The 60948-nt window shown below is 37.1% G+C and overlaps 4 protein-coding genes, 1 long non-coding RNA gene and 1 pseudogene across 6 annotated transcripts; 2 read left to right on the top strand and 4 right to left on the bottom strand.

Annotated features, from left to right (window-relative positions):
- The first annotated feature begins 2321 nt into the window (after positions 1-2321).
- On the top strand, positions 2322-7276 carry LOC107609837 (uncharacterized). The gene is made up of 11 exons (XM_088492606.1): positions 2322-2468; positions 2599-3893; positions 4018-4100; positions 4374-4512; positions 4620-4703; positions 4852-5013; positions 5102-5189; positions 5725-5802; positions 5911-6099; positions 6184-6240; positions 6596-7276. The coding sequence occupies exons 2-9, from the start codon at positions 3822-3824 to the stop codon at positions 5994-5996; spliced, it is 792 nt and encodes a 263-aa protein (XP_088348732.1). The 5' UTR covers positions 2322-2468; positions 2599-3821; the 3' UTR covers positions 5997-6099; positions 6184-6240; positions 6596-7276.
- Positions 7277-19315: 12039 nt separating this feature from the next.
- On the bottom strand, positions 19316-22427 carry LOC148550158 (uncharacterized). The gene is made up of 7 exons (XR_015891977.1): positions 21941-22427; positions 21316-21450; positions 21149-21216; positions 20906-21038; positions 20379-20642; positions 20202-20295; positions 19316-19606 (listed from the first exon to the last, which is right to left on the bottom strand). It is a non-coding gene; the product is annotated as an uncharacterized LOC148550158 (long non-coding RNA).
- Positions 22428-27641: 5214 nt separating this feature from the next.
- Positions 27642-29759, bottom strand: LOC148550157 (uncharacterized). Its single transcript, XM_088494005.1, has 3 exons — positions 29028-29759; positions 27771-28864; positions 27642-27687 (listed from the first exon to the last, which is right to left on the bottom strand). Exons 1-3 carry the CDS (start codon positions 29742-29744, stop codon positions 27642-27644), a joined length of 1857 nt encoding a protein of 618 aa, XP_088350131.1. The 5' UTR covers positions 29745-29759.
- Positions 29760-30572: 813 nt separating this feature from the next.
- On the bottom strand, positions 30573-32779 carry LOC110264777 (cytochrome b561 and DOMON domain-containing protein At5g35735-like). The gene is made up of 4 exons (XM_021106943.2): positions 32546-32779; positions 31957-32025; positions 31764-31864; positions 30573-30993 (listed from the first exon to the last, which is right to left on the bottom strand). Exons 1-4 carry the CDS (start codon positions 32777-32779, stop codon positions 30687-30689), a joined length of 711 nt encoding a protein of 236 aa, XP_020962602.1. The 3' UTR covers positions 30573-30686.
- An 11338-nt stretch (positions 32780-44117) lies between these two features.
- Positions 44118-46721, bottom strand: LOC148550156 (pentatricopeptide repeat-containing protein At4g37170 pseudogene; annotated as a pseudogene). Its single transcript, XR_015892041.1, has 2 exons — positions 46537-46721; positions 44118-46421 (listed from the first exon to the last, which is right to left on the bottom strand). The product of XR_015892041.1 is annotated as a pentatricopeptide repeat-containing protein At4g37170 pseudogene (transcript).
- A 4690-nt stretch (positions 46722-51411) lies between these two features.
- Positions 51412-58175, top strand: LOC107610122 (uncharacterized). The gene is made up of 11 exons (XM_088493415.1): positions 51412-51478; positions 51588-51808; positions 52304-52498; positions 52592-52622; positions 52729-52913; positions 53417-53576; positions 54007-54103; positions 54463-54632; positions 55142-55308; positions 55566-55751; positions 57880-58175. The coding sequence occupies exons 1-11, from the start codon at positions 51412-51414 to the stop codon at positions 58063-58065; spliced, it is 1665 nt and encodes a 554-aa protein (XP_088349541.1). The 3' UTR covers positions 58066-58175.
- The last annotated feature ends 2773 nt before the right edge of the window (positions 58176-60948 follow it).

Genomic DNA, 60948 nt, shown 5'->3' with positions numbered 1-60948 from the left:
GTAAAACGCCCACGAATTAGGATGTAACTGTGAAGGCGTGCAATTTAACTGAGTCAGAACATCACACTCAAACGAAGAAAACGGAAATCTAACATGAAGCTCAGTAAGACAAGGCGCATAAAAATAGAAGTACTGCAAGTCCCCCTTTTCTCACAAACCCTATCCTCACCAGAACAGGGGAGAAACTCAACAACCACACCTGAACCTTCCTTCACAACATTCAAACCCCGAAGTTCGCGTATCAAATCAATACTGACAAACAATGAGGATCGCGTCCTCACGTCATCATGTACCCAGTGATAAGGATCATCCTTATTTTCTTTAAGCACCTTCTCCTTCTCTTTCTCTCTAGCCATTTTAGAAATAGAAGAAAAGAAACAACTAAGGGAAAAAAGACAAACCTTTAGAAGTCATGGTAAAACTCAACCAATAGTAGAAATTTGAAACAGCAAGTGTAAAGTTCCAAAACGAAGAAATGATATTATTGCAAACCCACTAACTTAGTGGGTAATTCAATTCATAACCACTTAGGGCGTAGAAAACCCAAACAGCAACAAGGCGCATTTAACGCGACACGTATCACAAGAATAGAATAAACGGCAGAGTCCCTCAAAGCTTTTCCAAATTCTTTTCCAAATAATTCTTTACGACACAAGGAAAGCCCAACAACAAAAAAAAAACACACAAAAACAAACAAACACACAAGAAGGCAATTATAAAGCTCGCCTACCATTTTCACACAATGCCAGCCGAGCTTGGGGGCTATGACGTGTACCCCGATAAACTTGGAAATAAGATCAGAATCAAAACCAATCTTAAGATTCGGAAACAATATCAAAGCCACGTAGCTGACAAAGCCGTTCATAAGTCAAACACTATCCCCTAACCGTTATCCACAATAACGGAACTCACTACCTAAGATATCAGAACAAGCAAACAGAAGAGGGCATCTCACTCGTCTATAAAACAAAACTAACTAGCCCTGGAGAAAACAGGTCACAGAACTCACTCTAGTTTTATTACTCTTCATTCTCTCATAACTCACATACTTACTTGAGCGTCGGAGTGCTTTGTGCAGGTGCTCCCACCGGCGTGTTTCAGAGTACTGAGGTTAATCTGCAACACTGTCCCTAGACGACGTATAGCTCAACCAAGGACTCGAGCAACCACTCGGAGATCATACACCTCAGCTCTCTCAAGACGGAACACCTTTAATGCTCCTCCCTTCGTAGTATATCCTGTGAACGCAAAAATGTATATATTATCGCCTTTTTTTTACGTGATAAATATATGTTATTTATGCGCCCTATCCAGTTGAACAACCGAAACAATTCTCTCTTTGAGATGTCTTCAGGAAGGTTATCCACAAAGACGAAAAAAACTCATGCTCTAACCGTCGATATTCTTCTCGATTCCAAATTCTCGGATCTTTGTCATGTTCCCTAACTCTACTCCTCTCTGTGTTTCACACCCCCCCCCCCTCTCTCTATCTCTCATCTTATAACATATCAAAATCTAACTCTTCAATTCATCATCCAATACGTATAATGTATATTATTATTGAATGATTGATGATTAATTTAGAAAAATATCAGGCATCTAATTATAGGGAAAATTTGTAAGTTTATTTAAAGAATGATACATTGGAATCTGAATTAACAAAAGTAAACAATAATAGAGGGTTGGAGATAGCTTACATTTTCTACATGGTACTAATTACTATCATTATAGAAATTGTCAAGCTTGGATGCATGCACGAACCAAATTATATTACTATATTGTGATTTGTGAGGTTTGGTGGTGGAAGCGTTTAGGGGATTTGGTGGTTCTGTTGCAATCTAAAAAAAAAGGTTTGGACTGAACAAATATATTTATTTATACAAGATAAAAATAAAATTGGATTGATTTAGTTCTAATTTGAAAAAAAAAATAATTTTGAATTGAATTAATTTAAGTTTCAAAACATTTTAAATTTTAATTTAAATAGAACACTAAATTTAAATCAATATTAGACTCATTCAGTCATTTGGTTTAATTTTTTAGGATGAATTACAAGTTCCCACCAAAATTTGTATAGATTTTATGATAAAAAATATTCTATTAAAATTAATTATTATATTTTTTATTTTTTACGGTACCTTTCAATTCAATATTATGTATTTATGTATATTTATATATATTATCTTTATAAGTCTACTTTTTTTTTTCGCTTGGGTTAATATAAGTCTACTTTTATATATTCTATTTAAGTAGGTGGTAGACTTTCCTCTTTTCTTATTTTGTAGATATTTTTGTTTGATCTCAAATTTTTGAAGAATAAAATAATTCGGTCATGAGTACTGTGAATTTGGGCCCATTATGGAATAGGCCAATATAATTTTCGAAATTCTCAATTGCTGGGGTTCAGGCTAAATGAAAGGAAAATCTCAGTTGACCTTGTCAATGCTGTGTTAGATAAAATCATTCAGGTATTACAGATTTCTAGTCCATCTTCCATTATTTGGAGTTGCATTGTTACTTTCTTTGCAATTGTATGTATTCCATTTTTATATCTCCATCTCTTCATTCAAGATCCTTAATTCCTTATCCCATCAACAGGCTACTTGGCTGGCAAGTTATTATCTTCTGAGAACATATTGCTAAGGACCTCTGATAATTCAGGAATTGACCCCAAAAGTTAGGGTCATCAGTTGGGGCGATGCTAGGTGGCAGATTGAAAGCTAAACCATAACGTATTCTTACCTACCATTCATGTGCTACTATAACCTGGATTTTTCAATTCTTGACTTGTTTATGATATTTACATAAATCTGATCAATTTTGAACTTTTTGTCATACCATCATAAACCTTATTTTTATTTTTAATCTAGACAAAATGAGCAATTGCATCAGATCTCTGAGGAGGTCGAAGTAGCTTATACCATGGAACAACTAACCTTGTACTCTATAAACATTAGGCTTCCTAGCGTTGAATTCTTTGGTCAATATGGCATTGCCTCCAACTCCAAGTTTTCTAATTTTATCTATTTTTGCTGCAATGTCGGGTTGTTGCTCAGTATGATAGCCTCGATGAGTACCTAAAGGTTATAGATGCTTATGCTGATCTTATTCTTCAGAATCACTTGGTAAGTTTGTGTGTATACAGTCCGATGGATGTTTGTTCTCTATATAATGTGGTAAATGGATTCTTTGTGAGGATGCCTTATCCTCCTTTGCACTCTTCTCTTCTTTTCTAACAAAACCTCTTTTTCTATAAAAAGAAAAGAGGTTTCTTTGAGTTAGTGACTTACTGAGAAGATGATACTTCTAATAATAAGTTGATATAGCAATATTATTTAGTATAATGTCAATCTTTAGTCAACTTGCGTCTCAAAATTAATATATTATCAATAGAATAAGCATGCTAGTAGTTATTGCTTCAAAAATGGAGCAAGTCTTCGTCAACAGTATCTATAGAAGTATTAACAAATATTTCAGTTGAATAGATTATTAGAATTTGATTTAAAAAATGATATGTAACTATAAAATAAACAATGACACTTAATTCCATTTTCAAGGGACTGAACTTGCTCCTTGAGATGAAGCTTGTTGTCGCATGTTCAAACAGATGAGTAGCTAAATGCTTTGATCTTTGATGTATTAAATTGTGGTTCGATAACAGTTTATTCTGATCCTTGATATACTTTCCAGTCTCTAATAACTGAGAAGAACGTTAATGCTTTCATCTAAAATAAATTCCTTAATATCAGGGTGATCTTCTGAATACCATTTTGGAAGGCATTTCGCAGCGTGCTCGGAATAAAGGAGTGACAGAAGCTGAAATGCCAAGCTTACAATCTCTCTTGGGGAAGATTCTGTCTCATTTTAAGTGTCTTGAGGATGTATTGTGTCTGGTAAATTCCTACTCATATGTTGTTTATCTTATCATCCTTTTTTTTTGTCTTTGTATGTTAATCTATGCTATTCTTCAATACATTAGGAGCAAAAAGAAATGTGATGATGTTTACTATTTTGTAGAATCACTTTCCAGAGATCTTAGATTTAATGTTTGGGAGTTCACAAGATGTTGTCTTTCTGCACATCCTTAATCTGGCAACAAGGTACGTACCATTTCTATGCGTATTAGACAAAGATACCACCCGAGATTGTTGGCCTCACTCTAAAGGGGTCAAGAAGTCAACTCTCTCCCATAATTTTTAGTTCCATGGGATATTAGATCTTAGTGTTTTCTTTTGCTTTTTCAAATATTTTCTCTCTTGACATCCTTGCTGCTGCTGCAGCATCATCTTACTGGATTCTGTCTACTGTTTAGGAGTGTAATGTTTTAAGACTTCATTTTGCTTGGGAATTATATATCATTATCCGTTAAGTAGGAACGATCATATTAGGGATCCATTGTGCATACAGCTACTTTTTGAAATTTCTCGAACTTTACATGATAACATTGAAGCAAAGAATGCGAAAGATGGTGATAGCCAAGTGGCACAGTCGATATCCCGCTTTGTGCACATGGTAACTTTTTTCGTTTACTTATCAATTGCCTATATGCTAATTTTATTTAGTTGTGATAATGGCATTGTCATGATTATGAATTGTTGGCAATTGTTTTCTACCACTAGGTAGATTATGGGGCAGAGATGGAACACCAGTTAGCTTTTCTAGTTGATTGCCGAGGAGCTTTTGGTAGATTTAATGAACTAAAGGTTTCCTGTTTTTGTCTTGCAGTTGTTTGATTAAACCGATACTTTTTAATTAAAAAGATTACACATGTCATAGGATAATCGACCACTCCATCCCTCTATCCGTTCATGTTAATCTTTGTAATGACATAGCAATTATTCTTACTTGCAGGAAACCCTTGTTCATTCCAGCAATTCTTTAGCAATTCAAGCTTTGAAATGTGCTAAGAAACACTTGAGTTTGGTCAAAGCCTGCATTACATTTAGTGAAATCACAATACCTTCTATTTCTGCTCAGAGAAAGCAATTTGATCTTTTCCTAGAGACTGCCGAGGTTGATATTCAGTTTTTGGCACATCAATATTGTGTGTTTTTTCTGCTACATCCATACATGTCATGGATTCATCCTATTAATTTTTCAGGTTGCATTCTTAGTTGGCTTGGTTTCTCATTCTGATGGATTGATTGATTCCGCAGTTGGCTGTTTGCAGACCTTAAATATCACGGATGGTTAGTTTATTTGTAAACCATGTAGAGTAGTACAATGTTCTATTCATTTATTACTTGTCCCAGTTATCAATAATTATCAGTTATTTTACTTGAGAGTTAATCAGTACATAAACTGAAATGGAAAGCAAATATAGCCATTCCTTGGTTATGGTTGTATTTTGGGGTCATTGTCCTTGTTGTATATAATGGTGGATGTTACTGCTCAAAACTTGTATAAGGAAGAAAACTCATTCAACAAATGCTGCTTCTTGCATATAATTTCCTAAGCAATAGCTCTTGGGAATAATTAATATAACATTGACTCTTACAATTTTACAAATCACAATATGCTATAGATGAAGACCAAATCATCATTGTTTTCTGAGATCGGTAGATTTAAGAATCTGTATCTTACATTTAGCTGCTTAGTTTTTAAGTGAAGTGGTGAATTTGCATTGCTTGTGCCACTAACTGTACCTTCTCTCTAGAAGATTTATTTTCTGTACTCCCAACACCACAATAAATACATCTGGTTGTTAATTTGCTTGATTTTTAGGCTTGCAAACCCCAGCTGAAGTTGAAGGACTAGTCTCATCAATTAGAAAGCTCTGTGGCTTCTTAGTTATGGTTCCAGGTTGTTGATATTATTATTTTTCAGTGTTTTATCTGGAAAGTTCAAAATTCTTTATATCCCTTCCTCATATATTTGTTTTGAAAAATGATTTTCTTAACTTCATTGAAGGTGATCTTAGCAAAGCAGGCACCCACTTCCCAACCAAATGCAAAAGTGAATCCATTTTTATATTGTTTCCAGATTCCAGGCAATGACCTGTTATTCTATGGGGATTCTTCTTATAAGCAAGAACTTGTTTCTTTGACTAAGCTTGTTCTTGAGAACCTGCTTAGTGCCATTCAACAAGAACCTTCACGGGTATACCATTTTTACTTAATTGATATTTGTTCTGATTTATTGACTAATGTTAATTGGTAGTGATTTACTATGCTGAAAATGAAGGCCGCACGTGGAGCAATGGCACTTGAAGCTTGCAATTGCATTGTATCATCTTTCATGGTAGGCCGTGTTGTAATTTTAACTCAACTTTGTGTTTAAAGTTCTATTGGATCTCATCATTATTCATTTGTAAAACTGAAAATTAAGAAGGAAAAGGGAGGATTGCATTATAAACTCTTAACAAACTATATCCTAACTTGGAATAACTAACCAGGCAAAATTCACACAAATCCTCCAGCTCTGTTAAGCCAAATATTATTTGCTTGTTCTTTTTAAAGAATACCTCCTTTAGAAAATGGAATGTCCTTGTCCCTGCATGTTTGCTACACGGCTCAGAAATTCAGTTTCTCTGTACCATTCATGGATTGTGGTTGGTTGGATTACTAATAATGGTTTCTTTGTTCATCATTGGCAGGTAAATGATGAATTATCGTGCGTTTGCCTTAACCTGATCGAAACTGCCAAGTCAGGTTTGAGTGATCAAGATAAATACCTCCGATCGACCATTGAACTTGTAAAGAAGAAATCCCAAACTCCTTCAACGGCCACGGTTTCTGTTTCTGTATGACTTGTCTTCATCCTCACCTAGGTTGATATGTCACACTTGATATGTATAGTAGGCAGCTTAAGGTTTAAGAAACAAAAGAAACACCCAAAGATGGAACACAAGGATGTCGCAAGTCGCAACCACTATAACCAGTCGAATGTATGAGAGATACTCTCAGACAGGATGAACAAGAAGAGAAGGAGCTTTCAAGGAGGAAGAGTACAACAAATTCCCCTTTCAATAACAAGCATTCTCTTTCACCAGTTGGTTTGGGAAACTGATGTTGCTCCTACATTTTGTGATGTCCTTGCTTTCTGCACCATTTTTTCGGCAATGGATCTATCAACTTATTCAACTTCAGTGGTGATCAGCAGTCATCAGATTATTTGGTCATTCATTCCTTACATTATAGTTTGATTTCTTTCGCATATTGTAACCCTCATTCTTTTTCTTTTTCCCTCCAAATTATGGGCGACGGAATTATTTGTTGTTAGTTATCATTCACCTGGCTGGCTTAGTCCATAAAAAAAAGGGCGTGCATAAAGAAAATATATCATTCTCCCAATTATTTTTATTTGTTTTTATTCGAGTTTGTTCCTAATCTATACATTCATCAACATCTATTATTCACACATATAATTTAATTGAAAATGTTTGGTAGATAAAAAAATAAAAATAAAAATAACTTAAATTTGTCTTATTTAATATTTATTAATTGTCATTATAATTAACTATCGTGCCTGTTTAGTCGTTTTTCTATTGTTTTGAAGAGATTAATTTTTATAATTTTATTTTTTATTTATAAATTGTTAAATAATTAAAAAGTTAAAAATTTAAAAATAAATATGAAAATTTTATAGGTTATTTAACCTTTAGAATTTATAAAATTTATAAATTTAAATTAAATAAGATATTAAAAAATTTATTATGTTGTTATTATATATAACAAAATCAAGATAAAGATTTATAAACATTATTTACAATTTAATTATTTATAAATGTTATTAAATTTATTTATTTATTTTTTTAACAATATTTAATTTGAAGTAGAAATAATTTTTTTATGTAATGTTGTCTTTATCTTCATATATAACAAAATCAAGATAAAGATTTACAAACATTATTTACAATTTAATTATTTATAATTTATTTTTTTTTTCAACAATATTTAATTTGAAGTGGAAATAAACTTTTTATACAATGTTGTATGTATCTTCATACATATTTTTAATAAATAAAAAATATATTTTTTTTAATTTTATATTTAATTTTTAAAATTATTTTTAGTTTTATTATTTTTTAATTATTAATTTATATTTTTATTATATTCTCTCACCGTGCCACATACTATTCTTTTCTTTTACTATTATTCTTTATACACATATCTAGTATTGTCTCATCACCACTATTATATTACTTTATTCTCTTCTCATTTCTTGTTTTCTTCTTCTTCTTCTTCTTCTCTTTACATCTTCTCTTCACTCTATCATAATTAATTATCACCCAGTACTATTATCATAACTCTCAATCTTATCTATCATTTTGATCTATAACCATCTATTGTGATAACTTTTATGTGTTGTTGAAGTTTTAATAAAATAATTCTTTTGTCTCTCTTGAATATCTAGATGTATAAAAACTATAGTTATTTTCTTAATTTGCCTGATAAGTCATCTTATTAATTTATTAAAAAGAAATTTATGATATAAATCCTTCAAAATTTTTGCTCAAATGATCAAAATTTATTGTCAACAATCTTAAAAATTAATATCAAAATATTTATTTTCAATTAATATAATGAATAATAGTACATCATTATAAGTTTTGTAACTAATAATTATAAAGTTTAGTTGCATTTTAATATAGTACATCATTGCTTTTCATATTGGGTACCTACTGTATAAGTTTCGTATTTATTTTATTGTGCACATTAATTAAATTATACTTTATTATTTTATTTTATAAGTTTTAAAATAATGTGATTATACTATAATAAGAATGACATTAGTTTTTATAATTTAATATGAATCTTTTTACTATTTTGTTTGTCATCTCAACCAGTTAGCCCTCTTACATTTGACAACAGAATATGCAAATATAATTTTTCTTCTTCTGTTAGTGAAACAGTATAGATCCAACCGATAGCTCTCTTTTGTGATCTGCGCCAATGCCATTCTTTTTCCTTGATGTGCCAAGTGTAATATTTTGGATTTTTCTTATAGAAAAGATGCCTAGATTGTTGGTCATTAGCCCGATTAAGTGCAAAGAATTCAGTGAGCATTGTTTTTGAAAAATAGTCATCATTAACTATTTCAGAAATAGTTTGGTGCTCATAAGACCTCACTTAATGTTAGTTTGGCAAATGAATTTGCAACCTTTCAACTTATGGGTATATTCGATAAAGGTTGAACTTAAATATTCTCTAGCATGCCTTTGAAGCGGCAATCCATCTTGCATCAATAAACTGTTTCACCTCGTCATAATGTGAACTTTTGTGAACCTCCATTGCAACACGATCTAGTCCCCTATAGCAATATTTGTATAGATACTTTATACTCTTGATATTGCTACATATCTCTACATTGATATGGCAATCATACTTTAGTAGTAGTCAAGGATTGTACGAAACTATCTATTTGTTGTCAATTGTGACATTTTGGTTTATAGAGATTGAAGTATCAAATCGCCTCCTATATTGAGGATATGAGTCATCACCTCGTCGTGTATCTGCTACAAACTCTTTTAGGTAGTTGCGTTTACATTTACCATTTTTCATGAATGGTGAAGATTGATTAAGTGTTCCACAAGGACCATGGATCATATGCCTTAGCACTGCCTCACGTAAGCGTGGTTCTGTCATTGTTTTGTTTTTGTTTGTTTATTAGTAAAGCTTCAAACTTTTCAAGCTCTATGATGAATTGCACTTGCTTTGTTTTTGGGGTATGGTCAATGAAAATTAGAAGAAAAAAGAGGGAGGGGTTTGGACAATTAATTAGCTTGTGTGACCATTTTAGATTCAGTTCCAATTTACAGAAAATTTGGGAATGGTGAATAAAATTCATTTGGAGCTTTTATTGAAGTTTGATTCCATATGATTATATACCTGTTTTGATTATGGTAGCTAATGTTGTGAAAGTAGCAGATTGTATACTTAGGGATTGTCCTTTGAGCCTTAGAATCTGTGTTTGGTTATTATGACTTGTGCTAATGATATTCAAGGAAGTTTAGTTTGAGTTTTGCACCTTAATAGGATTGTTAAAATGTGTTTTGTATTCTTTGATGGAGCCAGTATGTATGTTTTTGGTTGTTTTGAGGTTTAGGTAGTTTACTTGTGGATCATAGGTTTTGAGCCATGCCGGTGCCTTAATATGGTTCAATTTTGGGATAAAATTATATGCAGGACTACTGCCTAAGAAGATGAAGCCTCCAAGTTTGGTTAGCCTATGCATTGGAGTTATCGGAAAACATTTGGAGGATATTGTTACGGATTTGGCAGAGATTGCTATCGGATTGCCAGCTGAGATAAAGATAGTTTTCTAGAAAATGATTCTGCCTGTTAAATCTATTGATTGATTGGTCATTTATTCATGCATATATTTCTGGAAAGAAAAATTTTGAAGTTGTAGCCTGCGCAATGCGAATGCATGTAAGAAATGTTTGTAAACTTTTTCTCTAGGAGAGCCTTTTTTGTTAAAAAAACTGCTTTGCGGCTTAATTTCATGAACAACTTTATTATTAAGAATCTTTTATTGCATTTTGTACGGAAAAAAGGGTCATGCATAAGTGCATTCTTACGGTTAAAGAATTAATTCTAAATGATAGACGACAGTGGCAGCTATTACAAGACAGAGAATGTTGTTGAATGATGATGTCCTGATTGCATTAGCTAATACTTCTTGGGAATACCTTGATGTCTCTGGATCAGATGTTTCTGACGTTGGCTTGGTTGAAGCAACCGAAGTATGCAGATCAATTAAAGCTCTGGATATAATGTATAGGATTATTATTGTTCTTGGGTGAGTAACCTAGGACGACTCGGTTCCTGGAAGCTGATACCGAGCTATTGCCTTCAACACTGAGCTATAGGCTTGGAGGTCCGAGCTCTTCGTCCAAAAGTATATTACATGCGGAGAGAACAAGTGAGGGGAAGTGTACCTGCAAAAGGCACTCTGATGGGTGAACTTAATTTTTTTCTTGGGCTTCAAATTAAGCAAACTGAAAATGGTATTTTTATTCATCAAGAGAAGTATGCCAAGGAACTAGTTAAGAAATTTGGTATGGAAAATACCAAACCAATGGAAACTCCCATGCACCCTAATTCAAAATTAGAAAATGGAGAAATTGAGAAAGATGTAGATGAGACTAGGTATAGAGGAATGATTGGCTCTCTTATGTACTTAACTTTCTCTAGACCTGATATTGTGTAAAGTGTTGGAATGTGTTCAATATTCCAATCAAAACCAAAAGAGTCACATCTTTCAGCAGTAAAGAGGATCATTAGATATGTTCATGGCACATCTAATTTCAGTTTATGGTATCCTAAGATTGATGATTTTTCTACATTTGGTTATTGTGATGCAGATTTTGCTAGTGATAGAGTTGATAGAAGGAGCACATCAGGCATATGTTGTTTCCTTGGAAAATCTCTAAATGTCTAGTCAAGTAAAAAGCAGTCACAGTGGCTTTATCCACTGCAGAGGCTGAGTATATAGCTGCTTTTTCTTGTTGTTCTCCGCTTATGTGGTTAAAAACATAGCTTGTTGATTATAAATTAAATGCTGAAAATATTCCCTTGTTGTGTGACAATATGAGTGCCATTAGTATTTCAAAGAATCTAGTTTTGCACTCTAGAACTAAACATATTGAAGTGAGATTTCACTCAATAAGAGAAAATGTTCAAAAGGGGGATATCAGCATTAAATTTGTTAAATCTGAAGAGCAATTAGCTGATATTTTCACTAAACCTTTAGCTAAAGACAGATTTTGCATGCTTAGGACTAGTCTAGGGATTTTAAGTCATGATTCATTGTTTAAAAATTACTGATGTGTTTGTTGAAGTTTTTGTCTCTTAGGTTGGGATGAGACAATTCTGAGCAAATGAAGAACCATCTCTCTGAACTTCATTCTCTGGGCTTTATTGCACGTGCTAAATCATCTGTGCCAACCTTAAAATTCAGATTTTGAGTGATCCAACATGTTTCCTTAAAATAAACCACCTCTGGATCCAAATGAGTGTTACATCATCCATGTGTTTTATTCTCTTTTATTCTATTCTTTTTGTCCTTTAATCAAAAGTTTTCAAATTAAAAATTAATTTCTGTTTTAGTTTTTAATAAAATCAAATCACTTTTTCTTTGTGATGTCAAGTCTTTTCAATGTCAAGTCATAGTGATGCAGTTGCATGGGTACAAGAAACCTCCTTTATGGCAGTTACTAAACATCTCTCTTCATAAAGCCTACCATTAACCCTTCGATTTCTTTCCCCACTACCATTAGTGCTTTACTTCATTCGAAAACCAGGGTTAAACCTAATGAGGAAGAAAACAGTTCTTCAAAAACCTCCTCATGAAAAGCTTCTCAAGCTTCCAGCAAAATCAAAAGCTTCTCCTTCTACTCGTTCATGAGACCAGACGTTCACTCCCTCACCTTCTCCTCCAAACTCTCCTCCTCGCACTGACCCTATGGCACGGACCAAGAATACACCAAGATACCCTTCCTCTGCCAAGCTGACGTCGTCACCTAAGGAGCCTCCTTCAAAACCCAGTTCTTCTAAACCCAGCACCTCGAAGGGGAAACGCCTTGCTGCAGCCGAACCAGCCCCTGAGCCAACTCAACCTAAGCCAAGGTCTATTCCTACTCGTCCTCAGAGAGTTGAACCACGTATCCCTCTTAAATCTGTTAGGGAACTAGACATTGATCCCTTTCCACACAAATTGCACTACATGACCTCCCACTCAAACTATAATCCTCACAGATTTAGGTATGTAAAGAATAATGATTTTTATGAAGGAGTTTTTTAGTACCGTACCCTGTGTCCCACATTTCTTGCTGATTTACCCAATCTAAAAAATAAAGGTTTTCCTTTTGTTGAAAATTTAGAATTTCTGGACTGGAATCATCTTTTTAACATCAAAAAGCCAGTGTACCCACTTTTAGTCAAAGAGTTTTATGCTAATATGAGTTATCATGAGGGCAGTGTTCATTCTTATGTGAAAGGTCGTGACATTATGTTAAATAATGAAATGATTAGTGATTCATTGAAATACACTGATGTTGGGGCTTGTGCTTACACTTCGGGTAAGTGGGATAAAGGGGTAGGTCTCTCCTTCAGTGATGCTCTGCCATATGTATGTGAACACATTTCTTTTTTTGATGGCATTACCCCTACTCACAGAGCCCTGGGTTATGAATATGCTCAGTTGCACCGTATAGTAAATTATATCAGCCTTCCTCAGAGTGGTTCATATCAAAAGGTATCTTACACTGACACTCTTGTTTTGTATGCTATTCTTACAAAAACAGAAATCTCTTTTGCTTATTTAATGGTTAGATATATGTTTGATTCTGTTAGAAGTGAGAAAGATAAAGCCCTTCCTTATGGCATGTTCTTAACTTGTGTTTTTGAACATTTTGGTGTTGATTTGTCCAATGAGTCATATGAAAATAGACACTCGTATCTAAAAGGAGGTGGTTCACTGAAACAGCAGAAAAAAGGGGCCAACTCGTTCTGAGAGGGTGGTTCTAGATGATGATGATGATGAATCTGTTCCTGAGGATTCTCCTCCTCCTTCTACCGAGGGTACCTCAGTCTCAACTGGACAAAAATTTGCTTTATTTAGGGTTGTTAAGGATGTGGTACAAGAATTTGTCTCCCAGTCAAACCATATGATTGCTATGAGCAAAGAACATAGGAAGCTAGCAAGCAAGCATGAGAACTTCCTAAGAAAATCAAGAGATAGAGTGGCTGTTTTCATGAAGTTCATTGATAATCTCCAAGAGGATGAAAATGCTGCCACTGATGCTGAAGAAGAAGCTGATTCTGAGGAGGATGGTTCAGATGTCTAGAATTGTCTCATGTTGCTGCTGTCTCCTGTTTACTTTTGTCTCATAATACTGTTGTTGTTTCCTTTTGAACTACTCTATGTTTTGTTTCAGATGACTGTATACCGTTTAAATACTATTGCATTTATTTTCAGTTAATTAGATGTTTGGACTTTGCATTAACACTTTTGTGCAGGTTTTAAAGTGCATCCCTTCACTTGGTTTTGAGTGTTTTTCCACTCTTGATGACAAAAGGGGGAGTAGTAGTATATGAATTTGATTTATTTTTATGTTTTTATGAATCTGATTATTTTGCTAATGCTACGAATGATGTGATCTTTTTTGGCATCAGAATTTGAAATTGGTGTTGCTATTTTGCCATAGTTATACTTAATGCTCTGTTTGGTTAAATATTGAAAAGTTTTGAACTGAATATTAGATATTCGAAAACCTTGTTGTTTGCTTCATTCATGAATAACAAGTTGGGTATAGTCAAATTGTTATGCTTTCTATGAGAATATGCAAACAGAAAAGAAGAGAAGAGCATAAATCTAGGGAGAGCAACCCTTGAAAAAGAAAGGGGGAGCAACACAAAAGCAAGTAACAACACTCAAAGGGAAGTTTCTTAGCTTTATTCAAATTCAACTCCTTTTGATTAATGTTTTAATTATGTTTGTCATCAAGGGAGAGATTGTTGAGTTAAGAAATTAACTAAATTAATTTGATGATGACAAACATTATTTTTAGTGGGTTAAATACCTAATTAGTTTTTTATTGAATTTGATTAGTGTTGCATGCCAAAGAAAGAATGTTGCAGCAGCCCAATAGGAAGAAAATCAAACCAGAAACAAAGTGGGCTAACATAGCACTAAAAGCCCAAAGTTGTTAAGCAAAAGAATCAAGTGGGCTGAAATAGAAAAAAGCCAATCCAAGCCCGAATTGATCTCACACAAAGCTGATCCCTCCAAAGTGCTTCCACCAAACCCAACGTTCCCTTTTCATTTCGGTCAGAACCCATAGAAGAGAGAGAGAGAGAAAGAGAGAGCTTCGTTCCTAAGTCATTCACCAAAGAATAAAGAAAGAGAATGGTTAAGCAAAAAGAGGTTGAGATCTAATCACCCAAATCAAACCATATCAAGCTAAGTCAGAGGCTAAAGGTGATTCATTTCCTTTTGCATGCATCTTACTTTCTTCCCTCCTTCTCCAACTTTCTGCTATTCTAATCTGAGATAAATGGAGAAAGGGGTGTCTGATACACACTGCTGTGAATCAAAGGCCAAGATTGTTTCTTGGGAACAAAGTAGTATCTCAAGGGCTCAGATATGGGATTACCATTAAAAACTTTTCTTCTTTGCTGTTCTGAGGCATTCGGTCAAGAAAAAGAGATTTGTTTCAAAATTCCAATTTAGGGATTAATTGAAAACAGTGAAAGGGTAAGTTGGTAAAGCACAAAGCTCGAGGTTTGACTTGGAAGAGAGCATCTCAGCAACATGTAAGAAGATACAAAAAGAAAATTTTTGTTCCTGCTGAAGCAAAGAGAGAGAACCAAGGTTTGAAGTTTTTGTTCTGAGAAGTCTTCTCTGAGAGAGTTCATCAACTTGGACAGTACTTTCTATCAAAGGAACATTCCGCCATAATGAGAAATTAAATCAGAGTTAAGCAAATCTGGTTCACTACATAGCAATAGAGGCTGTTGAAGCATCAATCTCCTTCATGTTTTACAGATTGTATTTTTCATTTTTAATGTATATTTTTCTATAATTTCTTGAGTTGTAAAAGGCAAAAAGAGAGAGCTCAAGTAAAAGTCAATGAGTGTTAAAGGCTGAGTGATACACTTGAGTGAAAAGCCTAGAGTGATTTCATATTTCTTTAGGTTGTTTCTATTGTCTTGTATCTTGTACCTGTGAGGTACCTCTTTCTTAGTTGGTTAGCACTAAGAGTAAAGAGTTAGGTATTAGCATAGCCAAGTCAAGTTAGGTTAGAACTTGAGAGTGAAAGAATTGTGTCAATCCTGTATAATTGGTGTATGTAATACTTTAACTATAGTGAAAATTCCACCACTGTTGTGGTGGAGACTGGATGTAGGTTGCATTACACAAGGCAACTGAACCAGGATACATGATGGCGTCAGCTTCTCTCTTCCCTTCTCTGTTCTGTTTTCTGATATTCATGAGACAAAATGAAATTGTCTCATAAATTTTTCGCTGCTGAGTTCAAACTGAATCTAAGTGAAAGTTTATAAGTTAAGCCTAATTTCATTAAACTCAAAGAAGGTCATAGATTCAACCCCCTCCCCTCCTCCCTCTCTCCTTCTCTAAGCCTTCTACAACCTTCAAATATAATTAAAAAAAATTGATTGGTACTAAAAATTACTAATTTTCTAATTGAACCCAAAATAAAAAATAAACATATAACAATAATATCCCAAATTGTCAGTATTATATACCTTAACTCGTACCCTAAATCAAATTAAGAGAATTCGATTTGCATTGACTCATTTTGCTTGGTAAATCAAATTTGTTAGACTCGATTTGCTAAGTAGCTTCATTCGATTTATCATGGACTGAAACTTTCAACGTGACTCTACTAGAAAATCCAATATAGTCACTTCGATTTACTAGAGGTTCATATAAATCGAATATACTCAATTCGATTTATATGAAATAACTTAAATTGAACTTAATAGCTTTGATTTACATAGAAGGAGTACATTTACTTCATCTTATTTGATTTAGGACATTCAAATAATATTAAATTTCATTTCATTTCTTTATGTAAGTTATCCTAAATTTTATATGGATCGCTCTACTATAAAAATTTAAATATATAAAGATATACAGAGATTTTATCTTGTGGTGACACGTGTTATGATTAAGGGAGTATAGTGTCAAATAATCAGATTTGTACTAGCTGCGGATGACTTTGGGAGCCTGAGCTGAGAGGTTGTTGTGGCATAATGGGATTTTGTAAAATTGGATTCGCTTGGGCGTTCTGACTTTCGGGACTCAGTAGAATTAATTATGCCTTAAATGTTGTATATATATGGCAATGAATATTGGGTCTTTAAATAATAATATAAAGGTTGAATAAAATTTTACATCAAAAGAAAATACTTAATTAAATTTAATTAAGTGTCATAACCACTTTAAATCACGTAACTTCTTTTTCTCCTTCTCTGTTTCTTCTTCTTTTTCTTCTTTTAAATTCGTGAACACATGTTCTTTTTCTTTCCTCCTCCTCCTCCTCTTTATTCTTTTAAATCCGCGCACGCAGGTTCTCTGATGATGCATCTTCTTCTTCTTTTCTATTTTTGTTATCTTTCTCTTTCGTTATGGTCATTACCAACAACACCAACATTTTGCTAACATTTTTATTGGTTCTGATTTTCTCTGGTGCCATCATTAAATAATTTCGGTTAATTTTTTAATTTATTTCGGTTCATTTATGTGTTAATTGAGATTCACTTGATGCTGCTTATAAGTATTGACCAAATTTTTTATTTCTTAAGTATTTCGATTCATTTCTTAGTTTAATTGATGTTCATTTAGATCCAAAAATGAATTGGATGTATTTTGTTGATGATTGAATCTTTTTTACTACTTGTTCAAAAATGAATTAATTTCGATTCATTTGTGTTAATTGAGATCCACTTAATACTACTGATAAGTATTAACCAAATTTTTTAGCAAAGAAGAATAAAACTATTCATTACTACTTTATGAAATTGCATTAGATTTCACTCCATTCCTATTCAATTAGTTCAGTTATGAACAAGCAGACAAAAAAACTCAATCATCAATAAAAAACATCAAATTTATTTCTGGATCCAAATGAATTTTAAATAAACTAAAAAATAAACCGAAATTACTTAAGGAATAAAAAACTTGGTCAATACTTACAGCAGCATCAAGTGAACCTCAATTAACACACAAACGAACCGAAATTAGTTCAGTTTTGAACTAGTAAAAAAGACTCAATCATCAACAAAAAAATATCCAATTCATTTCTGGACCCAAATGAACCTCAATTAAACTAAGAAATGAACCAAAATTACTTAAGGAATAACAGCATCAGGTGAACCTCAATTAACTCACAAATGAACCGAAATTAGTTCAGTTTTTAACAAACAGTAAAAAAGACTCAATCATCAACAAAAACATATTGAATTCATTTCTGGATCCAAATGAACCTTAATTAAAGGAAGAAAAAAAAAGAAAAAAACACAGCAACAACAGCAGCGATAAAAGAACGACGATTGAGAGAAAATACATGACGAAGAAGAAGGAACGCGACAAAGAAGAAGAAGGAACGCGGCAAAGAAGAAGGAGGAATGCGAAGAAGAAGGAGAAATGTGAAGAAGAATAAGGAATGTGAAGACGAAGAAGGATATGTTTACGTTAGTAAAGCTCGTGTGTTTACACGCTGGTGTAATGGAAGTGATTTTTGTTGAGTTTTGACCAACTTGATTGGACTTATTTGCCAAAAAAGACTTGGATGTGTAACTAAACTGATAAAGATTATTCAAGCAATGTAAGTTTTTTCATTCAAAAATATTTTTGAGAAAAAAACGCATTTCTTATAAATCACATTGATGAACATTAAATAATAGTAATAGAAAAAGGTAGATACTACAATGAAGACTTTATAATTGTCTTCATGTGAATATATTTCTTTTTGACCTTTGGATGATAGGTTATAGGGTTAGATTTTGATATTTATAAAAGTGTTATTTTGTTTAAAGTGTGGCTAAATAGATAAGCCACACTTTTAAATAAAACATCTTTATAAAAAAATATTTTTGCCATCTTCATTTGAGTCCATAAAAAAATACTCAACCATAACCAAGTAGTTTTTGCACCTGCATGATGAAAAGAAATACAATCATGTAAACTAAGTAAAAACACTTATATTCATACCAGATGTATCAACTCCTTCAATTTTTTAATCATCATAAATTCATACTTATAGGATAGTATATTTAAAAAATTAAAAAATAATAATTAACATAAAAGGCATCTATAATTATAATAGCTAGAATTTTTTTTTAGAATGATGTCATACTACTTATTTTATTTGCAATATAATTAAAGTGTATTATGAAAAAATTAAAAGATTAGACTTATTTTAATAAATAATTATATGTCTATAGATATATAAATATAGAGTAAATAGTCAAATTAATTTCTGAAATATTATTCATTCTCTAAATTGGTTTTTGAAAAAAAAATTTAATCAAATTTGTCGTTTAAAAAATTTAAATTAGTCATATTAGTTCTTCCGTCATTTTGTTTGTTGATAGTGTCGCCCCACCTTAAAACCGTGACCATAGCCTTATCAATGGCCACGGTTTTCACCATGAACATGGCATGTATGATCACCTCACCTTAAAACCATGACCATAGTCACCATAGCTTATCTATAATCACCTTTTTGTAAAACCGTGACCATAGCCTATTTTGTTTTATGAGATTTTTTTTTTTTAAAGTATAATCACATCCCAAAATGATAATCACAACATAAATCTAAAAATGAGAAATTCAAGAAATCTAAATCATAAAAATTACATTATAAGCTAGATATGTTTTTAGTCCAAACAACACAATCAAAATAGAGTGTAATTTATCCATTACATGTAATATCAGATAAAGTCTCATTTCAAAAAGTACAAAACACATCAAAATATATATTACATTTAGATAATCCTGAGAGCTTCACAGTATCAGTGTCATCTCCTCTATCTACTTAGATAATTCTGACATAGCAAATAGCAAATTTTGCTTCTGAAGCACCCATCAGAAGCCTCTCAAATGTGGCTTCTGCTTTAGCAATTCTTCCTTGCTACATAATCATAGAGAGAAACCACCAGGTGTTATGTGAAGTATGGAAACCAGAGAGATACAGGAATGAAAATGCAATGAAGAGAAGCAAAAAGGAACACTCAAAAGCTACAAACACTAGGTAATGAATGATCTTCTGTCTCACTGACCAGTGAAGATCAATACTATTTTATTTATACCTGACGTTGACGAGGCTAGAAGAGATGCGGTTATGGATAATGTTCTATTCACGCCCATAAAAGTCAGGTTTTAAATAGAACAATGAGAACAAGCAAATAAGTGAAGAGAAGCTTTGGAGAACTACAAACCCTAGGACATATATATTCTTCAACGTTTTTACTGACAAACTTAAACCAACACTACAATGAGAGAGTAAACAGATACAACAGCAACATAACAAGGCATATTCAAGCTTTCACTTATTGACCCAAAAAAAAAAAAGCTTGATATCAAGCATACATTCAAAGGCAACATAAGAGGAACTCTTAAACAATTTGTATTATCAACATTACATATTTCATGGGATTCAGCAATAAGTTACAATAAAAGGATGATAACAGAGAAAATTTCATCTAAATCTAATATTAGCTGCCAACCTTGTATAACCAATGTGGACTCTCTGCACAGAAGACCATTCCCAGAACAAGTATGCCAGCAGGAATAGTAGATGCCCCGAAACACACCCGCCACCTGAGGCCCAAAAAAAAGGGTCTATTTAACATCGCATATGACTAGTAATAAGTATATAACATGATTTCAAATTTAAATCATACCATCCAGAGATTTCTTTGACAGGGATTCCGATCAATAAAGGTCCCAATATATCAAGGCAAGTTGCAATCTGGATTAAGGCTCCATAGGTACCCCGTACAAAAGAAGGAGAAACCTACCATCCACCAAATATTGTGATCTCACGAATAATCAAGTAAATTTTCAGCCTACTCAATTAGGCAGATGCAACCATATTCATGCCTCCGTCACATACAGAGCAACAGCAGGAGGGCCCAGACCCAGGCCAGTCCCAACAAATAACCATCCTACAAGCATACCAAACAAGTTGTTTATTGCTGCACTGAAAAATTAAAAACACAGAAATTTTCACTGAGAACTAGCCATAAGGATTCACATTTGAGAACAAGGGAATCTGCTACTTGACTAAATTTAAATCAGAGTGGGGTCAGATGTTTCAGAAAAAGCAACTCTGGAAAACAGAAAAGAGAAAATAAAAATAGCCTAAAAAGATGCATCGAAACCTAGGATATTAAAGATGAAGAGAATATACTGGCTTTAGAAATATAACCTCATCGAAGCGCCAATTATCATTGGCAAAGCACACAACCGGAAAGCCCTACGACACCCAACTGCATCAGCAATCCAGCCACTGAATAGACTTCCAATTAACGCACCACCAAGACACATGCTCACCACCAGACCTTCATTCAAAACCACACAACAATAAATAAACAAATCAAACCAGATCAAATTATTTGAAACTTTTAAGAATGCATCAAATTAAGCATGGTATTGGAATTTTTAGTTTCACCTTCTGCCAAGGTATTTCCCCTGAAGCCAAGATCCCTAGATATGCTTTCAAGTGGTTCATTAACTACTCTGGATAAAACAAAAAACAGAGGATCAATATTGAAAAGTTAACTGGACTACCAATCAAAGTCAAGGAAGAATGCAAAGGAGAAACTATAAAGCACAAACCCAAGATGGTATCCAAATAGAAATGATGAAAGGGTCCCCACAAGTACATGCGGTAAGGAGAGCTTCCAAGAAGGATTCGATGTTTCTTTCTCCAAGAAGGATTCAATGCATCCATATCTTTTGAACCTTATTTTGCTGGAAATTAATTAATTAGATTAGGCTTATGCTTAACATATAGATAGTTGGATATTTACCACTAAACATGCTAAGCAATATTATATATTTTGCTGTAAATGTTAATGTAAACAATCAAATCATGCCAGTTAAGGTCCTATCCACCGAAAGAACAATCATCCAAGATAGAAACAATAAACAAAGGCATCTTACTGCTTAGTCCATTGCAGCTGAAACATAGAAAACTATAATGATTGAGTAATTAGCAACTAGAAACAACTAAATTCAACTAGAAACAACTAACACAGCAACAATTAGCAACTTAACCATTTAACAAACTAGCAACATAGCAGCAAGATTTGAAATACACAGCAACCAGCAGCAAAGCAAAAAGTTAAATAAATCCAGCAAGAAACATCTAACACAGCAAGCAAAAAGTGAAGGGGTTTTTAGCTTAGGAATTTGGTACATTGTTGGGTGAAGGGGTCAGAGGAAGAGGGAACAAACATACCCGAGCACGCAGACAGCGACGGAATGGAGCAGCAGCTCCGACGGCGGCGCGGACAGCCACGGCTCCCTCCGGTGACTACCCAAACAGCGGCGACGGCGAGACCGCAACGGCGACGGGAGGCACGAACGGCGGCAACTCCTCCCCCTGGGCCACTGGCCTGCGTTCTCTTCTCCCTCTCTTCTTCAATGGCGACGCGACAGCGACAATGGACGGCGACGACCGCGATCTTGACGGCAGCAGCGACGTGCTACGATCCCTCCAGCGGCGGCGTGGATTGCGGTGGCCCCCTCTCTCTCTCGCGTTTGGCTCGACGACGTTCCTCTCTCTCAACGTTTCCTCCCTCTCCTTCTCGGTTCTGTAACGACGACGGCGACACCCATCCCCGCCGGCGCCGGCGTCTCTTTTCTTTCTTCCTTCCTTTCTTTCTTTCTTTCTTTCTAACCGTGGGGAAGGGGCTGAGGGGGTAAGGGTAGGTGAGGGATAGGGTAGGTTAGGATTTAATAATTTTAATAAGTAGGATATAGAGTAATTTAAAATTTAATTTAATTTTTTTAAAATCATTTTAAAAATATTATTCAATTATTAATTTGTTTTTTAATTTTTAATTATTAAGTTATTAATTAATTTTAAATTTTAAATAATTTTTTAATTTAAAGTTAAAAATATTATATTTAATTTTTTATTTATAAAATTAAATAAAAAATTTTAATATTTAAAATAAATTATATATAATTATCATTAGTTTTTAATTATTAAAATTTTAAAATTTTAAATATATGAAATACCCAAAATTATAAAAAAATTATTTAAGAATCTTAATTAATTTATATTCAAATGATCAAAATCTGATTTAGTTACAAAAATATTCTTGAATAGTAATTAGAGTTAGGATTAGGATTAGAGTTAGGATTAGAATAGTGGAGAAATTTTAATAAAATTAGAAGGTAGAATAATAATTAAAAATCAATCATAATTTACTTAAATTATATTAAAAATATAATATTTAGTTGTCAACTTACTAATTAGTTTTAAGTTTTAAATAATTTTTTAATTTAAAATTAATAGTATTCAACTTAATCATTTTAGATCGCCTTTTTTTAAAAATCGTGACCATAGACCATTTTAGATCACCTTTTAAAACCGTGACCGCAGATACCTTTAGGTTACTTCCAAAACTGTGACCATAGACCCTTTTAGGTCACCCCCCAAAACTGTGACTATAGCAATTTTAGATCACCCCAAAAACCGTGTCCATAGACCCTTTTAGATCACCCCCAAAACTGTGACCATAGACCCTTTTAGGTTATCTTTTTGAAAAACAGTGACCATAGACCCTTTCCAAAACCGTGATCACAGACCTCTTTAGGTCACCCCCCAAAACAGTGACTATAGACTCCTGTAGGTCACCTCCCAAAACCGTGACCATAGACCCTTAGGTCACTCTCCGATACCGTGACCATAGACCCATTTTAGGTCACCCTTTCGAAAAATCGTGACTATAGACCCCTTTAGCTCACTCCCAAAACCGTGACCATAGACCCCTTTAGGTTATCCCCCAAAATCGTAACCATAGACTCTTTTAAGTCACTCTTTTTGAAAAATCGTGACCATAGATTCTTTTTTGTCATTGTAAAAAACTATGACCATAGATCCCTTTAGGTCACCCCAAAACCGTGACCGTAGACCCTTTTAGGTCACCCTTCAAAACCATGATCATAGACCCCTTTTGATCACTCCCAAAACCGTGACCAAAGACCCTTTTAAGTCACCTTTTTTAAAAAACCGTGACCATAAATCCTTTTTGGTCACTGTAAAAAACCGTGACCATAGGTACTCTATGGTCACCCTTTTTTCAAAAAACTGTGACTATAGATTTTTTTATTTGTAAAAAAAAATGTGACAAAAAAACCGTGGTCATAGACCCAAAATGTTGTAGCGAGTCTTAATTGACTATTAACATGATTAGTTTATGAAATTAGATTAAATCAATCTCAACTTGAAAATTTTCAATGTTTCAAGTTCTTCCCTCGATTAGGTTTTGATTAATCTAATTTCATAAACTAATCATGTTGATAGTCAATTAAGACTTCTAGGTGTGTGTTGGGATATCACTTAACGTGTCACATTAGCAAATTTTGACACCATCAATAAACAAAGTGACGGAAGGACTAATATGACTAATTTAAAATTTTTAAATGACGAATTTGATTTAAAAAATCTTTTGAGGACCAATTTGTAAAACGAGTGATCTTTTAGGGACTAATTTGATCATTTATTCTATAAATATAATTGCTTCTTATTCCTACCTCGACCCGCAACTAAAATTGTCCAATGTGAAAATAATAACATAACTTAAAACTTTTTATGTACCAGTTTTATCTCAACCAGAATAATTTTTATAGATATTTAAAATTATTAAAGAAATAATATTATTGTTTATTTTCTGTTTCTATTATTTTGTTGAAAATATAAATAAAACAACCAAAAAATTAAATATTACGGAATTATTATTTTCTTACAAAATCTAATAATATATATGTAATTTTTTGAGCCAACGATTTATATATAGATTAAATGACATAGTTTTTTCTCCTCACATAGAGGTCTTAGATTTATGTCTCATTCTTAATTTAAAAAATATATATATATGTAATCTTTTGAATAGTATGTATTTTAATAATATTTATATAATTTTATATTATGTAGTAATATTTTAAAAAATGAATATATAAGATATTTTTTTATCTTAAACTAAAATAATTTATCATATGCCAAGTAATATAAATAAAATTTAATTATTTTATATTTTACATATTGAAATAAAAAATCTTAATGTGAATTTATTTTTAACATAATAAAAAATGTTACTCCATACTTATTAAATTTAATAATAAAAAAGATTTATATTTTTTTATATGTTGATATGTTCTGTATTGTTTATTTAAATTTACTCTAAAAATAAAAATGTTATTATTTCTGCAGTAATATGCTCTATATTAATTAAAGTCTTTCAATATTTTTTATAACATTATTTAATTTTTATTTTATAAAATCTAATAGTTTATAAAAGTGACATATTTAATGTACACAAAATTGTTGGTCTCATATTCTCATTTTAGACACCCCCATCTAGAAAAAAGCTCCATAAATATAAAGAAGGAAAAATTAGATATCTGTTTCGAAGGTTACCTGACTTGGACCTGAACGTGAGGTCCAGACTTCGTGTGAGGCAGCTAGGGGTGGCAAAACGGGTCGAGCCCGCCGGGCCGATCCGCTAAACCCGGTAATAAAGGCGGGTCGGGCTAGGATCTGGAGCCCGCCAAATTAAAAAAACCCGCCAAACCCGCACCGCCAAATTGGCGGATTTTGGCGGGGCGGGCCGGTCCGCCGGGCCAAAGATTTTTATTTTTCTTTATTTTTTATTAAATAAAATAGTGATTATTATTATAAAATTAATAATTATAGAATTTTTAAACACTTTTTTTTGTTTTTATTTTTCTTTTAGTTATTAACATTATTTATTTTATTTTACAATTTCGTATATATGCTCAAATTATGTTACTTATTTTTTAAAATAAAGATGATTCTATTGACAAATATTATTTTGAACAATTTTATTGAAGTTAAAAATTAAAAAAAAAAAGTAAAAAATTATATTATAATTTGACTATTTTTTATTCGTATTTGATTTTTTAATTATTATTTTTTGGTTAATTTTAATGAATTTTATTTTTCAAAAAAAAAAAAAAAGAGTCAAGCGGGCTAGCCCGCCAATCCGCCATAAAGCGGGGCGGGCTAGCATTTTGAACCCATTTTAGTTGGTGGGGCGGGCCGGTCCGCCCCGTTTATGGTGCGGGCCTAGGCGGGGCAGGCCGGCCCACTTTGCCACCCCTAGAGGCAGCGCCCGATTTGTCTTCGCGCCGAGGTGCCGCTATCCGAGTTCGTCATCAGAAAGTGGGAGGTGGTACCTGCAAAAGACTCAAATGCTTAAGTTAGCAAAAATTTTACGCGTGTTTTTTAGTAGATTATAACATAAATATACATAAGGGGTATAAATGTATTTATTATCTTGAGAGTTTGTTATGATGTATCTTTTAGAGAAAATAGAGATAGTAGGAAAAATTCAAAAAAGTAGTTGCTTATTCAGATAAGTAAAACTGAACCTTTTTGTTGTGTCCGACCTCCAAAGAGGTCGGATAAGTGGAGACTCTTGGTGAACCTTTATACTTAATGGGCCTGACTTTATCTTTTTGAACCAGATATGAACAATATCCATTTTTTTCTATACAAAGGGGCCAAAAGCCTAAGATTTCCTATTTTAATATACTATTCCCTTCAAAATATTAACACTCCTAATATCTCACCCTCATACAAATACACCTCTATGTAGCCAATGAACTCGTGCCGCTAAAATCCAACAAGAGGCCACGCATTAGCCATAGCATGAGGAGTCTACTCATCAGCCTGTTCGCTATGTCCGTCAGCCCAGGCAATTCTGTTGCCCTTTGCCATCACGTTACGGAGAGAACTCTTAACCCAACAAACGAAGCCGCTACTCCAACACACAAGCCATCTATGAATGTCCAGCATAAAACAAAATTTCTTTATCTCTATACAGTGTATATTATGAGATCTTTACGCTACTCCATTTTATATAAGACATATAAATTCTAGTTAGATCTATTTTCACTTAGACAAATAAATTATCAAAAATGTAATAAAAAGACTTATATGTCTTACCTTTATAAAGTTTAGGAACTTTAACGTAATAAATTTTTTGGGGAACAAAAATGTTTGACACGAAATTCCTTAACGACCTATTACTAAGTTTAAACTCTCCCTACCTATCTTCTCTTCAAAAACCTCAAGTTGCAACCACACCAACTCTAAAACTGGAAATTAAAAAAAAAATTCATCTCCTTCAAGAATAACGCTCAATTTTTCAAAAAAGCATCTGATATTTTACTGGATAAAATCTTACTAGATAATAATGTCGGCAGAAAATCTCATAGGATGCTGAATTGTAAAACTCAAACGATTCGGCAAGAAATCGTCATTGTGGAGTATAGAAAGAAACCACAACCTAAAAAAGTCTACTAAAATATTACCACTACTACAACCTTTCCAAAGTCCAAACCAAAAGAACCACCATTCGACTAGATACAAAATCATCACTGATTGCAAAACTTATCTCTCAAGTTTCAAAAATGGGCCATAAAGGGTGATATCGAAGACCCGTGATGAAGTGAGAAGTCGTCCTCACGCCACCATCATATTTAATAAAAGTTGTTTATTTCTAGATATAAATGAAGATAAAAATTCCATGTTATGAACTATTTGATACAGCGTATAGTTTTAGTAGTATGATCTGTAAGGAGGTAACATCTTGTGCTCCATATGATACAAGTCACATTAGTACTTAGCGAAAGTTGAAGATTCTAATATCTCAAAATCATGATAAAAGAGTATATACATCTCAATTGCACTTAGACTTGGGAGATGTTGGCCAAAGAGGTAAATACATAGCTTACAAAATATTTCTATACTTGTAGAAAGGCAGATTGGCATGCATGTCTTGGCAACAAAGTTGGATTCAAGGTGGCCAGAGCTTTCATATGACTTTGGTATCCATCACTTCTTTCTTTGGCTACTTGTCATTGATGGTGAAATCCTAATTCCTAATATCGACCACACCAGTATACTAAACTACAGTCTTCTCTTTATTGCCTTCAACTCCAGCAGCAAATCTGTCCACCGAGTTAAAGAAGTAAATATCAAAGCTCAATCAATGGATAGGGTGAAACAAGTTTAAAGAGAAGCGCATACTCACATATAGCATTGGTAATGAGGATCAACTCTAAGATAACTCTTGGATTCAATCTTGGCAGAAAAGGGTTTGAGTTGGAGCCTGACTCTGGCATAAGGAACAAGCTGAGGAAGATTTGACCCTTTCTCGAAAGCCCTTTCATCGAATTCCATCAATACATAGATCAAACTTTCTTTGCTAGTGTGGGGGCAACAAAAAATATTTGATACCATCCCACTGTTGTCCAAATCATCTATGGGCACTACTGCCACAAGCTTCTTCTTGGACAAGTCATAAATATACCACGTCCACCCCATTTCACCGAAGTCAACAATCAGAAGATAATGGCTGCATCCCAACCAAACTACTTTTCGAGAACAAGCTTCAGGAACTGACGGAAAATTGCATTCAACTGCTTCCCAGCTGTTAGCCTTGACGTCATATGACATGAGCCACTGACGGTTATACTTATAATCAACAGAATACAATACAATGCGGGTCTTCTTGTGACTCTTGTTGCTATCCTCCCAAAAAAAGTAAGAGCTAGGAGGGCACGTGAGATCTGGCAAGAGAGCAGAATTGGGCACTTCCCTTTTTTCCCAAAGACCTGATTTTAGGCTATAGATCTCAACCCAATGTGCACCTACTTCATGACCCCCAAAGATGTACAATTTGCCATCGTGTGGGACTATTAAGGGATTTGATCGGTGGCAGAACATGCTTCCACATATACTCCAAACCCAAGTAGAATCCTTAAACTTGAGGCACCACAGGTTTGATGGGAAAAGATCGTCCACACTCAAGTTCCATTCTGGTAAAATAGTAGCCACAAAACCACCAGCAAAGAAAAGGCAGTGACCAACAGAACAAAATCCTTGAGAAGTTGGTAACCGACTGTTGTCGACGAATAGATCATCTTTAAGTGGCCATTCAGGAGTTACACGACCTACTTCATCAAGTTTAATAGTGCCATCTTTCATAAAGTTGTCGTCATTGATAGTTAACATCCTGTGCTTGATGGTATTAGAGAAGCTCCAACCAGTCTCGGTCTCCTCTAATATCCAATCCCCATTTTCCACCAACATATATAAACGCTTTGGATCAGAAGAACCAGCATCCTTGAATTAGGGAAACAATTAACTATTAAATAGGGAAACAATCATATTATCTACGACAGAATTAAATCACCATAAGTTTAACTATTAAATAGAAAGCTATGCAGTGTGATGATAATAAATAGAAACGCCATAGTTCTCCAGTTAAGAGGATGCAGAAACGGACCTCAGGTTCAGATTCCCCGCATATTCCATCAGCAGCAGCTCCCAAAACAGCACCTTGCAAAACCGCAACAACACTTCCCCACCAGCTGTCAAAATCCGCATTCGATACAGCAGTGTGCCTCAAACCCCTAATCTCATTGGCGGCCTTAGCCCTCAAATTCTTGCCACCTTCATTAACCTCGCTGCCCACGACAAAGGCACTGAAACTGCAAGCATTCACAACAAACGCTCCAACCTTAAAGGCGTTCGCTTTTTCCTTGATCCAATCGACGAAGAACCTTGCTCCCCAAGCTAGGTCGTGATTGGAGGAGAAATCCCGTGCGGAATATAGGTTCCAAACTTCCGAAGTTGAAGCAACGAGGACGACGAGGTTCTCCTTGGGTAGGGATTCGGGCTCGTAATTCCGGGCATCTACGAGGTCCAAAACGACGCCTTTCGACTCTAACAAATCGCAGAGGCGCGTCGCTAGGGCTTTTGAAGTTCCGATTTGGGAAACGAATAGCATCTTGCCACGTGGATCGCGTTTGGGATTGCGTTTGGGTTGCTCGAGATGGTGTCTTGTGAGGTTCTTTCCGTAGGGGCTGAAGCGCATGAAACGAGACTTGCAGATTAATAACATGGCTGTAGCAGTGGCCGTAGCGGCGCTCACGGTGGTCAAGAGTGCGGGTGCCGATATATCTGCAGGTAACGAGGACAACGAAAAGGGTATGATTGGCATGTTGCTTTCTGTTTTAGAGGGTTTTCCCTTTTCTTTTAAGGTGTTCGAGAGACTTGGTGTGTGTTCGTCGATACCGCAAAACTGAGGCAGTGGAATACTGGAATGAGAAAAAAACTCAAAAAAAAGAATAAGACGGACACCAGTAAATCTTTTATAATATTACATTTCAATTTACCTTTTTTAGGATTTTACTCAAAAGAAGTATTACACCATAAAAAAAAGAGAAAGTATAAGGAGCCAATGACCTAACGAAGATTTAGAAAGTATTAGAGATATGATTATTAGTGTTACATTGTTCTGTCAGGTTATACTTTTAGGATGAGTGGTTTCAAGACATGGTATTAGAGTTCTAGATCCGCAAGGTCAAGAGTTTGAACCTTGGTGAACCCAAAATTAATTTTTTATAACATGAGATGTTTATTATCCCTGGTTTCATTTTATTCATAAACCAAAAATTTAGCTCATTGTACACATTGTACGTTTAGGCCATTGGCTCCCTAGCACTACTCTAAAAAAAATTTTTTGATATACAAAAGTTTGGATGGGTGGATTCTTCAACATAAATCAATCTATTAAATTTAATGCATATTTAATACCCTCTTTTTTTCCTAATGGTTTCAGGAATAGGCCACACCTTCCCAAGAGACCTCAACCAACTGCACCACACATGCCATGTTAGCTCACAGTATAGAAATAAATGTTTCACCGATTCTATCTCCTTCTGATATAAGACACATAGATTATCATTGATATATAAGATTTAAAAAATATATTATTGTCACATACAAATATCAGGGTAATGCTTCCTTATTTTCCACAAAACCCAAAAATAATAAGAAGAACAAAAAAACAACTTCTAATTTCAATTGTAAAATGGGCAAAAAGAAAAAAAGAACACATTATGAAAGCAAGATTTTTGCAGCCTCTTGTGTACATGCATGGCTAATGTTTGTTTTGTGTGGGATTATTATTAGTCTTGTTTTCTTTTGGTGGAATTGAGATTGCTGGTAGCTTCAACATGAAACGTAGCCATGTGACAATCTCAAAAGTGAGTATAATGGCACCCAAAAACGCAATGATTCCAATGTATGCCCATTTCCATCCAACTCCTCCTTTCAACATTGAAATCCCTTTGAATATGTTTATGACTATGATTGCAAGTAGTCCATAGCCAAGAAAATGATGGTACATATTCCAGTATTTTCTATAATCATCAGTAATCTTCGGCTTTAACCGAAATGACAACGATCTGAAAATGCACAAAATTCACTACACTACATTAGTATGTATGCTTCAATACAAAAATACAGGGTTGAGACAAAGACAAAGGGTAACTGACTAACTGTATGTGTGCGCGCCTAAATATGACAAAATGAGCCAAATTTATCAGGCCGGTCCGCTAAGCCCCTCAAAAGGCAGGTATTTTAAATCCGCCAAACTTGTACTGCCAAATTTGGGGAGGGGGTGGTTTGGTAGTACGTAACAGCTTGTCAGACCAGATTATTTATTTATTTATTTTATAAAAGAGGAGTGAATATTGCAAAAATATATTTAAAGAAAATTCCAAATTAGAATTTTCATACACACCACTTCCACCTTTTACCTTTTTTATTCTTTTTTTTTCATCTTTTTTGTTATTTTTCCTTTTCCAATCACATAGTGTGTCTAACTTAGTTTATCATAATTAAACTAGTTTTTGTAGCAAATGTCTCCATATTTTTGTATAATAACAATATCTAAACAGATAAAATAGAGACAATAAGAATAATTTAAATCGTTTGTCTTAATATTTCATTTTATTGTCTGTAAATCGAAACCTCAAATCACCCTAAATAATTAACTACTAATGTCATAACTATTTACTATAATATATTATTATCCTGAAATTTTATTGGTTAAATCTGCATAAAAATTAGCTTCATCTTGCATACAACTATATATGTGCATGCATGACTTTATTAAGATATAAATTGTAGAAATCAAACTATAGACAAAAAGAGAGAAGAAGAAGAATATTACTTGGATTGTGCTAAATGTGAAAATGAGAATGCCAAAGGTTCGATGAGTGTGGAAGGTGTAATACTCTGAAGATCTTCCAAGACTAAGACCAATAGCCCAACCTGCAGTGCCAATTAGAAAACCAGTTAATTGGAAACCAACGTGGATATTGAACCAAACTTTGTCCCAAATAAATGGAAACACTCTAAAGTACCGAGCTATTATTACTCCAATTGGTAGTAGTGTTCCCCACCCTATGATGTTTAGAACTCCATGCACCTGACTAATTCATTCAATTCCAACCACAAAAAACATTACTTATGTATATATGTATTGTATGTCTCTACAAAGCACACAAGCAAAGAATTTATTCTCAATATATAATACCCATTACTATTGTTTATTGATGATGATGCATGCTAACTGGGTATAAATATACAAATAATGAGGTATATGAAATAAAAAAGTAAGGTTCATGATATGAATACACTTGTAGGTCTTAAGAAGAAAAAAAAAAGCAACATTAATTATAAATTTGAAGAATCCATCATGCAAAGATATGTATGTAAATTTAGAAGGGAAAAAAATTAGTTATAAATCAAATCATCTTAAACTTTATATCAATTGTATTATTTGAACATATACGGAGATGTCTTTATGTAAAGATAACAGCTGAGAATCATTAGATGATTTGATATGTCTAACTAAATTATCAAACATAATACAATGCAACATCTTGGTTATGATTTTCACATGAAGACATCAGTAGCCACCTCGGAATATAAAGGTGATAAGAAACTTACTGATCTAAGAAAACTCCAGTTCTGACCATAGCTTTGGCCATCGGGAGAAGTGATGTTAATTGTCTCAGTGCTATCCACATTCTGAAGGGTGACTCTGTGCTGCAATGGTTGGTCACCATTAACATCATCTCCAACTTGCCACACATGGTTAACAAAGAGTTTTATAACAGCTATGTTCTTTCGTTTTTGCTTTTTCTCTTTTTCTCCAAAGAGATTTGCAAGATACTTCCCCATCCAAGAGGATAAGAATTTATACACCTAATATAATTCACCAATATATGTTAGGTACAAAAGTCCTTTTTAATTACCAAAATTAGAGTGTTGTTTATTGTCAAATTAATTAATATTAATTCACCAATATATGTATATACTTTGAACACATGATTATAACTACCATGGTGTATCATTTAATCTGCAAACACTTACGTTATTCTTAGATTTTTGGGAAAAAGATAGATAGGTCCCTGACTTTTTAACTTTTTGACGAATACATCCCTGACAAAATTTAAATACAAAAAAGTCCCTGACTTTAACAAACGGAGGACAATTTAGTCCTTCCGTCTATTTGCCTCTCATACACCAAACGGAACTGGCTGACGTGGTTGAAACGGTGTCCAGGTGTCCGTTACGGTGCCACGCTGGAAGGGGAATAAAGTTCGAAGGACAAATAAGTCCTTGACGTCATTTTGCAAATAAAGTTCGAAGGACAAATAGATCCTTGAATTTTTTTTTTTTTCATTATACTTCTATTATGCTTCTATTATGAGAATTTAGTTTATAAAATTATGCTTGTATTTTGAAATCTAGTTAACTTGTTGTATTCTGCAATTTAAATTATTTGTATTAAAATTGCAGAAATTGAGCTTGTTCTGTTTCTACTTTTTTTCTTAAATTGCATTAGTTCAGTTTTAGTGTATTTGTGTATTATATTAGAATTTGTTAAATTGCATTAGTTCAGTTTTCATCATACCAGTGGCATTAGTTAGCATCAATTCATTTATGCATTGTTACGGCCTGGCCCAAAACTCGCGCGGGTCAACCCGACCCGAGTTCTCGCCGGCCCAGTGGTGCGTCCTCCACCCGACCCGGACACGCGTCCCGTACGGCTCGCACACAGCCGTGGGACAACACCTTTCAGGGTATGGGCCTGTCCACTGGAAGGGCCCACTACTGACATGTATATAAGGGGGAGGTTGGCTCTCCCCCCAAGGTACGTCACATTCTTAGACCACCTCCTTTCCGCCTGCACGTATTCTGACAAGAGCGTCGGAGTGTCTTTGCAGGTGGCACCCCCCCTCTCCGTACAAAGTGCTCGGGATCTCGCCCACTCGGGACCAGGAAACCACGACCAGACGAGCCCCTCCACCATCCGAAACGTTGACCTCAGGATCTTAACCCGAACCGTCCGGTACCCGGTTTACCGAACATTGGCGCCGTCTGTGGGGATTCAGACTCGTCCATGGACTTCGTGCTGGTCCAGGCTGGGACAGGTTCTGAGGTAGCGCCTCCCGCGCTCGGGGGAGGCGCCGTCGCGACGGAATCCCGGCGACAGCAACGGTCGCCCCCGAGGGATGCAACGCAGACTCACGAAAGACGCCCCTTCGGGGGGACGGGTGATAACCATGCCAGAATAATGCAGGAACTACGCCACAGAATGCAGGACTTAGAGCGCAGGCTAGCAGAAAGAGAGCGCGACCAACGCTCCCCAGAGCGGAGCCCCACCCGTTCCTGCTCAAGGAGCCGCTCGAGGCGCACGCCGAGCCCCCAACACGAGTCGGAGAGCACTGAGGAACGGGTACGCCCCAGAAGAAGAAGTCGCGACCCCATTATCTACGCCCAACACGAAAGGCGGCGCGCGTCCAACAGAGGCGACGAGGAAGCCCACCGCGAGAACAATGAGTCGAGAAGAAATGCCCGAGGACCCGTCATAATAGGAGCGACCCCTTTCCACCGCTCTGTACTCGAGGTCCGACTACCAAAACACTTCGACAAGCCGACAGACATGAAGTATGACGGAACGCAAGACCCCCTGGAACACTTGACGGCCTTTGAGGCCAGGATGAACCTAGAAGGGGTGGGAGATGAGGTCAGATGTCGCGCTTTCCCCGTCACCTTAGCGGGCCCAGCAATACGGTGGTTTAACAACCTCCCACAAGGCTCAGTGACCCAATTTTCCGACATCAGCCACGCCTTCTTGGCTCAGTTCACAACCAGGATTGTCAAAGCCAAACACCCAATCAATTTACTGGGGGTGACCCAGAGACCCGGAGAGCCGACCAGGAAGTACCTGGACCGTTTTAACGACGAGTGCTTGGAAATTGACGGTCTGACGGACTCAGTGGCAAGTTTGTGCTTAACGAACGGGCTCTCGAATGAGGATTTCAGGAAACACCTCACCACGAAGCCCGTCTGGACGATGCAAGAGATCCAGGGCATGGCCAAAGAATACATTAATGACGAGGAAGTCAGCCGGGTTGTGGCTGCCAATAAACGGCAGCCCGCCTACAACCAACCCCGGCACTTCGAAGCCAGAGAAAGACCAAAGGAACACGCCAAGGACGGCGGTCCGAGTAAACCACCCAAACCGTTCCCCCGAGTTGGGAAGTTCACCAACTACACCCCCCTCACGGCATCGATCACTGAAGTTTTCCAACAGATAGCAGAAAAGGGGATACTGTCGAAGCCCCGACCACTGAAGGACAGGACGGGAGGAAACAAGAACCTCTACTGCGAGTACCACAAGGGTTACGGGCACAAGACCCAAGACTGCTTTGACCTAAAGGATGCCCTCGAGCAAGCTATCAGGGACGGCAAACTCGCCGACTTCTCCCACCTTATAAGGGAACCAAGGAGACGCAACCGGGACAACGACAACGAGGACAAACCCCGACCAACAAGACGACGACAGGAGCCAGAGGGAGACGATCACGGTCTCACGGTGGTAAACGTGGTGACGGCCAGGAATACCGCCCCGAGGTCGAAATCGGCGCAGAAGAAAGATGCCAAGGTCTTAGCGGTCTCCACCCCACCTGTTAGAAGTCTTAAGGGTCTCCCACCTATCTCTTTCGGCCCGGAGGACCAATGGTTTGACGAAGTCCCGGAAAGTCCGCCCATGGTCATCACGGCGAGGGTCGGAACTGGCCTCGTCAAACGAATCCTGGTAGACACGGGGGCAGACTCAAACATCATGTTCCGAAACGTTTTCGATGCCCTGGGACTGAGAGATTCCGACCTGACGACCCACCAGCACGGTGTGGTAGGGTTAGGAGACCACTTCATCAAGCCAGACGGAATCATCACACTCCCGACCTCTGTGGGACAAGGGCAGAGACGAAGGACAATCATGGCAGACTTTGTAATATTACGAGATTCGACGGCCTATAACGTCATCCTGGGGAGAAAGACCATTAACGACCTAGGGGCAGCTATCAGTACGAAACTACTGGTGATGAAGTTCATCACCGATGACGGATCCGTGGGATCCCTCCGGGGCGACTTGGAAACGGCGGTCGCTTGCGACCATGCCAGCCTTTCTCTCAGGAAAAAATCCAAGGAGGCGTCAGGGGTTTTCCTGGCCGACCTGGACGCCAGGGTAGACGACAAACCCAGACCAGAGCCAGAAGGAGACTTGGAAAAGTTCAGAGTCGGCGAGGAGCACGATAAGTTCACATTCATAAACAGAAACCTCCCGCACGAAATAAAGGAGCCTTTGATGGAGATGATCAGGGCTAACGCCGACCTCTTTGCCTGGACGCCTGCCGACATGCCGGGGATAGACCCCCAGCTCATGTCGCATCACCTGGCCGTAAAGGCAGGAGCCAAACCAGTGGCCCAGAGAAGGAGGAAAATGTCGCAGGAAAGGGCAGACGAGGTAGCCAAGCAAACGGCCAGCCTCTTAGAAGCAGGATTCATCCGGGAATTGGATTACTCGACTTGGTTGTCGAATGTGGTTCTGGTTAAAAAACACAACGGGAGGTGGAGAATGTGCGTAGACTACTCTGACCTCAACAAGGCTTGTCCCAAGGACTGCTACCCCCTACCTAATATTGATACGCTCGTCGACGCAGCGGCAGGGTACAGATATCTGAGTTTCATGGACGCCTATTCAGGGTACAATCAGATACCGATGCACCGACCCGACGAGGAAAAAACGGCGTTCATAACGCCAGGGGGCATCTATTGTTACAAGGTAATGCCATTTGGCCTAAAAAACGCAGGAGCCACATACCAAATGTTGATGAATAAGATATTCAGCGAACTCCTGGGCAAAACAGTGGAAGTTTATGTAGACGACATACTCGCAAAGACCGCCCGACCTGACGATCTCCTGAGTGACCTTAACGACGTTTTCTCGTCCCTACGACAACACGGCATGAGGCTTAATCCACTCAAATGCGCGTTCGCCATGGAGGCCGGAAAGTTCCTAGGCTTTATGATCACCCAAAGAGGAGTGGAAGCCAATCCCGAAAAATGCCAAGCGGTCCTTCAAATGAAGAGTCCGGGTTGCATCAAAGACGTCCAGAGACTTGCTGGGAGATTGACAGCTTTGTCCCGTTTCCTCGGCGCATCGGCGGCAAGGGCCATACCTTTCTTCAACTTAATGAGAAAGGGAATGACGTTCGAATGGACATCAGCGTGCGAAGAGGCATTCAACCACTTCAAGCAAATCTTGGCGGCACCACCAGTCCTCGGGAAACCCAGAGCCGGAGAACCGCTCTACCTCTATCTATCAGTAACCGAGGAAGCGCTTGCCGCGGTCCTTGTTACAGAAGAAGCAAGGACACAACAGCCCGTCTACTTCGTGAGCAGGGCACTCCAAGGACCAGAGCTGAGGTACAGTAAACTGGAAAGACTGGCGCTGGCGCTCCTAGTATCCTCCCGAAGGTTAAGACAATACTTCCAGAGTCATCGTATAGTCGTGAGGACAGATCAGGCGATTCGGCAAATACTACAAAAACCTGATTTGGCTGGTAGGATGATGACCTGGGCCATCGAGCTCTCACAATATGACCTACAGTACGAGCCGCGACACGCAATTAAGGCCCAAGCGATGGCAGACTTCTTGGTGGAAGTAACAAGCGACCCTCCCGAGGAAGCGGGCACACGATGGAGGCTTCATGTGGACGGAGCCTCCAACCAAACGTCCGGGGGAGCAGGGGTCATCTTGGAAAGCCCAGCAGGGGTCATCTATGAGCAATCGACCAAGTTCGAGTTCCCCGTGTCGAACAACCAAGCAGAATACGAGGCTCTCCTAGGCGGACTGATGCTGGCTCGGGAAGTCGGGGCGACGAGAGTCGAAGTATGCAGCGACTCCCAAGTCGTCACCTCGCAGATAAACGGGAGCTACCAAGCCCGGGACCCCCTCCTCCAAAAGTACTTGGAAAAGGTTAAGCAAATGACAAGCCAGTTCCAGGAGGTCATTATCCAGCACGTTCCAAGAGAAAAGAACACACGAGCAAACCTTTTGTCGAAGCTCGCGAGCACAAAGCCAGGATCGGGTAACCGGTCGCTCATCCAGGGCATGGTGAAGGAACCGACGGTCGCCCTCCACCTGACGGAGTCGAGCCCCTCATGGCTGGACCCCATTACCAACTTCCTGGAACTCGGCAAGTTGCCTGAAGATGAGAAGGCGGCCAAAGCTTTAAGAAGGGAGGCGGCCAGATACGCAATCATACAGGGACAATTATTCAAAAAGGGACTCAGCCAGCCCCTATTGAAGTGTCTGCACCCCGACCAAACGGACTACGTGCTTAGAGAAGTCCACGAAGGGTGTTGCGGACATCACATCGGGGGCAAAGCCCTGGCAAGGAAGCTCATCCGAGCAGGATACTACTGGCCAACAATGATGAAGGACTCGAAGGAATTTGTCACAAAATGCACAAAGTGTCAACAAAACGCCAACTTCCACAAGGCGCCAGCCTCCGAGCTAAGCTCGCTAACGACTACACGTCCTTTTTCACAATGGGGAGTCGACCTCCTGGGACCCTTTCCAGTCGGCCCAGGACAAGTCAAATACCTCATTGTAGCCATTGACTACTATACCAAATGGGTAGAGGCTGAACCACTAGCTACGATATCGTCCTCCAACTGCCGGAAGTTCATGTGGAGGCAGGTGATAACCCGTTTCGGCATCCCAGAGGTCGTTATCTCGGACAATGGGACCCAGTTCACCGACAAGAAGTTCATGGAATTCCTCTCCGGCCTGGGGATAAAGCAAAAGTTCTCCTCAGTAGAACACCCCCAAACAAACGGGCAGGTAGAGGCCGCAAACAAAGTCATCCTTCTTGGTCTAAAGAAGCGCCTAGACAGTAAGAAGGGAAACTGGGCCGACGAACTCCCCTCCGTCTTATGGTCCTACCGGACAACCGAGCAAAGCGCCACGGGGGAAACCCCCTTTCGCCTAACCTACGGGGTCGACGCGGTAATACCAGTCGAAATCGGCGAACCAAGCCCCCGACTACTCCTCGCGGGCATGAGCGAAGCGATTGAGAAAGACCTGATCGAAGAAACAAGGGAGATGGCTCACCTAACAGAAACGGCGCTGAAACAAAGAATAGCCCTACGTTACAACGCAAAAGTCCTCAAACGAGACTTCGAAGAAAGGGACCTCGTCCTGCGACGCAGCGACATCGGCGTCCCGACCCCAGGAGAAGGCAAGCTGGCGGCAAATTGGGAAGGTCCCTACAGGGTAAGGGAGGTACTCGGCAAGGGCGCTTACAAACTCGAAAAACTTGACGGCAAGGAAATACCCAGAACATGGAACGCAAGTAACCTAAAGAGGTTCTACTCCTGACACACCGGCTCACCGACCAGGGAGCCTAGCCAGATAGTTAGTATTCGCCCCATCCACATGTTAATTCAACTTGTTTATTTACTTTGTCAAATACTTACCCAACTGACGAGTAATTTTCACTTGTTCAAATTTTTTACTTGTTAAAACTTTCTTACTTCATATCTGCTCCTCGTGACCAAAATCTAAAACGGCACCCCGGGACTGATCACCCCGGGAGCCAGACGGCTCAATAGGCCTCAACCAATTTGACGACTACGCGACCGAATCGGTCCGAACTGCTACCAAATGCGAAAACGGCAAGACGGGCACAAGATATAAGCCCGCCCAGAATAAACGGTAACACGAAAACGACAACACGACAAAATAATGAAACAAGCAAAAATCGTAGCAATCAAACGACGATAGATTATAAAGCGTCAAAATACGGAACGGACAAGTAAAATTGTTCAAGTCAGACAAAACGACAAAGTATCAACAAGTTGTTCAACAAATGCATTACAAAATATCCTAAGTTACGAGACTTCACTTCCTCGGCATATCGACAATTTTCCCGTCCTGGATAGTCTTGAAAACACCAATTGACGACGTCTCGAAATCAGGAGCAGCAATCTTCAGCTGGGCCTTCAGGGCATCTTCGGTCATCAAGATGGCATTCTTCCCTTGCTCCTTGGCCACCTTAAGCTTCTTCCTAAGATCAACGGCCTCTGCCTTAGCGGCTTTCGCCTCCGAGATGGCCTGCTCCCGCTCCTTTTCCAAAGCGACAACTCGACCCTGAGCGGCGTTCAGTTGACCTTCCAATGTCATCTCACGCTCAAGAAGCCGAGCCACGGTCTCATCGGACGCCTTTAGCCTCTCCGCAACAAACGACGACTTCTCCTCGGCAGCATTAAGCTTTCCCCCCATCTCGGACAGCTGACCCTGGAGGAGCTCAACTTAAGCCTTAAAGTCATTATTCGCCTTAACAGAAGACTCAAGCTTCCTCCGAAGCGCCTCCATACCAGATAGCTCAAACTCGGCCTTCCGAGCTATCACGGCCCCGCGAAGCAAGGTGCGATACATCCACCTCGCCTGCCCGGACAGCTCGGTTGCATGAAAATGCTCTTCTGTCCCAAGTATCAGCTGAGAGTCAATGAACTTGGAAGCATCAAAATTCCTCTCCATTACGGTTAGGACCCCCTCCGGGCTGGAAGACATCTTTCGTTTCTTAGGAGTGTGGATAAGCTCCACGTCGCTATCCGGATGAGGGGAGAGGGTCGCCTTCCCTTCAGCAGGTCCTTCCTCATGGGCAGGGGAAGCCGGACCCCCTAAGCCCTGCTTTCCCGACGTCTCGGTATCCTGGGCAGGGGAAGCCTGGCCCTCTTTTTCCCCTGACGGACCCTCCGACTTGCCGGCGTCCTTCTCCTCGGCATTCTCATCATCACTAGCCTCAAAGAAGGTCTTCATCAGATTCTCGAGACCGGTCACGGTGGCAGACATTTCCACTGCGAATAAACAACAAGAACGTTAGTCGTCAAACCGGAAATAAGAAGAACAACGACAAAGAAACATAGACAAATAAGAAAAGCAACTCACGAATATAGCTCCGGCCGGCCTCCCGTTCACCCATAAGAAGGTGGGGATTCACAGGATTCTTTTCAAAGATAGCAAGAAGAACGTTCGCTATATTCTTATCTACAGCCGACAACCTCTTGTACGATACTTTCACAAAAGGATTCGACCCCGCGCCGAAGCTCCAGTAAGTCTGGATAAGGCGCTCCCCCTCTAACGACAACCAGAAGGGGTGGCGACCCTTGACGGGACGAACCTTGAAATACTTATCCTTAAAACCATGGTAGGAATCCTCAAAAAGGCTAAAAATCTTCCTACCCTGGGCAGCACGGAAAGAAAGAAACCCTTTTCTTGCTTTCCCCTGTTTGGAGGGGTTGGTAAGGTTGAAATAAAAGAGAAAAACGTCCACCGACGCCGGTAGCTCTAAGTACTCGCAGACCATCTCGAAACAGCGGATCAAAACCCAGCTGTTCGGATGAAGTTGAGACGGGGGGACGGATATCCGGTTCAGCAGCGCCATTTGAAAATCGGAGAACGGTATCCGAACACCAACTTGTGTGAACATGGATTTATAAAACCAGATCCAATCGGGGACGCGGGGAGAATGAAAATTGAGCTCGTAAATACGCTCATGAGGAAGCGGGACAATGGCCTCATAGTTGGCCTCCTCATCAGTACCCCCACACAAGTAGCCGGCTTGCCGGAACTCCGTCAGCTCCCCCAAGTCCATCTGGTTGGGTGAACTCCTTATATCGTCGGTCACCCAAGCATACGGGTCGTAAGCCGCAGCAGATCCGGAAGACCGGGAGACAACGCGAGGCATACCTACAGCGGGATACCACTCCGTTAGTCTATGAGGCCGGGAGCCCGAAAAATTCTCAGAAACTATATCTTTTCAACTCAATCATAACCATATACGACTAGAAACTACACCTACCTCACAAACCACCCAAAAAGGCCTACCCTGGAATGGTACCCCTTCCCTAACTCACCTATCCCAACACTACAAAAACCTCCTAACAAAAATAAAACCAGCCATGCAGTAGATGCAAACAACAAATCACACAACAACAGAGCATAACGCAGATACCAGAAGAGAGAAACCAGAAGATTACCTGGAACGATGAAGGAGATCTGGGCTGGAAGATGAAGCAGGAAGGAGTTCGCGCAGGAAGCTTTGGATGATTAGGGAGAGAAGGAGTTGGAAATGATAGGAGTGGGAGGTGGATAGGGAGAAAACTGTTTAAAAACCACCCCCAAAAGCGCGAAAGGGAGCAGGGGCAAGATAGTCTTTGCGCACGGATTTTTTCAAATCATTATGAGCATTAAATGCCCAGCGCGGAGAACGAAACGGCAAACGGATGCCACAGCAGATCAAGAGACACGCGCACAAGAGACGCGGCCCTTCCACGATCAGCCGACCCAACGACAACGCACGAGTGTAAACATCACGCGCCACCAATGGCCTCCACGGCCATCGCTGACGCGTCGGGGGCACTGTTACGGCCTGGCCCAAAACTCGCACGGGTCAACCCGACCCGAGTTCTCGCCGGCCCAGTGGTGCGTCCTCCACCCGACCCGGACACGCGTCCCGTACGGCTCGCACACAGCCGTGGGACAACACCTTTCAGGGTATGGGCCTGCCCACTGGAAGGGCCCACTACTGACATGTATATAAGGGGGAGGTTGGCTCTCCCCCCAAGGTACGTCACATTCTTAGACCACCTCCTTTCCGCCTGCACGTATTCTGACAAGAGCGTCGGAGTGTCTTTGCAGGTGGCACCCCCCTCTCCGTACAAAGTGCTCGGGATCTCGCCCACTCGGGACCAGGAAACCACGACCAGACGAGCCCCTCCACCATCCGAAACGTTGACCTCAGGGTCTTAACCCGAACCGTCCGGTACCCGGTTTACCGAACATGCATCAAGTTAGCTAATGTTCATTTGTGCATCATTCATGTATTAAGTTAGCATTAGTGCATTTGTGTATTATATTAGAACTAGTATTTTTGTCCATAATAACATTACGAGAATAATTTTTTTTTAAATTATAGTTCACTTTGTTCTAACAGTATAAATTATGCATGACACAAAAGATTTATAAAATCAAACTACTTTTACGGACACCTGGACACCGTTTCAGCCACGTCAGCCAGTTCCGTTTGGTGTATGAGAGGCAAATAGATGGAAGGACTAAATTGTCCTCCGTTTATTAAAGTCAGGGACTTTTTTATATTTAAATTTTGTCAGGGATGTATTTGTCAAAAAGTTGAAAAATCAGGGACCTATCTGTCTTTTTTCCTAGATTTTAATATAATCTTTGTTCTATTATCAAACTAACTATTTTTTGTTTTATCTTCCAATTAAGTGATAATAAATATAGCAACCACGTTTAAGGTTGCATTGAGTTAGCATCCATAGATACCATAGAACATAAATATGTTTGATTACATTGAAACAAAAACATAAAAAAATAAGACATAAGTATTATATCTTAACGTGTCATGTCTTTAAAAAGATAAATGAACCAAGTTAGGTCGTGTATCACATTGAATGGTTTTCCCAGAACACTTTCTGAAAAGAGAAACTAAAGAATACAGGAATACGGAGATTATTATGCTTACGTGATAGGTAGGAAACTCTCTCAAACATGTCCCGAGATCCTGAAACAGTAAGTTGCTGATACATAAATGTATTCATTCCTCTAAGAGGCAGCCACCTACGTTTCATTTCATGCAAATTTGTATTGGATAATTGGAATACGAGACAAAGTGGCTGCTCATCTTTAAGAATATAACTTCATTTTGTTTTTTAACATGTCCTGAAGTTTCCAGATGATTCTTGCAGCTAACATTACTTGGGCCTCATCTCCATATTCAATTCTTGTTAGAAATCACCATTGATCACCTTAACACTTTGATGTTTCCACCATAATTACCCTTTGAGGGGCAGATGCAGAAGGCCAAGAAAAACTGACTTTAACTCGCAACAAGGACATCTTCCAGAAGAACATTGCAACCGATAAATTGAAATGCTAATAAGTTACCACTTTTACATGGAGTTAAATACAGAACCCACAAATAACCCTGTCTTGCTGTATATACATAATTCATAAATGAATAATACTCCTGCCACATATACTCTCCTGAGATCCCTCTCTTTATCAATAGGTGATCCTGTACAGCATAATTCCATCATTTATTGAACATTTCATGCCTCGTTGCAATGTGGTATCTGAAAATTTTGCTTGATAGAGGTACCCTCTTAAATGATAGGGATAGAGGAAAAGATGATTGTCAATGCAATCCCCCAAGGCTGCTTTCTGGCAAAATCATATATTGAAGATGTCATTACACTCATGCTTGGCACGACGTTACCAATAGTCTTGGCATGAGCAGCTTCCATCCTCAAAATAATGAAATCTATTTGAATCTCTCACTATTATTTTTCTTTGAACAATCTTTGATATATATTTCATGGCGGTGTGAATCTACGCAAGTTCTTAAATTTTTATAAACCTTGATAGGAGTTCCTGGAGGGGTTGAAATGATTCCAAAGGCAACGGCAAGCTTCTCACTGTGGTAAACAAGGTTTTGCTCTTTCTGCTCCTCCTCCACATCCCGTAGCACAAAGTTTGTGTCCGGAATATAGCCTTTCTCCTTCATTTTCTTTGAGATTTCTCCTAGGAATGCATGAATATCACATATTTTGGAGTGGGATGTATCTCCTACCTGGAAGACATGCACCTGTCTCTTGATCTCAGTCCAGCTCTTACCCGGCTTCTTCACTATTCCCCTACTTTCCATAGTCTTTCTAACCTTGGCTTCCTCAGTCCACAGACCGGCATTAGCGTAAATATTAGCTAAAGTGATGTACGTAGCTGGGTCCTCTGGCTCTATCTCGAATAATGCATTTGCTGCCCTTTCAGCCAATTCAAGGTTTCCATGTATTCTACATCCTCCAAGTAAGGCTGCCCAAAGGAACTTATCAGGTTTTATTGGCATTTTATCAATGATATCCTCTGCCTCTTTAAACCGTCCAGATCGTGCCAATAAATCAATAACACATGCATAATGATCTGCAGTATGCATCAACCCATGCTTCTCCTTTATTGAATGGAAATATTTTAAACCCTTGTCCACTAACCCAGCATGAGTACAAGCAGAAAGAACCCCAACAAAGACAACTTGATCGGGCTTAGTACCCGATCGAAGCGATAATTCAAATAACCGAAGAGCTTCGTCTGGTTGACCATTCTGAGCATAACCAGCAATAAGAGAAGTCCATGATACCAAACCTGGCCGAGGCATTTGGTTGAACACCCTTCTGGCATTTTCAATATTCCCACACTTTGAGTACAAATGAACAAGTGCACTCACGGCATACGAACACGGGTCACACCCTATTCGGACCATGTAACTGTGAACCTCCTTTCCTAAGTGTTCAACGGCATGGCCAGCACATGCATTTAAAACTCCAGCAAATGTATACTCATTTGGCCTAATGCCTGACCCCATCAACTCTCTGAATAAGGAAAATCCCTCTTCCTTTCTTCCATCTTCAAAACATCTATGAATCATGGTAGTCCATGAAACTACATCTTTGTTTGCCATCTTATAAAAGATACCCCTAGCTTCATTCAAGCTCCCACATTTGCCATACAAATCCAAAAGTGCACTCCAAACTACCTCGTCCGAGTCCAAACCAGTTCGTGTCAAGTAGCCATGAATCTCCTTCCCAAGACGCAAACACAGAATCGCAGCTGAAGCAGCCAGAGCACTGGACAAGGTGAACTTATTCGAATTCGAACTCTCGTGATTCTGCATGCTTCTAAACAACTCCAGAGCTTCCCAAGGACAACCATGCCTGACATAACCAGATATTACAGCATTCCAGGAGAAGTTATCTCTTTGGGGCATTTCATCAAACAGTTTTCTAGCTTGATGAAGGCGTCCAATTTTGGCATACCCAGCAATCATGGTGTTCCAAGAGCACAAATCCCTGTGAATCATTTCATCAAACAGCTTCTGGGCATCACCGAGGCTGCCACATTTGGAATACAAATCAAGCAAACGATTTGAGATGGAGATCCCAGGAACAAACTCGGAAGCTTTGGTGTGAGCATGGACCATTTTACCCTCTTGGAGAGCTCGATGGCGAACGCAAGCGGCAATGAGGGTGGAGTAAATGCGAGGGGAGGGTCGATGAATTTGGTGGAGCAACTCAATGGCTTCGTTGAGACGGTTTTGTTGACACAAAACATCGATGGCCTCTTCGAGTTTGTTACCATCGCAACGTTCATTGAATCGAGACTGAGTAAGACTCTGACTTTTCAGGAATGAAAAGCTCCTCTTGAAATTTCTGAACTTGTGCATCCCTCTTTCCTCAACACCATAACAAATTGATCTTACCAATTTCTTCAGTAGTTTAGTTAGTAGCTCTGTTACCGCTCGCAGCGCTTTCAACAGAGACGAAGTAGACGAACCGTGCAGTAGCAAGGAGAGGGACGCGGGTGAGGTGACCGAGAGAAGAAGCACTGAAGAAGCATTGAAGATTGAAGAATAAATCAATAAAATTTTTAAAAATAAAACTCACGAAGCACTGATGCAAGCAAGCAGTGGCTAGTGAGGGAGGAGCAGAGGAGTGGTTACCGTAGAGGTGAGCAACGGCGACGTCAGCAGAGGCCCCAGACAGAAGACGCGAGCCGACAAGATGAGCGACGGCGATGTGTCCGACCAGAGATTCCACGGCGAGGAGAAGAGGGTGAGTGGCAGCTGGTGGTGGCTGGCTGATGAGTGTGACAAGTTTGAATCGTGGGGAGGTTCGATTACGGTCAAGAGAAACTGTTTTGTTTTTTTTTTTAAATTAAAACGACGTAGTTTAGGGATTTAATCCTGAACCAGATAACTCTCAAAATCCGGACCGGTTTATGCAGTTCACCGATTAATTGTCAGTTCAACCAGACAACCCTAAAAAACGAGACTGATTTATACAGGTCAATCGATTAACTGTCAGTTCAATTGATTTTTTTTTTATTTTTTGAAAGGTGGTTTTTTAGGTAAATCAAATCGATTAAAAAATTGATTTTCGATTAATCTAGTTGAATCAACCGATCTAATTCAATTTTTCATAACCATGATTTTTTATCCGATGAAATAAAATTTAAATAAATCAGGTTAAATAATACTAAAACTTGAGATAGACAAGAAGATAAAAACAAAGAATTATTTAATTGTGTATATTTTTTATACATTATATAAAGAACAATACACTTATTTATACAAAATTGACTATAAATACAAAATAATTAAAACAATAAAATTTTTTAAGTAATTTCATTAATTGTCAGAAGATAAGTTAGCATAATTAACTTTGGTTTTAGAAGAAATATGAATAAGTTGTGAATGTAACAAAATGAAAAAAAAGGTGTGATAAAGAAATTTATTCTATTTATATAGTTGAATTTATTTTCTTATAGACTGGTGTAATTTTTTTTTTTTGGTGTTGTCATGGGTAAGAGAAAAAGGATGGTTTAATATGCTCCTCCAAAGGTAGTAAAAGGATTAAAGTTAAACCGAAGGATGAAAAGGTCAAGAACATCAAACTTGAAAAGATTAAAGTAAAAGAATTGAGGAGATAAAAGATTTGGTAAATATATCTCTACTAATTGTGTCGGCCCAAAAAAATTTATAAGAAGAAATTTCATCACTCTAACTTAAGTTTTTTGGCGAACTAAATTATTTTAGATAATAAATTCATAAAATTTTATTTTTAAAAATTAAAGTTAGTAAATATTATATTATATTTATTGTGAAATAAATTATTTTAAAATAAAAAATAATACTCTATAATATAAAAATTATTAATTCAAGTATAAAAATATGATATTTTATTACTAATTTCATTCTAAAATATTTATTTTAATTATAAACAAGTTTGAATCAAATTAGATCATCTTAAGTATAACCTGAATTCAATCCAAAAATAATATCAGATAAAAATGATAAATTTAAATTTGACAAAATATGTCTCAAATTCAAGTCAAATTTTGAGTTGAATTGAATCTTGATTTGAGTGATTATTTACATAAAACATAGATAAATTAACTCACAATTTTAACATTATACACCAGTAATTATCATTTATCATTCCAAAAAAAACTTATAAAAAGACTAATTAATCGAACAAGAAAAAATAATTTGTTCTTTTTTATTAATAAGAGATGAATGGTCTAATTTTTAAGTGATTAGGAACTAAATATAGTATTTACTTTTGCAAAATTAGCTCTTAACTTTTCGATTTTTATTTTCATCTGGACTTTTTAAAATGATTATTTTGAAAAATGGAGAATACATTTTTGAAACTTAAATTATATTTTTTTATGTGAAAATTAATTTTAAAATAGTTATAATAGAAAATTAAATTCTTTACTATTATGTTATTAAAATGGCTTATATACAATTTTTAGTTATTAAATTATAATTAATTTTATATTAATTTCATCTGATATAATGGATCTTTTGTATATGAGAGAACATTAATATGTACAATAAACTTCAATTAATTATTAATACTAAATTTTTTTTTTTTTTATATTCAACAGGATTTGTGCTAAAAAAACGAAACTAAACACAATTGTTTTTAAAAAATAAACTTTTTTTATATCAGCTGAAAATAAAATAGAAATTTCACTAATACGAGACTGGTACAAAACTAAATAAGCGCCATGAGAGTGTCTTAAATTGCCTATTCTATCTGTGTAGTTGTTATCTTCTCTGAACACATACTTTAAAATCACAGTCTAGATTTAGTCTATCAAATGTAAAAGATCGTTATAATAAATGCAACAACATAAGAATCCTTAGTCCCATCCTCTAACAAAACTCTAAAGCAATTCTATAAGATTGCATTTATTCACGAGATAAGACACTGAGACAAGGATATAGAGACACAAAATCATGTTTGATAAAAGAGACATAAATAGAAATAATGTGTTCAGAGACACTGAATTAGTATATCTTGTGCCTTGAGACACTAACAAAAGACACAACTTATTTTTTCTTTTTTCTTTTTATTATTTTTGTTAATTTTTTATAATTATATTTTTTGTTATTATATTTTTCATCTCAAATTTTTTGAATGAAAAAAATTAGAATAAATTGAATTTTCATAATTTATTCTAATTTATCACCAAACAGAATATAAAACACAAAATTTTGTATCTTTGTCTATTAGTATCTTATTCTATTCTCATTGTCTTGTCCTGTGCAGTTCTCGTAAACAAACCCAGCCTAAACGCTTGTTCACAAAATCTATTGCCATCGGATATTCCTTTGCGAAACAAAAACTTCCATGGAAACAAACATTGGGCCTTCTTGATGATTCTCAAAAATTCGACCATTATTCTGAGCTTATAAATTACAATAAGATAACACAAAAAAAGGGATAAGATACTCTATTATAATAGCGAGTAACCTTTTTTGATCCAGTCCAAAACTTGAGCATTCTAAAAAAATAGTGAAGATTATTAATTTTTGTACTAATCCAAATTAATTTTATTATCTATTATTATTATCATTATTAAAAATTGATAAACATGTTGTATTGTTATTGTTATTGCATATTAATTATTTATTAATAATAATAAATAATTAATAGTGACTAATTTTAGTTACTAATATTCATAAGTAAATGAATCACAAAAAAAATATCCATAAATAAATAATATTTGTTCTAGAAAAATCTCTAATAGAATGAAGGAAATGTTGTCTGGTGTTTCTCATATTCCTTTTACCAGTGACCTAGGTAAATAGTTGGGATGAACCTTAATCATCCTCGAGTTGCTAGGTCTGTTTTTTCGCACTCTTTAGAGAAGATCAAGAATAGGCTGGCTAGTTGGAAAGGTCGACTCCTAAACAGAGCAGGCAGGCTTTGCTTAATTAAATCTATTGCTTCTTCTCTTCCTATTTACCAGATGCAAGTGACACTTTTTCCTACTTCAATTTGTCAAAAGATTGATTATGTACTTAGACAATTCTTGTGGAAGGGAAAGGTGGGGGAGTGTTGCTTAAGCTTGATCAAGTGGAACAAAGTTGTCACTTCAAGAAAATATGAAGGTTTGGGAATTAGAGATACTCAATGTGTGAATTTTGCTTTATTAGGAAAGCTTGTTTGGCAATTACTGGATAATAAAGACAAGCTTTTGGTAAGGATTATGTTGGCAAAATATTTATCTGGGGGTTCTTGTTTTTCACCCAATTTTTCTAATAATGTTTCAAGCACTTGGCGAGCAATTTATAAGATAATAGAAAAGCTTTGTGATGGTTTTGAATGGTGTATAGACAGGATGTCTCAATCCTTTTGGTATCATGCTTGGCGACCATCTGGAACGCTAGCTCCTTTGGCTCCTTTTGTACACATTTCTGATTCTCTCTTGAAACTAGAAGATGTCTGGCACCATGGACATTGGCGGTGGGATATTCTTTGCACAATGATTCCGAAAGAAATTAAACTTGATTTGATGCTCTTTGATCCTATCAAGCAAGCAGGAGATAAAACAGGTTGGTTTTGGATAAACTCAAATACTCTCACCTACTCGACTAAAAGTGGGTTGGTATGAATGGCTATTGAAGAAGAAATTTGGCTGGAATGATAATGAAAATTAGCTTTGGCTTTGGCGCTTGAGAATACCAGAGAAGATAAAGTGTCTGCTCTGACTTTGCCTCAATAACGAAGTTCCCACAGCTAGCTACCGGTTTCAAAGAGGTCTTGCTACTTCTGATTTTTGTCAGAGATGTTATCTTGCTCTAGAGGATATTAACCATTGCTTTAGGACTTGCCAAAAAACTCGTCAGATTTGGATTAGCTTAAACTTGGGAATGACCGCTGTGGATTCTGGTTTGGATTTTGTGTCTTGGATTCGTTCTAACCTAAAAAAAAATGAGTTCCTCTTTGCAGCGGCCTTTTGGTGGATTTGGAGGGACAGGAACAATGACATCTTCCATCAAGATGATCCATGGAGTAGGGAGAAAATTGTTCACTTGGCTAAACATGCTACTCGAGATTTCTCCAATGTCATTACCACCCAAAAACATATTACTCCTTCCTCTTTGCAATGTAACTATATTACTCATTCCTCTTTGCAATGTAACTGGGAATCACCTCCGATAAATGTCTGTAAAGTGAACTGTGATGCAAGCATTTTTGAAAATGAGCAATTAGCTAGTTTTGGGTGTATTATTAGAGACAACATGGGAATTCGGATAAAAGATTGTTCTGCCAGTATGCCTCTTTCTAGTGTTCTCTGCTGTGAGTTTCATGCTATTTGGAGAGGACTTGTTATGGCTTGGGATTGCGAGTGCAAAGAGGTCATATGTGAAACTGATAATCTTGATGCATTTTTTTTTATTTCACGAGACACAACCAGCATGATTAGGACTGACTATGATTTACTTGACAAAATTAAAGAGATGCTCCAGCGTAATTTAACAATTACGGTAGTACTCATTCAGCGCACAGCAAACAGAATGGCTGATTTAATGGTGAAAACTGCTGCTTTTAATAAGCAGGTATACTTGGAACGGTTGCTACCCCGTAATAGTTTAGACATTATTATTAGAGAAGAATTCTACTCTTTTTCTTAGGTCTTTTTTTATGTTATTTCCAGTCATAAAAAAAAATAATATTTTTGAATAACAATAAGAAAAAGACTTAACCAACTGTGGAAGAAACGCTGGAAAGAAAGTGCCGATATTTGGTGGCGACTTCAGTCTTCGCTGTGAAACCTCTCAGCTCAGTTCTTGTTTCTTCGTTCGATGGAATTCAGGCCCCGCAACTACACCGACGCGTGAATCTCACGCTCTACCTCGCCTACGCGCCGATGCTCACCCTCTTTCAGCTGCACCCTCTCCGCCACTCCCTCAGGTTCAATTATTCTCTCTCTCTTTTGATCTTTCACTAGCACTTCACTGTTTCGGATATACCACGAATCACGCTGATAGATTTGATTTTGTTTAGTCGTAAGCAAATTATTATGTCTTAGTATTTCTGTTTAAGCTAGTTATTTTCTGTTAGCTTCTGTTTAGTGTAGGTTAATGATTTCAATGTTGTTGAGCTTAGTGATATGATCGTAGTGAGTTTCATAACAAAATCTGGCGAGAGAAAGTGTTCTATAGATAGAGATTTTTGTTATGTTTAACTACACAGCAAAATGCAGGGAGGATTTGGTTAAGTAACTTCATTTGAGGACTTGTTAATATTTGTTGAAATGCTTAGTGAATTTTTATTTCTGAGTAGTAGTTGTCTATGTTATGATTTTCAGGTTGATTCGATTTTTTTTATTGTGTTTGGAATTTCCGTTACTTGCATTGGTCTCGGTACTTAGTTGTTGTGTTGATGTTCTTGACTTCTTGTTTTTAGGGTGATGTTGTGGAAAGTGGTAACAGTGATTTCTTTGATCCACTGAGAGGAACTGATAACGAGGCAAAGGTCGAATCTCCTGATCCTGACAACCTCAGCAATGCGGTGGATCATCATCCAACCAAGGAGTGGACCTCTTTCAGGAGATTACTAATGCAGAAGTTTCCTGTCACCAAAATGGTTTCAATGTCTTCGGTAAGCTTTTCAAAATGGTTTCCTTTTTGTTCTGTAACCCTTTATTTTTTTTTAGTTAATCATAATGGCTAATTATTTCTCTTTTAATCACAGATGCCTGATCTTCGAATGAGAAATGCAAAATGCATGCCCATATCTATTACATTGTTTATCCTTCTTTTATTTACTTATTTATTTTAAAAAAAAATTGTATTTGTCTCTATTTATTTATGTGATGTCATGATTTTCAGTGCATGAGAAATCTTCAACAATTATGCATTTGGAGGAACTGGACGATCCACAAAAATTTGCTGATGAGGGTGTCAAGGTGATTACTTGGCAAGAGTATGTGTCTCGGTTACATGAGCTCAAAGATGAAATTAACCGTTCTTGGCTAGCTGAAGATCGTGTAACATCCTTAAAGTTATCTATAAAGGTAGATGTTGATACATTTAACAGTTTCTGGGTTGTTATTATAGAATGTATAAAAATTACCTTCAATGCTTGTTTTTGGGTTTGTGCATTGCATAGAGGATTTTTTCAAAAATTCATATACTTACTGTTTTTATGTTTTATTTTTTCCTTTATAGACCTAGTAGTATTTTGTTTACATATAAGAAGGAAATTCTTAGCCGACCCCACCTAGTGGGACAAGGCTTTGTTGTTGTTGTTTGTTGTTATAAGAAGGAAATTCTTGTTTAATTTTGTTGAACCATATGTTAAATAAATAGAAGAGGCTCAGACAGAGATAAGCTACCTAACTAAAATCCAAATCATGTATAATAGTAAGTTTGCTTGGGTGAGAAGGGACCGCTGGGGGAAGAAGGGATTTGAAATAATTTCTTATTTTGGGATGAAATAATATTTTTCTTTATTTCTTATCTTGATATGGGTTGTTTATATGAACTTGAAAGTTGAAACTGATTGTTCTGTTTGCAGGCAATTAAGCTTCTGATGGATACGTCCGTTTCTGAGTTTTATCCTACACTTTTTGTCCTTGTCACAGATATCATGGACATGCTTGGCGAATTGGTTTGGCAACGCATAAAGCGGAAAGCCGAGTTTACTGAAGATGGAGCCTTACTCTGCAACTTAGCAGGTCTCTTCTTAATTTGAATCTATCTCTCACACAATTAGTTTTACCCAGAGTGTTTCCTTAGGCATTTCCAATATCAATAGTGGTTGAGAATCTTTAATCTGGAATCTGTCCCTCTTTTGTACCCGTCAAATGGGTAGCTTATGGTGAACCACAATGAAGGCAAATAAAAATTGTTGCTACAAGATTGTTGCTTATAGGAGAAACCCCTATATAAAAATTGTTTGCCAAAACTTCTCCATGTATTATCGATAACTTGATAAATGGGTTGTTACAGTAACTTCCCTCAGAAGTCTCCAAATGTTAAAATTATTTTCTTGTTGCAGCTAATTTATACATCATATAAGCTTGATGGTGTTTGATAATTGATAGTTGCTTCAAAACTTGTATTGGCATCCTATCGTTTATCCAAATCTGTTGACTGACGGTGCAGAAAACTTTAAGGCAAGCGATATTTGTAGTGATGCTAAAGAAACTTGCAACAACTGGTTCAACAAAATTGGTGTTGTGCAAGAGCTTCTTTCACGCATGTAAAGTCCTTATCCTTTTCTCTGTATTTAATGTATTCTATGTTTCTTTTCGTGAAATTTTTTTTGCAGGTCTTGTTGATGTATGTTTCTGAATGTTTTATTCCATCTATTCATTCTAATGTCTTCATCATCACACTTGGAAGCTAAATCAAAGCCAGTTTCAAAAAAAAAAGTAGTCATGCTTCTTTTTCAGTTTATCTTATAGGACCTACATGTTTTCTTTTTCTTGTGTAGAAACCTTATTCTCTTTCTATGCACTATTTCTTTGCATTAATAAATTTCTGTATTCAACATTTTGGCTTAAAGTTTCCTCCTCAATTTTGTTGAGTGCTTACCGTGTTTTGGGAATTTTACTTTGGTTACCTGGAGTTGGCAATATTGCCTTGCTGGCAATTTCTGCTTGACCAACCTGAAGACAGTCTTTGGCGCTTGGTAATGATGATAAGAGGATTGGGGGATCCTGTAGCATCTGCATATTGTCGTTTTTATATGGCTCACTGTGCTCAGAAGCTTATTTCACATGATATAGGTATTTTGATTAATATGTTTGCTGGTGCATATTTTTACGTATATCATATACACTGTTACCCTGGCAACCTATGACCCCCAAAACCTCAGTGTCAAACACCTTTTGCTTATTGCTTCTAGTATACCAATGGTTTTGTTTTTAAAGTTCTTGTATTCTTCTGTAATTTGCACATTCAAAATGTTGTAGAGAATGTGAACAGTTTGGTGGTAAAAACATTATTTTCATAGTTATTTCTAGAGTAAGTTAACAAATTATTCCTCTACTGCTGTGCACCAATTTCTACTTTACAATCTGTACTGTTGTTTGTATTCTATGCTCTATCTGGTTGGTTTCTTGAGATTTATTTTCTGTCTTATACCTTGTTCTCAGTGGGATTCTCAGTGGGATGCATGGATCATTTTGTTTACTTATTTTGCTGTTTAATCTATAATGCATCTGATTGATGTTATATAATTTTTTCTTGTGATTATCTTCAAAAACTTAATTCTTTATTTCTCCAACTGGGACAGGTTATCTTATAACATTTATGAATGACATCAGAGTCATTTTGATGAAAATTTTATCAGCAAATGAAAGCACTCATGGAAATGTTAAACACAACAAAAGATTGCAAGTTAGTCTAATGGAACCAACCATTGAGTATATTATGAAGTATATATTTAATGGGTTATCTCAGGTATGTATGTAGTTTCTTTCCATTAGTGTACTTATTTTCTACAATATTATATGTGATCACGGTCCCATAATGGTTATGCTGGTTGGAACTTCTTGAAACCGAAATTACCTATGCTAATAAAATTAAACATTATTAGGGTTCTTCTCATTATTATAATGGAAAATAAAAAAAATTGCTGATTGTTTGCCCTGCTTTTTTTTTCCCCTTCTTCAACCTGTGTTTTATGGTGATCTAAATATATCTTTACTTTGCCAAAGGGACAAGTCAGTGAAGTTCTTGCAGAGCTGGGATTGATGAAGAATCAACAGGATTTTGGGAGTGTTTCATGTGTTTCAGTTGTTCTGCATCATTTATTGAACGAACTCCCTATTGAAATAGTTAGTTCAAACGCTCTACAGATGCTTCATCTAATTGAATTTAGCAAGGATTATTCCTTTGATCAGGTATGACACATTTTGCAGTGTTTATCATGCCTTGAGTACTTCTGATACACATCAAAATGTAATTTGCTATATTATAGCTGTCTTCTTTGATTTGCTTTTTCCAAAATGCAGTTTTATTGTTCTTCTTTTTCCCAATAGCACTCTTTTTCATCTTACTCATCTCCAAACACTCAACCTTGCTTTCAATTCTTTCCATTTTTCTCCATTGTCATCTCAGTTTAGTAAGCTTGTGAGTCTCACACACTTGAATTTATCTAATTGTGAATTCATAGGTGAAATTCCTTCCCAAATATCACACCTTTCCAAATTACAATCACTTGATCTCTCTTCGAATTATAATTTGATGTGGAAAGAAACTACTTGGAAAAGAATGTTGCAAAATGCCCAAATTAGGAGCTGTGAAAGTGATCATTTCCGTTCTTGCTTTACTACACTGATAAGCTGCTTTTACCTCCTCTCTCTCATGCTTCTTTGACTTTCGGTGCTACGAAACTGAGTTAATATTCAAAATAATCTCTGAAATTTGATCCCAATTCAATTTAATCCTCAAATTTTTAATTGACCCAAATTGTATCCTAAAATTTTAATGCGTACCTCAAATTGGCTCTTCTGTCCATTTCTGTCACCAGAAAAATGACGTGGCAAATTTAGTTGACACCTGACAGTGGTACCTTCTCTCTCATGCTTCTTCGACTTTCAGTGCTACGAAACCGAGTTAAAATTCAAAATAATCTCTGAAATTTGACCCAGATTCAATTTAATTCTCAAATTTTTAATTGACCCAAATTTACCCTAAAATTTTAATGCGTAACTCAAATTGGCTCTTCCATCCATTTCCGTCACTAGAAAAATGACGTGGCAAATTTAATTTACACGTGGCACAAGAAAAACGACGCCGTTTTTCAGAAACCTAATTTCCTATTCCTTCATCACTGTAAGGGGGGTCAAATTTTTATGGTACCAAATTCAAATAAACCAATAAAAAGCTTTTGCAACATCCTTCCACCGCCGTCGGAATAATCAGCCACTTCAATCACATGAAAAGCTTTTTTTATTTTCTATTTGTGAATGCAATGCAAAGAAAGTGAAGAAAAGTGGAGCAGTACTCACGACGTTAGTGGGTCTAAAATGGAGGCGGTGATGAGTGGAAATCAGATTCCAACACAAAACACACCGGCAAGTGTACCGGGTCGCATCAAGTAGTAATAACTCACAAGAGTGAGGTCGATCCCACAGGGATTGAAGGATTGAGCAATTTTAGTTAGGTGATGAATTTAGTTAAGCAAACAAGTGAGAATTTGGGTGAATTGTGATCAACAGAAGCTAAATTGCATGAAAATAAAAAGGAGAAGGAAAATTGACAGAAAAGTAAAGTGCAAAAGAAATAAAAGAGCTGAATCTTAAAGTGCAAGTAATGTAAATGACTGAAACTTAGATTGCAAGAAATGTAAATGGCTGAAGCTTAAAGTGTTAGAAATGTAAATTACTGAATCTAAATTGCTGGAAAACTTAAATTGCTTGAAGATTAAAGGAATTTGGGAGCTGGGATTCAAAATTAAACAAGAAAAATGCAAGCCAAAGTAAATCAGAAAGCTGTGAAGTAAAGAAGTTCAGTTTAGTATCAAACAGAAATGGAAAATTACTTGAAGAAGCAAAACAAAAAGAAGCTGAGCTCAATTATGAAATTCTCAAAGAGAAATTGAAGATCTAAGAAGAGCAATGAGACTAGAAAGCAGATCTAGATCTCAATCACTTCCTTGATCAAACAGAAAATAAAATGCAGAAGAAATGTAAATGAAACAGCAATGAAATTCAGATCCAATTCCTCAATTCTTAGAATTATGTAGAAGAAGAACAAAGATGAATTTCAGATCAAGAATTGAAACAGAATTCCTTCAATCTCAATCCAAAATTCAAAACAGAAGATGGAAGTTGTAGAAGTAAGAACAAAATGAAAGAAAACTCAGATCTCAATCCCAATTCCCAAATTTCAAATGAAAATTCTAATGAAAACTAAAATTCAGCTCCAAGAAAGAGTAAAAGTGCTAAAAGATTCAAAAGTCAAGGTAAAGATCCTCTACAAATCAAACTAATTGCTATTTATACACTTTCTATTTTTGATTTTCAGAACTTGGAGTGGGCTTTTCAAATTAGTGAAGAAGTGGATCCAAATTGGCTTTTGATTGAAATTGGCCCCAAGTGCTGGCTCCAGTGGAGCGCTCAGTCAAGAAAGAAAACGTTGCCCTCTCTTGCCTTATGTCTGGGCTCGTGCCAAGCTTCAATTGTAGCACTCAGTGAATTGCACATAACGTAGCGCTACATTGTGCCTTGTATGGTCTCCATCTTCGAGCCCTGGTGGCTTCCTTTTGAGCCAATTTTCTTGTAGCAAAGTAGCCCTCAGTTAATTGAATTAATGTAGTGCCCTTTCTATGCCTTGTGCGCGTTTTTCTTGGTTCCCATTTCGAACCTTGATGGTTTCACTTGCTAGTGTCGCGCCTTGCTTTTATTTTGTTGAGGCCACGATAAAGTTAAAACACTTAATGTAGCGCTACATGCTTGAATGCCTCCTTGTAGCGCTCCGTTTGGAAAATCAACGTAGCGCCCTTGCCTTTGCTTTGGTTCTTCTTCCTCTAGCGCTCAATGAGAGAGCGCTGCCCTCATTATTCGAGCGCTGGCCCTTGCCCCCTTTTGATGCACAATGCTTTAATGTCTTGGGTCACGCTTTTCAAAGCGTGGCCTAAGGTCCAAAGCGTGTTCTAAGGTTCCTCTTTCCTTTTTTTTTCATCATTTCTTCACCTGCAAGTAATCAAAACAACCAACCAAAGCATCACCAAATTCACAAGATCTCTAAATCATTCAAAAACCAACTAATTCTAGCTTAAACCTTATGATTTTGTGTCAAATAAATGATGGTTGATTGAATTGACATAACCATGCAAATCCACTCCAAATCACTTAGTTATAATGCAAGAAAGTGCATAAAACCTAATGAAACAAGTGAAAAATGCTTGAAAAGCTAGCATAAGATGATCTGTCATCACAACACCAAACTTAAACCTTGCTTGTCCCCAAGCAAGCACTAAACATAAGAAGAAATGAAATGAAACAGAGAAGCATGCATGTCCTTATTTAGCAGATAATTCAACTTGGTTCATGGGGTTTTATGCAGACAAATGTAGCTCAATTATTCATAGCTATCTGATATGAAATGTCCCTTTGATGGTTCACTAGAGTTGCTGCTATATTGCCTTGCTTTTTAATTGATCCCTTGCTAGCTTTTTCTTTCTTTTTCTTAGGAAGCTTATTTATTAATGAAAGCTTGGTGGCAAGTGTTGCAGCAGCCTTTTGGCTCAATTTTTGCTCAACACTTCTTCACCACAGACACTTGGCTCACAATTTCTTCCTAGGAACATTGATGCCCAGCATCTCTTTGGATTACTAAATGCTTTGTAACTAGGTTACTCTTGATAGTGGACTTTCGATTGGCAATCCCAGATTAGTTAATCCAAGTGGCCAAGTTTTAAAATACTCCTTAGAACCTACTTGTCCAAGCATATCCTAGTACAAAAACACCACAGCCATATGTCCTAAGGTCCAAGCTATTGGTGTCTAGCCTTATTGTTTGTTTCTTTACCAATTCTTGGCTTTTCTTTTTCTTTTCTTTCTTATTTTACTTCATTCTCAAGGGATATTCATTGATGAAAGGCTTTATGACAGCAACTTAGTTCACACTACAAAGGGCATTTTATTATGTAGCTTTTGTTATTTGAGCTAACCATTAAATCAAACAAGTAGCACCACTGAGTTCTCATTCTAATTTCCACAACATTGGACAATCACTCTCTATTTCAAACATTTTTCTTTTATTCATGCAGCAGGGAATAAAACAGAATTTAGCAGATGAGTTATGACAAGCACAATGCAGGCTAGCATTTTTGGCAAACATCTTCACTTATACCTAATTGAACACTTCAGCAAGACATATAGAAATCCCAAGTCAAAATACTTCACAACAACAAGGATTAAGTATCAATACAACCTGTTGGGAATGTCTCTCAGCTTTTTCTTCTGTCATCATTATTTCTCTCTGTTGTTCCTCCTTTGGATGATGATGCAGACCCCTTTCACAGATTGAATGTTTTCCTGCATAATCTTTAGAAGTTGCTTGTTTCTCAAGTCCTTAGGCAGCTGGTTAGTATGCAAGATTTGCTTGTAGGCTTTTGAACTTATTTTTGGTGTGTGAACACCAAACTTAGTTCCTTGCCAATGCTCCTTATGCAACAAGTCTTCTACATATATATGAAACCTTGTGCCTTTGCTGAAGGTCATAAAACTAAAAACTAGAAAACAGACAGTGGTTAAGTAATTTTCTGATTGCTTGGAGCTAGTAACTACTTATGCAGAAGGTGAAAATGCGTTTTTAAATGAGATTTTTGGTGGAACACCAAACTTAGCTTCCTTCATTCTCCCTTAGATTGTTTTGGTGTGCAACACCAAACTTAGCTCCTTGCAATACAGATAAAACTACTCAACCGTTTTATTGAAATAGTTAAGAAAAGAAAACTACCTCTGGTTGGGTTGCCTCCTAACAAGTGCTCTTTTATTGTCACTAGCTTGACATCTTTCATTCTTGCTCAGCTCAGGTTCTGAACCTCCTTTTCTTTGTCCCATTGGCCTCCTAAGTAATCTTTACCCTATGACCGTTTGCTGTGAAATGGATATTTGTTGCTTCATCTAGCAATTCAAGGCTTCCATAAGGGAGAACCTTTGTCACCAAGTAGGGACCAATCCATTTGGATTTGAGCTTGCCAGGGAAAACTTTAACCCTGGAGTTATATAAGAGTACTTGCTGTCCTGGTTTGAACTCTTTCTTTGAGATCTTTTTGTCATGCCACCTCTTAGCTTTTTTTTGTATATCTTAGCATTTTCATAGGCTTCTAGTCTAAACTCATCCAACTCATTTAGTTGTAGTAGCCTCTTCTCCCCTGCTGTTTGAGAATCCAGGTTGAGGAGTTTAGTAGCCCAGAAAACTTTATGTTCAAGCTCTACAGGGAGGTGACAAGACTTGCCATATAACAGCTGAAAGGGAGACTTTCCAACAGGAGTTTTGAATGCTGTCCTGTATGTCAGAGTGCATCTTCTAGCTTTCTGGCCCAATCTTTTCTGGTGGCTCCCACAGTCTTCTCCAAAATCCTCT

The sequence above is a fragment of the Arachis ipaensis genome, chromosome B7 (genome assembly GCF_059453495.1).
Source record: "Arachis ipaensis isolate K30076 ecotype BB chromosome B7, ASM5945349v1, whole genome shotgun sequence".
Classification (NCBI taxonomy): Eukaryota; Viridiplantae; Streptophyta; class Magnoliopsida; order Fabales; family Fabaceae; genus Arachis; species Arachis ipaensis.
The sequence above is the reverse complement of the archived record's forward strand: the minus strand, read 5'-3'. Positions and strand labels throughout refer to the sequence as shown.

Coding starts and splice junctions, on each gene's coding strand:
- LOC107609837 (XM_088492606.1), top strand. CDS start 3,822: ATGCCAAGCTTACAATCTCTCTTGGGGAAGATTCTGTCTCATTTTAAG. Junction 4,101..4,373: donor ATCCTTAATCTGGCAACAAG/GTACGTACCATT, acceptor TCCGTTAAGTAG/GAACGATCATATTAGGGATC. Junction 5,190..5,724: donor GACCTTAAATATCACGGATG/GTTAGTTTATTT, acceptor CTTGATTTTTAG/GCTTGCAAACCCCAGCTGAA.
- LOC148550157 (XM_088494005.1), bottom strand. CDS start 29,744: ATGCCAATCATACCCTTTTCGTTGTCCTCGTTACCTGCAGATATATCG. Junction 28,865..29,027: donor GCGGGGAATCTGAACCTGAG/GTCCGTTTCTGC, acceptor CCCTAATTCAAG/GATGCTGGTTCTTCTGATCC. Junction 27,688..27,770: donor CCTCATTACCAATGCTATAT/GTGAGTATGCGC, acceptor CTCGGTGGACAG/ATTTGCTGCTGGAGTTGAAG.
- LOC110264777 (XM_021106943.2), bottom strand. CDS start 32,779: ATGGGGAAGTATCTTGCAAATCTCTTTGGAGAAAAAGAGAAAAAGCAA. Junction 31,865..31,956: donor ATTGGAGTAATAATAGCTCG/GTACTTTAGAGT, acceptor TTGGCACTGCAG/GTTGGGCTATTGGTCTTAGT. Junction 30,994..31,763: donor TCACATTTAGCACAATCCAA/GTAATATTCTTC, acceptor GTGCATTTTCAG/ATCGTTGTCATTTCGGTTAA.
- LOC107610122 (XM_088493415.1), top strand. CDS start 51,412: ATGGCTGATTTAATGGTGAAAACTGCTGCTTTTAATAAGCAGGTATAC. Junction 55,309..55,565: donor TATTTAATGGGTTATCTCAG/GTATGTATGTAG, acceptor ACTTTGCCAAAG/GGACAAGTCAGTGAAGTTCT. Junction 55,752..57,879: donor AGGATTATTCCTTTGATCAG/GTATGACACATT, acceptor TTTGATTTTCAG/AACTTGGAGTGGGCTTTTCA.